At 34.9% G+C, this 72,089-nt stretch overlaps 1 protein-coding gene across 1 annotated transcript; it reads right to left on the reverse strand.

Annotated features, from left to right (window-relative positions):
* Positions 1-17,094: 17,094 nt before the first annotated feature.
* On the reverse strand, positions 17,095-55,867 carry LOC149934929 (LIM domain only protein 3-like). The gene is made up of 4 exons (XM_090152793.1): positions 55,549-55,867; positions 23,295-23,686; positions 23,081-23,206; positions 17,095-17,662 (listed from the first exon to the last, which is right to left on the reverse strand). Exons 2-4 carry the CDS (start codon positions 23,669-23,671, stop codon positions 17,446-17,448), a joined length of 720 nt encoding a protein of 239 aa, XP_090008919.1. The 5' UTR covers positions 23,672-23,686; positions 55,549-55,867; the 3' UTR covers positions 17,095-17,445.
* Between the last annotated feature and the right edge of the window lie 16,222 nt (positions 55,868-72,089).

Here is a 72,089-nt window from a genome sequence, read left to right on the forward strand (position 1 = left end):
TGTCGGTCCGCCACTGTTTGGAGATCCGTCTAATTAGAGTGTCCAAACCGCCCAAATCTGGACGAAACCCGCACCGTTGTTTACTAGCCGCTTCCTCGGCTTAAGACTGGCTTTCGTTAGCAGTGATTCCACATGCGGGGAATTTTTCAACCTTCCAAAACGCTAAAAGGGAATAATGCAATTTGAGAGGGAAAACGGGAAAAAGTGAGGAAAAATGGCCTTTCGTGGGGGAAAATAAGGGTAAAGTGTTCTATACATGGGAAGAAAGGGAATTTTTCACTTTTCCGGGATTTTTCAACCTTCTAAAACGCTAAAAGGAAATAATGCAATTTAAGAGGGAAATGAGGTAAAAGTGTTCTTCACATGGGAAAAAAGATAATTTTTATCTTTTCTGATAACATTGTCTGTTCTAGTCTACTCTAATTGAATATTTAGTCCCTGGATATCATACGAGTCACAGATGTAAAAAATATTTGTAATACGTTCCTAAAGTGCTGGTCATTTTGATAGTAAGGAAAGTCATGATCTAAATATCCATTTGCTACTTTTGAGGATATATTTTTGTCAAATTATTCAAATGTAAGTAATTTTGTAATAAATAAAACCTTAAATTAGGAATTATTTTCAGAATTAAACTGAATATCTGTATAAATTAGTATTAAAAGCTCCCAAATATAGCGAGAGATAAAAATGGGAATTTCTAAGTGGAAAACGTTTAACGCTAGGGCAAAACCGTCGTAACGGCGAGGGCTGACGCAAAAAATCCACGTTAGGCCTAATACAATTTTTGCGTCAACGTTCACCGTCGTGGCGTTTTTGCTCTTATGGCTCACTTTTCATTATGATTGTATGTCCGTACTCCGTTGCCTTGAAACCGCCCACTCGGGCGGTTTTCCACCGAACTTAATATACTGTAAAGTTCGGTAGATGGCGCTGGATGCGCGTTTACTAGATTATGTTCGTTTATTTTTCTAAGCAAAAATTCCATCGGATAATGAGGTACCGCGCCTCTTCCACTTCGTTTTCGTTGAACACTAATTATCGTTTGCGAAAGAAACTAACGAAGCTCAAAGATTCTACTTTAGTTTGCTTAATTTTAATGAAGCCCGAGACCAAACGTTTCTGTTCAGATATTTATGAATTTCTTGGTACGGAAAATTCGAAGTTACGCCGTATTTTGCAGTCGCAAAACTTGATATAGCCTAACCCATAGATATAAGTAATGTATATAAAGGTCTAGATAAATTTCGGGGCGTCTAAGCCTAACATAAAATACGGAATTGACACCTAGCAGACACCGAGGAAGGCACGTGACCAAGAGCGCGAGCTCTCTTAGCATTTTAGTACTAAGTGCTTGACCTTTCCGCAGGTCGTAGTCTTTAGACACCATCTGTTGGTGACTTTTAGTATAATTTTTAAGCAGGAGACAATGGCTCTCGCGACGATAGCACGAGCTTTCTTACCGATAGATAGCGCCTTATAAGGATAGCCTGCAGAAATTACGCGTTTATGCTAGCTGTCACCTCCGTATTCACTCCCTTTGAAATATTTTATCTAGACCTTTATATACGTTTCCTATATCTATGGCCTAAACTCAAGAATTAACTTTCAAATCCAAGTCCTTTGATTTAGTTATCCGAAGCTAATTAGCGCCAGAAATATTGATCGAGTAAACCCGGTAATAGATTAAAAAAAGTTCAAATGTTTCGAAAAAGATTTTTTGAGCGGGAAAGCGAGCTAGGCATCGCGATATGACGTAATTGTGTATATTTCGTACTTGTAATCTACAAAACTAGTATATGCCGCTCCTTGACGGTAGATGCGAGCTAGAAAACTTGCCCGAACACGTTGCTTCTGTCTTATCTTTGGAAAGGGAAATCAAACCATAATTTCAAAGAATTTCTCTGTACGGGGGGGTTTAATTCGGGGATGAAACGCTTTGTCGACGGTGTTTCCTTTTTGTGAGAAATTACCGGCAAAGGCTTAGGGGACACTTTGACAACGCTAGTAAAACGCCTAAAATGCTACAAACGCTTTTGAAACCCAACCCGGATTATTTTCGTTAAAATTCTATATTAAAAACACTTTTGGATTTGATTTTAAATTTTAATTCTCGAAACGGAAAATTTCCGAAGATCGTTACTAATAACAAATTTGTAAGATCGGAAGTTAAATTCTGCAAATTAAAATCATTAATATTTAAAATTGAAGTTTTACGTGCATTAATTAGATAACAAATTGATCTAAAGTTGAAGTACGTGTAATTTTGTAACGCAACTTTGGAAATTAGAAAAATAATTTTTTAATTTTAACTTAAGAAATGGCAATTGAATTTTAAGCAATGCAATTATCATCCCTCAATAAAATCTCAGTTTTTGACTAAATTTATATCAATTAAAAATTAATTCAAGTGCTGTTTAAAAAACGCGACGAATCAAAACAATTACGAGACTTACCCAAGTTCGAAGGAAATATGGTCATCCAATCGTGAACACGTGAGCATTGGGCGATGATAGGACCACTAAAGAAACCTTTCTAATCCGTTGCTACAAAACGCCAGAGGAAAGACTCTGCTTCCTCCCCCGCGGCGAAAATTTCCTTCTGTTCGAAATTAGTTTGGCAGAACGTGAACAAAAATTCCCGGGCGTCGAAGAGATTTGCTAAAGACTTTAAAAATAAAACTGCAAACTAAAATTAGTTATTACCTTGACCATAAGTAACAAAATATTAATAAGTCTGACACTTTGCAATAATTATCACCGAATTGATTTCAAAAATTTAGTTCAGCCCCCTAGTGTGTAAATATGTGAAATATACAAGGATGATACCGTAGTATTCATTTCGGTCGCGAGTCCAAGTTGGATCTGGGCAAGACGGTAAGTGTCGAAAACATTAGTATTAAAACAATACAAAGTGTCATACTTATAAGTATTACGTTACTTACGCTTTGACTAATCAAATTGTGTTTATTCTTAACGTTAGAAATCCCTGGAGGCAGGTGGACAAGATGGTTCATTTTCCAGGCACCATCGGTATATTTAATTACCCAATTCCTAATTTATAATATTTTAAAACTGTTTATTTTGGCACATACTTAAACGGTTCCTTTTGCTACGTTGGTTTTCTAATATAGACCATTACACTCAATAGAAGAATTATGAGGGGATATTTTCCGGATGAACTAGCATCGTAGTTAACCAAATGCCGCTGTCATTGACAAAAGGCGTCCAATATTGTTAAGACTCTTTTATCGCTTAACCGCGTTAATTTAAAATTGAATGACATTAGCCTCAGGATACGTAGTTACAGTGACCTCCAATGAAAAGCGGAGAATGTTATATAGAGGAACGTGATGGGAGGGGGGGGGTCAGCTTTTAGATTGAGTTACTTTAATGGTCACTCTTGTTCAATATCGTCTGGCGTGTTTTCTATTTCCCTCCGTCAGCAGCGGGGGCTCCCTCCAGTTCAGGGTGTTTCTGTAATACGAATCTAAAGCTCTCGGCGCGTCAACCCAGATCTCGAACGCCTCTTGGCACCCGCGACGGACTAGTTTCGCCTTCGCTACCAACTCGAATTGATTCGAGTCCCGGGAACGGATTGGCAGCGCCTGTTTTTCTCATTTCCTCCTTGACGGAAAGTTCCACGCCATCGAGGCCGACGACGTTTCTCATTTTGTATTATTATTACATACATTTGGGGTTGAGGAAAGGACGTTCTCTCTTCCAGCAAATTGAATCTGTATTAGGATAGAGATGGCTCTTCAATCGCGTGCCGACCCGTCTCGATATTGGAAACCCGCCGCAACCGGTCAAGCGGCGATTTAATTGGCCGAAATAGGGCCGAAAGGGACAGCTTATAACACCGTCCGCTTGGCCGCAATTTCTCTTCCGAAGTGATTTCCAGGCCGACCCGTAAGCCGAGAATACTGGCAAAGAGAGCTCTAGTTGATTCCTCTCTTCTCGCTCTATATATCAGCCCAACTTTTGGATATCTTTCACGTTAGAGAAAATAAACAAGCCTTTATCTTTCCTCCGATCTTCTTTTCAATATAAGCCTTGTATTCGTTCGTTTTCTTTCGAAAGCCGGCGGTTCGCGAAATATATTTATTTGTTATATAGCCTGGTTTTCACTTGGCGGTTTTTGGGCGGAAAAGCCCGGCGTCGACGGAAAATCGGCGAAAATTTCCGTCGACGCCGGGCGGAAATTCCGTCGGTTTTCGGTTTTGTGTGGCGATTTTCATTTCTATTTTTTTCGCTCAGTTGGGCGATTTCGCTCTTTTTCAACCAATCAAAAACCATTTTCGAAAGGTGACTGTGACGTCAGGGGGGATGGTTAATACTTTTCTGTGAATTTTTTAACATGTTTTTTTTTCATGATACCCTTGTTGCCTTCTTTTCCAGTATGTTTCTTTCACACAAACCGATCTTTCATAACTCATATTTCTTTGAACACGATAGATCATGTAAAATAACATTAAATTTAAAATGCTTACATGAGCTTTAATCAATAGTTCACTATTATGATCAGATAAATCATCCATTTTTAGGCCTAGGCTTAAATATCCACAATCAGACGAAAACCGACGAACTCGCTGGCAGAAACAAAATCGCTTTATTTCCGCCCAAAAAAAAACGCCAAGTGAAAATGCTAAAACGCCGACAGTGAGCGAAACGTCGAAAACCATATCGCCGACGTCGAACTTTCTGTCGGTGATATTCCGCCAAGTGAAAACCAGGCTTATTTCGAAATAACAGAAAAACGCTTGTTAAATCTCGAGATTTTTCTGTTCAACAAAATAAATCTACATTTCTCGACGTTAGATTATCTTAGTAATAATATTTACTTTGGTATGTCTTTTCTATTTGTACTTATAAATCAGTGTCGAAAATGGAGGGCTCGGTGTGGTCGGAGAGATATTAATACAAACATAAGCCTATCGTAAGGTCCCCATAAGTAAAGGTCTAGCATAGAGCCCCATGTTTACGGTATTGTCCATGCCAGGAGAAAATCAACGTACGACGATAGGGCAGTAGCGACAACTTCTTTTTCAAAATTTCTACATCTAAAATATTCTCTTACTTGGTAGAGCCAATGAGGTTGAATAATTAGAGATCCAAATCCGCCTTCCAGGACCTACCGTTTCGCGGGACAGTATTGACGGCTTTTAAAATTCATTTTGCGCGTGAAAATACCTTTACATGTTATGGTCAAAAAAGCACGCAAAGAAGCCTGTGTGCCCAAGACATGTACCCGTAGTGTCGCGCGCTAAAACGTCATTTCAAAATCCGTCAATTTGTTGAATTGGAGAGTTAGGCCTAGTAAATGAACTTAATCAAATCGTGTTGGCGCCATCTATTGTTGTATTGGAAAACTAAACCTTAACATATTTTGCCAAGGTGTCTGCTTATAGAAACAGATGGCGCCAACACGATTGGATAAAGTTGAAACTTAAACCTAATTCTCCGACTCAAATAAAACGTGTCTCGCGAATCCCAGATTTGTTTGTATCTGTCGTTCATATTCCACCTCATTGGGTAGAGCAGCCACGCTCGGGTGGATAAATGCCACACAAAACGCGTCTAAATCCCAAATTTGAAAAATAAATACCTTCCAAAACGCGTCTAAATCCCAAATTTGAAAAATAAATACCTTCCAAAACGCGTCTAAATCCCAAATTTGAAAAATAAATACCTTCCAAAACGCGTCTAAATCCCAAATTTGAAAAATAAATACCTTCCAAAACGCGTCTAAATCTCAAATTTGAAAAATAAATACCTTCCAAAACGCGTCTAAATCCCAAATTTGAAAAATAAATACCTTCCAAAACGCGTCTAAATCCCAAATTTGAAAAATAAATACCTTCCAAAACGCGTCTAAATCCCAAATTTGAAAAATAAATACCTTCCAAAACGCGTCTAAATCCCAAATTTGAAAAATAAATACCTTCCAAAACGCGTCTAAATCTCAAATTTGAAAAATAAATACCTTCCAAAACGCGTCTAAATCCCAAATTTGAAAAATAAATACCTTCCAAAACGCGTCTAAATCCCAAATTTGAAAAATAAATACCTTCCAAAACGCAATTCTTATTTCTAATAGTCAGTTTTAGGTTCTGATGAATCATTTTGCAAAGATAAGTATTAATTTTTAAGTTTAAGTTTTAAAGCGATAAAATTGCAACTAAGCCTTGGCTACGGTGCTAAGAGCTCGCGGCGGAGATTTCTAAGTTTAAAAACTTTCGCGCGCATTCACAATGCATTTCGTGAAATTTATTTCAGAAATGCATAGTTGAGGACGTAGCCACTAGGAGGTGCAGATTTTGAATATCTAGCTCTTAATAACGGATATGTGATGGTCAAAAATTTGGCCTAGAACTTTGTTTGTGGAGACCTTATGATAGGCTTATGATAGAAACAAGAAAAAGAAAACGGAAGTGGCGAGAATGCTTCTAAATAAGCGTAGAAAATGTCGACGGTGGCGCCTCTTTGTGGTTGACTAATGAGGCGGAAAGAAAGCGTGTGATTAACTATAATAACCCTGGCCGACTTTTTGTCTCGTGGGTAATACGTCTCTTCCACTTTGATGCCTCTTGCTCGCGCCTTTTGGGCTGATTCCCCGCGTGGTTCATGTCCCCAGTCCCCGCCTTCGAAAGGGTTGCCTAAGAACAATTTGGTCTGCGCCTCATTCTTTCGATAGCTGTCTTTTATTCACGCGCGGCAGGAAATGAAAAGGGACTGGCGTCGTCCGTCATTTAATATTATCAGGAGTTCATCAAACTCTGAGTATTCAAGCGCCCTTACGCCTTAGAAGAGCCCACGACGTTTAAACTGTACCATCCGAAGCCTCAACGGGATTGACTAATTTGCTGAATTTCTGGACGACTGGACCGCTGAATTTTTAAGGATTCTTTCTACATAGAAGCTACTATCTTATAAACCGTCTGGACCAAATTGACTATTTTGCCGAAGTGCTGAATTTCTGGACCGGAAAATTTTACTTTATTTTCGAAAAGTTTCTTTCATTTTCAAACCGTCTGGACCAAATTGACTAATTTGCTGTAGTGCTGAATTTCTGGACCCGAAAATTTTACTTTAACATTCAAATTTTCCGGTCCAGAAATTCAGCACTTCAGGAAATTAGTCAATTTTGTCCAGACGGTTTGAAAATTAAAGAAACTATTCGAAAATAAAGTAAAATTTTCGGGTCCAGAAATTCAGCACTTCAGCAAATTAGTCAATTTTGTCCAGACAGTTTGAAAATTAAAGACTCTATTCGAAAATAAAGTAAAATTTTCCGGTCCAGAAATTCAGCACTTCAGCAAATTAGTCAATTTCGTCCAGACGGTTTGAAAATTAAAGAAACCATTAGAAAATAAAGTAAAATTTTTCGGGTCCAGAAATTCAGCACTTCAGCAAATTAGTCAATTTTGTCCAGACGGTTTATAAGATAGTAGCTTCTATGTAGGAGGAATCCTTCAAAATTCAGCGGTCCAGACATCCAGAAATTCAGCAAATTAGTCAATCCCAGCCTCAACCGTTAAAATTACGATGAAGCTAAGATTTATTTAGCAATGCACTAGTTACCATGACATTAACTATCGTGTAATTTCGAAAATAAATGGGTGCCGGAAAACGTATAGCAGGCAATAGGCGAAACTATAAAGTAAATTTGGTCTTAACCAATTTGTTAAAATGGGAAAACAAAATCACGTGTCTACCTTTTCACAGCCAACTTCGATTCGGTAACTCGTGTTCATAGTTGGCCGTGCGACGTTAAAAAAAATTATTCCTTCCAGATACTGCAGACAGCTAATTAACTGACACCTTTCTATTACAAACTGTTTTAAATAATAATAATAAATAGATAATCAATCAAAATTTAAACCACTATTAGCAAATTAAAATGAATAATAGTTCGTATTTGTTAGGATAGATGGCGCTGCATATCTAATTGGAATTTTCTACTATACGAGTGAGTGTTTTCTTGCTAAGGTTATACTTCCTTTAAATATAAAAATATTTATTTATCAGCTAGGCTAATACCCAAGCCACAACCTTAGGCTTAAGTCATCAAGCGACTTTTAAAGCCATTAATTCAGGTGACCGGGTTACAATGCGTTGGAGAGTGGTGGCAATATTACGCATTTAATTTTTATTAGTGACCTTCAAATGTTACTAGAGCTCGGGGAAACGGATAAATTAACCGCCAAAATTTCAATTAATCATAAAAAAATCGATTACCTGTTTATTTATGGATATTATTCGCGACTATTATACGATTTAATATGCAATATATTTTATTCGGATAATTTTCGGATATGCATATAAAAGAAATGAACGGAAAATTGCTTATCCGAACGCCGAGCCCTAAATCCGACAATCGAACGGTAAAGAAACTCAAACAGTTCAGTCGCAACTACAAGGGTATATAAGCCTTTAGCTTTGACTGTACTACATTGATTAGGCTATAATTGGTGTCCAAATAGTTAGGAAGTGGTTAGCCCCTCGAGTATATGACCCTTTTTGGCAATAGACACAGCTCAAAGTTGAATATACTCTGATCTTGGTGAACTCTTAATATGAGGCCTTCTTTGTGGATTCACTTTCTGGGTTTCCTCCTTTAAGATCAATTACTGGCAATTGGTAAATGGTCTTCCTCGACTGCGACCTATAGAAAACTGTCGCCAGTGATAGACGTGATTGTGACGAAATCTTTTGTATCTACAAAAAGCCATTTTGCTCAACCTATCGTAAATTCTTAAATTGATCGATGGAACATAGTCCAGTGTATAATGTAGTGTTGTAAGTCGGAAACTTTTCCGTATTTTCCCGATTAAAAAAAATTCATTGCATGATTAGTCTAATATATTGTTTGCAAATTTAAATAAAGCGGCATCTTCGCCTAATTTTTTCGTATCTAAAAGTAAAACTAAACCTCTAGACTAGTTTAAACTGATTAACAATGTAACACTATTAATGTTTAGTAGTATGTTAACTGATATTAGACATTTTATATCGATAAAAAGTTAAAAACATTAAAAACCCTTAAAAAGTAGCTTATGTTTCAATTTTTTATTTTTTCGATTTGCGGAAAATTTACAACACTGGTATAATGTAAGTCAAATAGAATAAGTAATTCAATGTAGTGCGCAAATTGAATTGCCACCTTATCTACGATTTACCGCTAATGCAGTCGTTACCTATGGGTTTTCGGTAATTACTTTTGAAAGCAGTCGAACCAAGTTGAACATGCAATTAGACCAGTGTCGTTGAGATATAGTTGGGGGTGTTTAATCCCCTTCAATTTTTTTCCTCGCAACTTCTTCATCAGTCTCGTCATAAAATCAAAGGAGGAAAATCATCTTTTTTTTTAGGCTGAGGGGAAAAATTGCTTAGCTTTGAAAGACTTTATTTTTCTATTTCGCCCCCGACAAATGTCTTGCAAAAAAACTTTGTTAATGCCAACTTGATGAGTGTTTTTTTTTCTTGGCGTTGACCGGCATCAGCAAGTTAGTTTTTTCTGCTACTTTCTCTCTCTCGTTGGATTAAAGGATTTTGGAATTAAGATTTTCTCCCTCTTCTTCACACTTTAGTTTTTCTTCTACTTCAACCGCTTTTTATGATAAAATTTAGTACCTGTAGAAACGTGCTTTTTATTTTTATTACAAAATTGTAGGAGAGAGCAAAAAATATTGAACAAAAAAGGCGCTTTTTCTCGATTTGTTTTTCACCCAAATCGCGGATTTTATCGGAAAATGACTAAAATTTATTTTGTAACGTTTTACAACTTTTCAATTGAGGACTGCATGTTCCAGCAACCAGATCAAATATTTTGTCATGTATGAAAAAATAACCACAAAGTAATATTAAGAGGTATGTGAAACGTGTATGTTACTTATTTTCTGATAGTACTTACAATTGTTAGTATATCCATAAGTGTATAATATTGCAACATAAGTGTGACACTTCCTATGCTTCACAAGACAGACTGCATTACGGGCTTCGTCGCCGTTTTACGTCCCCTTGCTAACGCATCACAGGTAGCCTTTGACAGCACCTCACTAGGCGGAGATTTTCTGCTTGTGATGACGTCACTCCCTTACTAGCTCTCAGTATAATATTCCCCTAAGTGACAAACTTATGGAAAATACTATAGACTTATGGTATATCTTAAAGTGACCCAGATTTACTTAAATTTCCAACTTTTCGCCATTTTGAAGGTCAAGATGACAATTTTGATGGTCGAAATTGCCTTGTTTATAGCAGCTTTCTTATTTTAAGGTTTTAGTATATTTTCGATCGCCATTTTGAAGGTCAAGATGACAATTTTCAAGGTCGAAATTGCCTTGTTTATAGCAGCTTTTTTATTATAAAAATAAAAATATTTTGAAGGTAGACCCCGACATTTTGAAGGTTCAAATCGCCATTTTCAAGGTCAAGGTCGAGAGAGCCATTTACTAAATATCGTCCATTTGGGCACCCTTGTGTTAAACGTACTTACAGCATTATTATTCTACAATTGGACAATTAATAAATCAATTTTATTCCATTGTATTTACGTATTATTGTTTCTCTAAGCATCGAACTCGCAACAAATCGAATTATCATACCCATTAATTGGATTAGTCACCTTTAAGTTATCTCTTATCGTTATCCATCTGAAATATTTCACCGGCGGCGTTAAACGTTAACGTTAAAACGATAGCAACATACGGTGGGCTTCTGTATGTTTTTACCTGGTTTCATCCCCCAGTAATCCTTCAAACCAACCGCAATATAAAACCTTTAGCTGTTCCCTTCATATTCACGCAGGTATAGTGGCCGCATTGAAGTTCTTATCGCGCCTTATGACCAGCCTTGAGGTCAATTTTGACCGCGCGTCGCCATTCTGTTTTCCGTGTTGGAAAATAATACGTTGTCAATGTCCGTGTCACTCCAGCGAGCATTAATAAGCTTTCTCGCGGAAGGCTACACCGAACTATTTCCTCTCGCGCCGCCAAAGTTCTCTCTCTACGGTAGTGAATCCCTCGCCACGAGCGTGGTTGAAGGGCATTGGAGGGAGGAACCATTCTCTAGATGAAGAAGACTGCCTTTTTTTCTTGGTTGAACAATCTATAGTTTCTTTCGGTACATTTTTTCGCTTCCCTTTTCTGGACGATATACTTTATAGCCGAAGCGTAAGTTTTTGCGTCCGAAAAAAGCATTGTAAGCTCGCGGTTGAGCTGGAGGTTGCGCGCGGGGCACTTAATTTCCTGCTAGCGAAGGGGACAGTGGCTGTCCAGTCCAAGCCCACTCCTCGGGGGTATCGCCCCCCTCGTATCTGTCGTTTTAAGGGCCGTAGTCCCCTTATTTTTTTCTCCTTCTCCGGGAAGAGGGTGGTCGCGTTGGTGGCTCGCTGTCTCGCGATCGCTCATAAAGCGACTCCCTGATAAGCCTCGGCCCAAAAAGCAATATGTCGTCCGTCATGAAACGGCCGCCCACTGCCGCTGACCACCCGCTTTTTCATATCCCTTTTGAGCCCCCCTCTTATCCTCCCCCCTGTCGCTATCCTCTCGATGAAAGCATAAACATCCACGTCTTATTTATAAATGTATTCCTTCGATACGTACAAAAGCCCCCTCCCTCCCCGACGCGTTGTCAAAGCGCGACCACCGTATCGAATCTTGCCAATGGTCGAGGTCAGATTGATCAGTAACAACCGAATTGATTACCAAAAGGAAATATTTCTTTCTCTGGGCTATAGCTACAGTTTCCAACTTATAAACCGGAAACTTCTACGCCATTTTCAATGTTCTTGCCCGCTCTTTAAAGACTGTTAAACGTCCAAGGTTGGTTTCCGGATTATTAAATAGGTTTAAATTAGAAAATTGAATGACTATGGAAGGTCCTTTGTTTTAATATTTCCATTCCTTTATTTTCCAACTAATTTTCTTTCGGGGAAAATCTTGAAGTATAATCTGCAATTTAATTTCTTCCACTCTTATTTTAAAACCAATACCGATTATTGCAACTCATTAACCTTCCGGCATACTACCTTACGGTTTTAGCCTAATCGGAAAACGCGTCGAGGTATTCGTTAGGAAATTGCAACGGACATATATGAAAAATCCCAAAGTAAATTACAACGTGAGAATTCAGCTTTTGTTTTATTGTCTGAGAGCGACTATTGGAAATATTTCTTGGCACTTTTGAGTTTTTAATCTCCCGACGTCCAACTTTTCCTTTTCTTTCCTTTTCCGTCCGCGTAGAGCAAACCCGGCTCGGCCATGGCTGCAGCCATAGCAATAACCTCGCCATTCACTTCCTCCATCTGGTAATACCCTACTCCTTCATCTCGACCGGAAATGACCAGCTACCCACTAACCGGAAACGTGGCCAGGAATAGAGTATAGAGCTCTCTTTCGGGGACTGATAGAAGCGGCCTTACCGGTCGTCTGTATCCGCGGAGGAACAGAGAAGCCCCCTCTCTCTCTAAAATGAAAAAGGCTGTCTAATAGCAAAAGTATATAATATTGCCTTTATGAGATAAGTACCCATTTAGACCATGAATATTAAAGCAAGTGTCGGCTCGACGTCAAGTAGCTCTTTTTACAACAAATGTCGCTATCATCGACATCAAAACAAGATAGTTAAGCTACATTTTGACACAAAAGGCGATACCTATAGGTACCCCTCGCGTTGATTGAATCGGTCCATTACATAAATTACAGCAATATTATTTATATGGGATATATAATTTAGGTTAAAGCCCACTAAATAGGGTATAAGTTGTCTAAATATAGTACTCTGCAATGGCTCTCTGACGACGTTATCATTTGGCTATTTTTAATTTTAGCTTCCTTTGCCATTAATAGATGGCACTACACTTTCCATTAAAGTCGCTTTTTTTAAAAGAATCGGACAGATTCCTGGCCATCTCTAATAACAGGGGCCTTTTCATATTACAGGTGACAATGATAGAGCCGACAGTTGCTTTAAAATATGTACCTTTTCAAACTAGAGTCAATTTTCAATGGGCGCATACATTAAGAATCCATACCTCTACTTGGAATGCTTATCGCGGCAGATTTTCGTTTTGATGTGGCTGATGGGTTTTTTGACATAACAAACAACTTAACAAACAACTACGTGAGAGGGGAGCGCTCTCAGAGGTGATATTTTATCTCGTAGGTGGGGCCAAAGCCGTCAGAGTGATCTTACCATACGCGATACAGCAGGATAAGCATTCCAAGTAGAGGTATGGATTCCTCTATATATTTACTATTTACCATGTTTGAACATGTAAAATCTAAACCCCTAGAAGCATTTTGCTATCTAAGAGCAAAGGTCAAGTAAGTCTAATAACCCATTTTGATAATAACCAGTTTTTAGATTTATATCTGCCATAATTTTTATACTATTCTAATAATTGAAATATACTAAAAGTAAAATTTAAAGCAACACAAAAATTAAGAAATGAGTCGAGTCTAATGTAAAAATACTTGAATATTGTTATTTCGAATTTCTTTCAAAAGTCAAGTTTTGTTCTCAGGTAGTGATTTACGAAATGTATTTGGAAACCAAGAATATCAACGGTTTAGTGAAATGGATACTTAATATCTAGGATGCATTATTACCTTCTGATATTATTTTATCTTTAAGCTGGTCACCATCAATTTAAACAATATCCTTGGGGTTTTATTGCCTCTTTAATCTACTGCGACGTGAAAATTTGATACTATTTTTATAGATTACACGATTAAAAAGCTGTTCTCCTTTACTCCTTCAATTCTTCTAAAACGAAGAAGTGAATAAATTATTAAATTAATAAAGTTTCAATCACTTTGATCCCCTATATGTCAACTTATCCCTGAACACCGGTGCGTGCGGAATATTTACAGGGGTTTTTAGATTAAAAATAGACTAAAATCATTCTTTCCCAATATATCCAACGAAAAACCGTAATAAAGGATTTATTTTTTATTAATAAGAAAAAACCCCTGATAATTAATTCTGGGAAAAGATTTCGTCATGCTATAATTACCTCTAGTTCATTCGCGTGATGTAGGCTCTCTGGTCCGCCGCTTAAGCTTCGGGTTTCAAGTAATAATAGTTTTAATCAGAGACTTGCGCAAATACGGGTTTACTCTTGGTATTTTTTCTTCCCGCGGGTTACCCAGACCTGATTAATTCGTGTAACTCTTGATTAAATTCGCCCAATTATCAAACTTGATCTTTCACTAGAATGTAATCATGATCGCTTGTAATAATCTTTCTGACCTCGGAAAATAGAAGAATATATCGAGGATCGAGGAGTGGCGTCTATCTCCATGACAACGGTACTTTTTATCTCTTTCTCTCCGTTGTTTGTCTATTGGCGCCGCATCTTCAGATCTCATAGACCAGCGATTGCTAATACAAAAGATAGCTCGCTCGGGGACTTGTTCTCCTCGATTGACCGCGTGCATTGCCATCCTCCGACATCTCTCTCTTCTCCCATACCCATCAGGTACGAATACTGGTCAAAGGAATGACCAAGGCGGAGTTGTATCCTGGGGGGGGGGAGAGGGAACGAAAGCGAAATCTCCATTTCCTGGTGGCCGTTTGGTAAATAGTTTTCGACCCTTTCCCGATCCTCAATCTGAGAACATCTCGTCTTTTTCCCTCAACGCAATTTCAAATATGAAAATCAACCGGGGACGGTACTTAAAGAACGGGATTCTACGGCGCGTGTCGAAGTTGAGAATATCAGAATTTCAATATATATATCAAGTACCAATCTTATTTTTATAAATACTTCTCGGAAGATAACAAAGAAACACATTTTATAGTGTCTTTATAAAACTGTAACACCGGGAAAATATTTTTATAAGTATACAGGTTGTATCAAAAGGTTATGCAAAAATTTGAAGGAGTTGTAGGAGGTGAGTTGAGAAGTATGCCTGTTTTTTTCCATTTTCCTACGATGAGTGAAAATAGCGACAGGAAGATTCAAAGTGTGGCCAACTAGCCCCTGGGAGTAGGCTGCAACAAGAGCCAAATCAAGCAGCAGGGACTTTAAATACTGTTTAAGTTGACTTTTTTACGCTGGTTACCTCAATTTGTTTACAGTCCTTTTTTACCCATCACACGAACCCAAACCTTAATGTTCGCGTTTCTCTGCTGCTTGGTTTTGCGCTTGTTGCAGCCTACTTCCAGGGGCTAGTAGGCCACACTTTGAAGCTCTCTGGCGCTCTTTTATCTCATCGTACGAAAATGGGGAAAATAAACAGGCATACTTCTCAGCTCACCCCCTACAACTCCTTAAAATTTTTGCATAACGTTTTGAAACACCCTGTATAAATATCCTTAGGCTTTTAAATTTGAACTTATTACATCCGGATGTAGTGTATACTGAAACTTACCTAGATTCTGCGAAGATGCCAGGTCTAGATGAATACTGTCCTCGTAAGAGATATATTATAAAATTAGTATTATTTATTGAAAGGAAATGCACATTTACCATTAGTACAACCTTAATTAGTTTTGTAAGTCGGAAAATATTCCGCGGAAAATGACAGATGCCTTTCTTCTGGAAATGTTTTTGTATTTTTCCGAAAAAACATAAAAAAGTTTTAATTCCATGATTGTTTGCAAATTCAAATAAAGCTACATTTTTGCCTAAATTATTCGAATCTAAAAGTAAAACTAAACCTCTAGACTAGTTTAAACTGATTAACAATGTAACACTATGAATGTTTTGTAGTATGTTTTATGATATTAGACATTTTATATCGATAAGAAGTAAAAAACCCTTAAAAAGTAATTTGCTTCAATTTTTTATTTTTCCGATGGGCGGAAAATTTTCTGGAAATGTTTCTGTTTTTATTTTTCCGGAAAATTAACAACACTAACCTTAATTAAAGAATAAGAAGTTCGAAGAAAAACTCGTAGTGAACACGAACCATATCCAGTTTCGCCTTGCATTAATTAAAATCAAATTAATTGGCATCAATCACGTCGAAACGCGAGGTTTAATCCGTTTCGTACTATAACGTAGATAACGATTAGAGCGGTCGTATCGGCGTTTTAGTATCGGTCCCCCATCGGGCCCGGTTGAGAATGATACGTCGTTGCTTCTATCGCTTTGATAAGGCACTATGATTGCCGCTCGCTCTCTATACAACAAAAGGGAAAGGAATTGAGTGTAGCGTATAGCCGCGGCTGGAAGGGAGAGATGTTAGCCTCTCTCTTTTTGGCGATGGTTGGTGGTATCCGAGGTGGAGGAGGATCGACCCCGGTAGACCGCAGACAATAGTCGATGGATTGAGCTTGTTCAGAGTCCTATAAAAGCGGCATCCCACCAAAGTGAGGGGGAGAGAAATGGGATGAGGAAGATGCTGCGGACCGGAGAGATGGAGCCGCTCTTCGCTTAGATATTGAGCTTAATTTACCCCCCAAAAGTCTCGTACGTGGAAGCCCCTTCTCCGTTACGACCCCGCCATAGCACTTATAACGAATTCCAATAGCAAATGAACTGGCAATCGACATTCCAATTGGAAGAGAGACCAAGGGATGAGAGAGAGAGAAAAAACACTAGGAGGAAGAGAAAAACAGCGCTCCTCTCTAGCGCGTACCCCATCGACAAGAAATTGCTTGAAACCTAATTTTGTCCTCTGTTTTTTTCGGCGATGGGGATGGAAAACACTAACTTGGTTTCAATCAATTTTTGCCAGGAGAAATTCGCCCTGTGGTAATTGCCAAAGTTTTATTTTTCTCCTTCTCCTCCGGCCCTCTGTTTCGACGAATTCAACGCTGCCTTTAGTGTATATCCGTTGTTGAATTTTAGATTAGAATGAAAAAAAAGAAGAAATGAAATTACCTTGTTTATTCTTCTATACAAAATTTTATTAGGGTTTTATTATTATATAGATTTTTATTTACATTTACAAACGTATATTTTTTTAATTATATCGTTATTTTGCTTGTCGTTTTTTTTTTCGATATATCATTCACGGGGTGGAGGCGAAATATTTTCCTCCGAAAGTTCCGCGTAATTAAAATTGATGGCGCCACTGTGTCCGATTAAAATATCCATTGGAAACTATAACGTGTAGAAGAACATTCCGAAATTCCGATTCATTCATATAAGTGATGGTTTTGTTTTTAATAAATATAACTTTGGCTCATAAAAATAAAATTATTTTCCGAAATAATGGTTGAATATGGCGCTCGATTTAAGGGACTCGATTATATTCACAACAAAAATATTTCGTGTTATCTTCGGGTGGTTTTAAATAGTTTTTTTTTATTGAATCTTCTTCCGACATTGTCCTTGAGATGGTACCCCACTTGGAAGTACCAGCGAAGGCGGAACTAACGGGTCAACACTCTCAAGTTAATCTCGGCCTGATTTTATATATTCTTTAATCGTCACCCGTTCTTCTAATAATTTATTTACAGCCACGCGGGAACGAGGGGTCTAAAGCTACCGTCCGTCGAATGGGGAATCCCCGCTGCCGTAACCCGAGGATCCGTCGTCTTTGACCCCGTTGGCGATGGCTTCCAAATCCTGCGTTTGACGTTTGATTTGGGCCAAGCTGTTGTAATTGTACGGCAAACTGGCGAACACCAGTCTTTCCTCGTAGTCGTACTCGCACAGGATCTTGTTCTCGTGCAGATAAAATTTATCTCCTACGCAAAACCTGCGTGAAAAGGAATGCAAAATTCCCCATTAAAATTCATAACACTCGTACATTAAATACAAGTATACGTTAACATTTCAGAAACAGTTGTGGAGTTAATTGCTTTTTTTATGAAATGAGATTTGATTAAACATTGCGACGGTTTTCAAGCAGATCATGCAGATAACAAACAATATGACTTTGCTTATATAGTACTAATTAAACCTAACCTAATCTAACCTTAAGCTAATCTACCCCAACCTTAAGATAGTCCACCTCAAATTTAAGCTAAACTAACCGAACCTTAAGCTAATCTACTCAAAACTGAAGCTACGTTTCCCCAATTAAGTCTAATATATCTCAAACTAAGCTTTAGAATCTACCCCTACGTAAGCTAATCTATCCAAATCTGAAGCTAATCTATCTGAAACTGAAGCTAATATATCCCAAACTGAAGCTAATCTATCTGAAACTGAAGCTAATTTATCCCAAACTAAAGATAATATATCCCAAACTGAACCTAATATATCCCAAACTGAAGCTAATATATCCCAAACTGAAGCTAATCTAACACAAACCGAAGCTAATCTAACACAAACCGAAGCTAATCTAACACAAACCGAAGCTAATCTAACACAAACCGAAGCTATTCTAACCCAAACTTAAGCTAATCTAACCCAAACTGAAGCAAATCTATCCCAAACTGAAGCAAATATATCCCAAACTGAAGCTAATCTATCCCAAACTGACTCTAATATATCCCAAACTGAAGCTAATCTGCATCAATCTTAATCTAATCATACTCCCGCATAAGTTAATCTACCCAAACTTAAACTAATTTACCCTAACCTCAAGCTAATCTACAATCTTTACCTAACCTAAATGAATTAATTAAGCCCAGCAATCGATTCGATAATTTCCTAGAATACCGAAAAAAATCCGATGACGTAATCCGTAACCAATAAAATTGGAAACCATTGTTACGTTTAATCGCGTAAATTCAGAAGCTATACTTAAACGTGTGACGTTGTTTTGATAAAAATCTCCAATTCCCGCGGATTTATCACGCTTATAGCAATATATGTGTATGTGCGAATGGGAGCCTCATTTAGAGTATAGACTATCGGGTCGTTCCGAAAATAGTCTATAGGACCCTGATATAAAAAATGATTGGGTTTCGATTGGAAAGCTCCGTAAATCGGTCCTTTTCCAAGGGGGGGGGGGTTTCCCTGACGTCGAATCATCCCTGGAAAATTGTGCCGCGTTATAATGGTTCTCTCCCTTCAATCCTGGCACCCTTCAGCGGGACCTATACTTTGGTGCGGTACTGTTCCCCGTAACGCGTGGCTCCTTTTTTAACTCGCGTTATATTCTCTCGATGGCCATCACCGCTGCACCCACCGAAGAGCTGTTATACAGGTTCTCGAAAAGTAAAGCTTTCTCCGATATCTAGCGTGGTGTGGCGGGGGTTAATGGGTGTTTAGCGTGACATCGTATTCGAGTCTTTCCTCTAAACACCTCTGGCCAATATCTTCGGTGTATGTTAAAAGGACTCCTTGATCCATCGGGTTTAAACGAAAAGAAACAAAAAATCGTTTCGAATTTAGGGATGATTTATGGTTTTTGGAAGAGCGCGCTTCCAAGGAAATCTACCACCCCCCTCTTTACCCCGAAATACGAAGTTTTCTCGTATCATGTATGTAATGCGATGTTGCTACTTAGCAATCAAATCGAACCAATCAAAGTTGGCCGCGCCGACGTTTTGTTCTATTGGATTTCGTATTTTAGGTAAATATACTATTAGCGATAAGGTCTAACTAAAAATATTTAATTGGCGAGGTTCTTTTTATCATTATTTAACATCTTAATAAAATATAAACTGTTATTATTAAAAATATACGATTAAAAACAGTCACGTGAGACTTTTATCATGAGTCAAAAGAATGTTCCATACTTTGAACTTTTCAAGCTTTTTTCAAGGGTGTGTTGGAAAAACATTTGTTATCATAAATTACTTCTAATTGTCGAAGGATCGTCCTGTACATAAACTTACAAGGAGACTACCCGAGGTGGTTATCTCCGATTTGGTTCAAACTCGGGTGGTAAGTAGACCTTCGTGTAACTTGAGAATCGCTAAAAGGGTGGACAAGAATGGGCTTTCGTTTTGCCATGGTAACCAAAAATGTTTTTCACAACTTAAAAACTGATTTTCTCTATGAAGATTTTAAGGGTCCCCCCCTAACTATATTTTTCAAAAAATTAAAAAAGGTTCATCAATTAGATACATAATTCAGATCATGGCTAAATCTGGTACATTTGGACCAATATACGTCAATTTTAGTAAAAATGAGTAAATATGCATATATTGGATAAATACGAGTAATCAGTTTTTAATTTGTGAAAAACATTTTTGGTTGCCATGGCAAAACTAAAGCCCATTCTTGTCCACCTTTTTAGGGATTTTCAAGTTACATGAAGGTCTACTTACCACCCGAGTTTGAACAAAATTGGAGATAAACACTTCGGGTCGTCTCCTTGTTAGTAAGCTTAATTAGAAAATCATTATTGTACTATTCCAACACAATTTAGTTATTTTTGGGGTTTACAAACCCCATTCTTGAGCATGTTGACATAACATTTAATCCAAAAGATACGCCTGGGTATCTTCAACAGAACACTCCAACAAGTTTATTCCATAAGTATTTTAAGATTATCTTCCCCAATCTTGCATAAATCAAAGAGTATAAAAACTACGTAACCTAGAGATATAATGACGGTCGAAAGCAGTAAAGGAAGTTGTAGCAACCGGGGGGGAAGGCACTCAGTGAATTTGCACTTCAAATTTCGGTACCGCAGCGCCACTACGGCAGTTTTTACTACAATAAATAATAATACCGGAGAAAAATGGCAGTTACGGTGTTGCGGAGGTGCTAAATTTGGCATTTTGGATATTTAATTGTCTAATATCTGTCAATTCAAATAAGTGACAGTAATTGGTTACTGTTTCGTGATTTTTTAGTTAGAATTTGTGGATTCGTTGTCTCGGTGTTTATTTTCAAAAAGTGAAGAATAAGGCGTTTGCTCTCTAACGTTGCCAAGTCCTAAAGGTAGCCAAGTCCTTAAGGAATTTTCAAGAATGTTGAACTAAATCAAAATGATTGCCACTTAAAACTGCCGTAGTGGCGCTGCGGTACCGAAATTTGAAGTTCAAATTCACTGAGTGCCTTCCCCCCCGGTTGCTACAACTTCCTTTACTGCTTTCGACCGTCATTATATCTCTAGGTTACGTAGTTTTTATACTCTTTGCATAAATTAAGAGTTTTGATATAATTGCAGAGGTGGTTTCAAGTAATTTTTTGAGAATGGTTTTCAACGTACGAACAACGTGTTCCTTAATTTCGCCACTAACAAGGAGAAATCCCGAGGTGATTCTCTCCGATTGTTTTCAAATTCAGGGGTTAAGTAGACCTTCATGTACCTAGAAAGCTCCTAAAGGGAAGTTTCAATGGCCATTCGTTTTGCATTGGCAACCAATTTTTTTTTCACAACTTAAGTTTAAACTTTTACTACGTAAAATCCTATTCCTCTAACACGGGAGGCAAGTTCCCCGTTTTCCCCCACCTCCGCGGCGAAGGTTTGAATACGCTACCTGGCGACGGCCGAGCGAAACTTTCTCGAAAAACAAATAAATGAAATTTGCTGCTGGGGAAAAATTACAAGTGCATCATGTGTCAGTGGAAGAAAGGCTGTCACCATTAGAAGCAACGTCCAAGGAAAGAATAGCTCAAACAAATATCATCGTAATCAGTTGTTATTAATTAATGAAGCCCAGTTAACGACTAATAAAAACTAGTCTAACTTGACTACGTTAAGAATTATAAACAATAAATATTTGTATTATTTTGTTAAAATAATTGTACTTGTTTTATTTGAAATATAAAAGTGAATAGCAACGTAAAGGTAGCCTTACTCGTAAACGAAATCATCATTTTTATTTCTTATTTCTACTAGCTCTTTTCTCGTGGTTTATTTCAGTTTCTTCTTCTTCCGTAGCCTTCTGTTTCTTTGGTCTTCCCATATTCTTTACTACTGCAGGCCTAAATATTTTTATCTGGGTTTCATATATCTTAAGTAGCTCCATTAAGTAATTTGTATATTTTCTAATTCTAATAAAACTTAAGTATTTCTCTGTTCTTTCATACATAAATGGTCTGGTAAGAATAGTTAAAAACGTTTAAATTTATTTACTTTTAGCTGCAGCTACCGCGTTCCACAGTTCCACTGACCTCTATCAAAAACAAAACACGGCTAAGCCTAGGTTTGCAGACCACGTTGCTCACGATTTTCTTCGATGAAATAATTTCTCTTAGCCTCACTAGATGGCGGTCTAGTTACCCGTGGTGCATTCGAAATTGTCTCTGTAGTCGCGGGAGGCGGAAAATTAACAAGGCCTCCCTATTTAACCCTCCCCTGTCACACGGGGAAATTGCCGCCCGAGAAAAATTTGTTCGCTGATAATTTCGGTTCATGTATTTCTGGTAAAATAGCATGGCAAAATCTCGGATTTGACATTTTCCAAAAATTGAAAAATTAAAATTTTGGCAAACCAATTGGGTAAAATGGATAAAAATGGGCAAAATCGATAAACATTTTGGTCAAATCGTACGGGTTTACAATCCGTGATTTTGCCATGCTATTTTAAGTAGAGAAAGTTTAAACTTGAGTTGTGAAAAACATTTTTGGTTGCCATGGCAAAACGAATGGCCATTGAAACTTTTCCCTTTTGGAGCTTTCAAGATACATGAAGATTTATTTCACCCCCGAGTTTAAAACCAATCGGGGAGAAACACCTTGGGATGTGTACTTGTAAGTGGAGCAACTTCATAATATTCAAGCATAATATATAAAAATTACTGGAATCTGAGAATTATTGACATTTTTCCAAAAAGTATCTTCTTCGAAACATAGTAAAGTTAGTAATGATAGTCATACGTTTTCTCTACGTCTCAATTATTAAAGTAACTAGGCTATTCCGAAAGATATTTTGATAATATTAAATCGTTAATGTTTGAGTGCACATGGCCTTTTTGATACAATACTCATTAAAAATTAATGAATGTTCCTTATTTCTTTTTGTTTAGGCCTTAGCTATGGATAACGGGCACCACAAAAGTAATCAGACAGTCACTACCGCGTCCAACTTCGTGAGAAAATGAGTGTCGTCCATCTGTGGAAGTTCCGGTGACTCTAAAACGCACGCTATCCTCGTCAAACTCCGCAAACGGTAAGCGACAATAGCCTTTTATAATTAATCCCGTATTGATTTCTAGTGTGTTTGCATTTCGCGTCTCGATCTATTCTAAGCCTCGTTTCGAAAATAGAGCATCTTGATTCTTTTTTTGAGTAATGCAATATCATAAATGTAACGAATTAGCGTACCTGTGATTGCACTGTTGGCAGGCGAAACATTCGAGGTGATAGACGTTCCCTCTGGCTCGCATCACCATCTCGAAGGCTGGTATCGCCTTGTTGCAGGCGGAACAGAGGCCCGTCGTCCCGAACAACCTACAAATGGGACGAGTGTTTTGTCGAATCATTATAATGAAAAAATAACGTAACTGGTATTTGATCGCTATTAATCAACAGGCCATACCTCAGATAGTCTCTTTTGCAAAGAATTAGATTTGTTTTGGTGAAAAGCGTGGAGCCAACTTCGCCCAGCCTGCAATCGCAACAGGCGCACTTCAGACAGTCTTCGTGCCACAATTGGTCCAAGGCTTTTAACAAGTATCGTTCTTGTATGGGTTTTTGGCATCCGGCGCATTCCGGGGGCATAGAGCCCAAGGAGGCGGTCGTCGTTCTGAGATGACCTTGCGTGCCGGTGACGGACATGGCGGGATGTCTTCCGCCGGCGTTCGTTAGGCGCTGGTGGTTTGGGTGGTTAATGATCATGGACGGGTTGGGGAGGGAGGTGACCACTTGACTAGAAACGAGATGACGTCTTTGCAGGTCCGGTTTCATTTCTTGCATCTCTCTCTGCTCCGCCTGGAAGCGAATCAAATTAGTCAATTTAGATTGGCATTCGCTATCTTTCGAGTATTCGACTATAGGCTTCGTTGGGTCAATTATGACAATTCTTAATTGGCCATAAATAATATAAATAAGTGATAAAGTTGGATTTGAATTACTTAATTATAAACGCGGTATGCGCCCGATATATATATAAATTGCTTACCCTCATTAAATAAATTATTAGTCTCCCGATAAAGATCGGATCGTGTTTCCGCCTAACGAAATTTCGATATATCGTTAGTCATATTTACGAGCATTCATTATCTTGGTCGATAAACGTTGTCTGTAGTAAATCTTCCTAATTAACTAGCTGGGTCGTTAGACTTTTTAAATTGATTACGGAATCGCTTAAAATTCAAGCAAATCCTTTGCAGTTCCGCAACGCCTGAATTCTTTCAGCCGAATCAGCCACGCGTCGCCGCGTACGAGTTAAAGATTTCCAGTTAACGGCAGATTCGTTCTAAGAAAATTAAAATTTTATCCCTATTTCCTTTTTATCTACCATAATATTTATTGCCGTATTAAAATAAATCGATTAGAACTATGTTGAGATTATTTTTAGGGTTGCTCAAAAACCACTTCACGCTCTGCCAGTATGCTTCTATCCTTAAAAGTCAATTCAATTGGCAGGGAATCTTATTGGCGATTAGCTCACATAGATATATGAAATAGTATAGATCAACAATCCTACGAGGGACTGATACAGAAGTGACAACTAGCAAAGACTTCAACTCCACGTTACTCTAGGGCTATCAACATTATTAGGCCTACTCTTCAGCTTTCTTTTATCCAAATACTAATTTTAAACATCGATAGATGGCACTATTACGTTGCGCTTCCAGAAAATATTTTCCAAATACTAATTTTGGTCACCGATAGATGGCACTATTACGTTGCGCTTTCAGAAAATATTTTCCAAATACTAATTTTGGGCCCCAATAGATGCCACTATTACATAGCGCATCCAGAAAATATTTTCTAAATAGCGTAAGGTATCTATACTTTTTCATATATCTATGGGTGTTCACGGATTCTCAATCGGCGCTAGCATAAATTCTTCATGTTGCAAAAGTTTGTTTAAAAGTTCCACGCGCTCCTTAATATTTAAGAGTAAAAGGCTAGCGCATTTTTTAGGCAGATGGAGCGAAATAGCTCGAGACGATTTACGCAAAAATATCAAGACGCGCGTGAAACATTTTAACAAGTTGAACAAGAGATAAATAGAGTTTATGCTAATATCTATCAAGAAGTATTAATAAATAAATTATTGATATTAATAGAGCGTTCTATAAAATCGGTGTGGTGTGCTTTCCCCCTTTTGAGTTCCGAGGAGGTGAAGGTTTGGCCGGTTTTTCGTATGAGAGAAAAATATTAATCTGGCAAACCCGTAAGAAATTGAGAGCAGTCGATTTTTAGGAGTAGCGTAGTTGCTAGCCTAGGCTTCACTAATTTCCGGCTTTCCGCGCCTTTTTTCTTATTTGAACTGATTTTTGTAATAAATGTATGATGGCAAATAAGCAAATACTAGTCCCGAATCCAGGGGTTTAAAAAGAAACTTAAATCATGAATATATTCTTAATCCCAAACCTACTTCAACACCTAGGGTCCCTCAACTCTTAAAAGATACGTCTCTAATATATTCATATAAAGACAGGACATAAGCCAAATTCTCTTAAACCAAAGAATAACAATAGTTGTTAGTCCTGCTGAACTAGCTCTATAGTCTGTATGAAAAGTTTGGCCTGTTTCGGGCCGATTTTATTGAACGCTCTATTACACTAAGACGGAGAATGTGCAGGCCCCGTGATTCCCTGAAGAAAAACCACGCCCCCTTCCGATAAAGGGGGATGACACTCACTCCCTCCCTCTCTCTCTACGTGTGGGCGGAGATTATCTTCCGGAAATCATGAAAACAGAGACTACCGTTACGGCTACATATTATCTGTTCATGGTTATACATTAAGCGTGTTCACGTAAATTTAACAAATATAATTTAATATTAAAATATCCTGTTCACAAATTTCGCGAATCATTATTAAAAAAAATGTAAATAACGATTTTAAAAATACCTCAAATTAAAATGCCTCGTTATTTTGACACAGAAAAGGGGAGTGGTAACGAATATAATTTTTTTCATACCCCACCGATTCCGCATTTTTGGGTTTACCCCGGAGGGGGGGTAGAAGCGAAAATGGAAAAACGCGCGATAATGAATCATGGCTCGAGTGAAGCAAGAAGGCGAAATTACCCAAAACTAATTAGATTTTATTCGGGAAGGCGTTCATCTAATTCGGACCGTCAGCCAGAAGCCATATTAAGAGCGCCACCACCGCGGCCTAGATAATTAAAATCGCCTCCTCCGGTACCTTCTCATCAAAGCAATTTGCCCCAACGATTTCCACCCTTTCCGTTTCCCCGCGCGTGTTCGTCGAGTATGCGTGTCCGGGCGAAGGCTTATTTTCAGTGGTTCCCAATCCGTGACATAACCAGTCTTTCTCATTTTCGGGAAGCGCTTTTTATTTAGATGAATGAACCGAGCCTTCAAGACACATAATGGAGCGTTTATGGCGTATAATGAAGTTGAAGGGGGGGGCGCTAAACGGGGTGTTATTTCGCCCCCATCTCCGGCTTTGATCCCTTTCGCCTAACGTCGTAATATCTCGCCGATGCTTCGGAGAGCATCGTCGCATCTTCATCCTCATTCAATCTCTCTCCATCCTTCCTCCTCTATCGCGCGAGTAAAACGCCGCTATAGTGCCAGCGCCAAACTAATTAGCGGACCTGGCCTCCCGTCTAATTAGTAACTCGGTTCTGTTTTCCACCCAAAAACCTCAATTATTTATCTCGGAAAATATTAGTATATACGGCTGGCTTAGACGCTTTTGACTGCTCGCTCTACGGTTTGGGACGCCCTGTCGCGAATCGTTACTGTTCGGCGACTTGCTGAAGCGTTTTTCCTTCTTTCGCGTCTAAAAGGTTTAAATTGCGCCTTTTTTGGGGGCTTTCTCGATTTAACGGCGGGAAATGTACCCTTTGACTTCTTGAAATTTACTTTCAGTCCCACGCTTTAATTTTTGCATTGGCACTCGGGAAAGTAATTTACACGTCGACGCAAACTACTCTTCTCTCCCGTTTTCAAAGGTGATGAAAATATTACCTTCAATAAATAATTAGGTATAGTAGCGGATAACCACCCCTACACGGAGTTTCGAGTTGAAAAATTCCAGGTGGTAAATAGTGTAATAGTGTAGAAACTAATCACGCGTTTGCTGCCTTTTCAATACGAAAATGGTGTATCGAATTTAATAGTAATTTTTATAAAATAACCTTGGCCATCTTGTTGAAATGTTGCCTCCCCGCTTCAGCTGTGGATCCGTTTTATCTCCCACTAAAGAGCTTATGAACTCATTCTTAGGCATTGGCTGAATTATTCCAGGGCAACATTTCAACAAGTTGGGCAAGCGTAAAGACATTTTATAAAATCAACTGTTCCAAAATTGGCCTGATCCTAATTTGAATTTTATAAAAATTAATATCTAAAATTTGTTGTATTGGATGCACTGAAATTCAACTTTATGCCAATTTGATAAAAATTGCTTAATCCAAACAGAATTGGATATTTGTTGATTCCAGTTGGATACAAATTTGTAAATTGGATCAAGTCCTTCTTGAACTTTGTGACTATTTTTAGTCGCACTCTATAAATAAATAATTTAAAAATTTCAATCAAATTAATTGTTTCTGATTGTAATATTTTCGACTATTTGTTATTAATTTCCACAAGCCTAGATGTTTTTACAGTAATTTACCATTCGGTAACATTGTAGCCTTAGTTTTCATTCATTATAACCCAATAATTACTTTGATTCCTTCAAACGGTATTTGCGTAAATCACAAATGAAAACAAATCCATATTTTTGTTAGACTATGGTACCCATTGACGTTGATATGCTAAAATTGTTTTACGATTCGATGAACCATGATCGCTCTGGTATAATTATTTTTTAATATAGTAATGGGTGTACTTCGACCGGTATATCGTATAGATGAACCAAAACATTCCTATCACTATTTTTAATTTAAACATTTAACCTTGAAATACATCCTATTTTCAGGTTGCGAAATTAATAGTGTAAAAACTCGATACATCCTTTCGTTCGATATAAAGCCGTATCACTAGACTAAACTACTTTCATTCGCCTAAGCACCCTTAATGGCCGAATAGCATCTTCCCATAGAGCCCAATGCGACTTGGACGCGCCTATAGTAATTCGTTGAGCTAGGCAATCGGTAGAAATTGCGGCCGATCGTTACCGAAAGAAAAAAAGAAAGGGAGTTTTAATTAGGCTTAGCTTTCTCGCGATAAAGGGGGGCTATAACCCCTCGACCCCCCAATCTACGCGGTTCAAACGAAACCGGCTAAGAAGGCGAGAGGTGGCGGGCGGGGAAGAGTGAATAAGGGGGAGGATGGATTTTTTTTATTGGTCAGTCGCATCTGCTGATTAGAGAAACTCAAACAAGGCCGCGAGCAGCACCCCTTTTCGGAGTAGAATGGGCACCCTTGTCACCTGGTACGCGCTTAGAGCCACGTGGTTCGTACCCCCTCACTCGCCTTTGAGCGCGCCGCCGGGTGGGCCCGATCCGGGTCGGGATCGGAAAGAGGCGCTCCTAATAAACGCTCTAAAAAAGCTCCATCCTAAATTGGAGTCAGACCCTTATCCAAGCTTACACTCTTTATACTTTTATTTCAGGCGGGTTTTTTTGCAGGCGCCATGCACGGCCTCACTTCGCCGGGTAGTTAGAAGCGCGCCATTCAAAGACTGCTTATTAGGTTTTGTCCGTTTAATTTGAGGATGAGGATGTATGACTTTTTTGGGGTGCTTCCTCGCGGAAATGTTACTAATTTACTGGCCTTCTATACCCCTCCCTGCTATAACCCCACTTTATTTTTAACGAACTAAAATATTTTGCTATTCCCTAAATTAATTGTTTCCCCGTATATTTTTCTCTCTAAAAATAATATTTGCTTTGGAAGTTTTGATATTATAATAATAATACTAATCAGCTAGGCTAATACCCAAGGCACCAACTTAGGGCCAAGTCATCTAGCGATATATTATTTGATGTTTAACGTTGCCCGACTTTTAAATGAAAAACGTGAATAAGTAGAATAGTCCATAATGAAAAAGGATAAAAAAGCTAAACCCTAAACAAATTTGAAGAAATTTAAAAACTTACAAATAGCTCGTACCGACAGGTCTTCGAGCAAACAAAAAGACGCGAATCTCGGACCAAATAGATCTTCGAGTGAAAAACTAAATTAAATTAAATGAAATAGCCAGAGATTACAACGGTAAACCGGTTTCGTCCTATTTGGGACTCGTCAGTACCGTTCGGGAAATATGGCTCGCGACTTAAACTTTTAAATGATTCATTAGATCCCGCCTATTTTGCCTGTCTCTCCTAGTGCTCGGATTTCGATTAATTTTTATCCATGAATAAAATAAGCTCGGTAATATTTAAATAATATTTATTTAAATAACCAATAGTTGAATACAAATTGTAAAATGTTTAAATAATCGAAAGTGAATAAGCCTATTATTTAAATAAAACAAACAATTATTTAAATAAATGCCACTTTTATTCAAATAAATGCTTGGTTGCGTAAATAAGTTAAAATGATATTCTTTTTACCAACGTTTTTTAAATAAATTGGAAAATTTGTGGATAATGAATAAACAATTCCGAGCTCTAGTCTGTAGAGTCTCCTCAAACTCGTTAAGTGGACAGGGAAATATTTGTATTCCTTAATTAGAGGTACACCCAACCTTAACGTAAACCACAAATACAATTAAGGCTCCTGGACCTTTCCAATTGCTAAGGGTTCATATACTATAACTTCCTCTCAGTAATAATAATAATAATAATAATAATAATAACAAGGGTGAATTAATTTGCAAGCGATTCCGTTGATATTGAATGATTTTATTCTAAAAGACCAAACTATATTGACTAGAATATTAAATTATGCCTAGTTCGTTAGAGAGACGATGATTTTCGAAACTGAATGAGAGATACAATTTCGGGTTTCGCTCGATGCGCCGGCCAATTCTTTAACGAGCTCCAGCAGCAAATCAAAGAGTTGATGTTTAATTGTTTTTTATTTTTTGCTTCATTTGGATTTTTTTTTCCTTTGCCAGTTCGAGCGCTGCAAAATTTTAGCTGGCTTTTAATTAGGAATGTTGCTAATGAGTTCGTCCGCTCATTTGGCCAAAAAGATCCTCTTACTGGCTACCCCTAGTGGCCCCCCTCCCCCGTCCCATTACGATTGCCTTCTTTCTCTAGCTCTAGCCGTACGTAGTCTACCAATTAAAATTATAATTAATTATTTAAAGGGCTTTTCTAGCCAGGGCCACTCGCCAAAAAGCTCTTTTTCCTTTTTCGCCCGCATTGTAAAAATAAAGGGTCTACCGTAATTTGGACTCCAATTTCATTTATGTAGTCTGCTTTTATCCCGCGCGCTTTCCAGGGACTATTATTTTAGAACACCCGGCCCTGAATTTATATTATTTGCAAATTTTTACTCAAATCTTATTAAATCTGATTATTTAGCCGTGAAAAATTTCGATAGTTATTTTTAAAATATCAACTGAGTAGGGCGATTTCCTTTTAATTAATTTACAAAATTTATAACTACGGTTCGTTGATTTGTGTCGATTTCAAATAATCCACTCTCGTTTCCGAGAATTTTGTAAACGATTTTGGTCAGTATAAAAAACTGTTTATAATTTAATATTTATAATTTCGGAGGAAATAGCTTCACCGTGTTGATGTTCGGCAAGTGTAACGATTAATTATATTTATTATTTAGTATAGTTGGTGTTAGGCAAGTGCTTGGTTTGTGTTTGGTTGATGTTAGGCAAGTGTTTGGTTAATGTTAGGCAAGTGTTTGGTTGGTGTTTGGTTGATGCTAGGAAAGTTTATGGTTGATGTTAGGCAAGTTTGTGGTTGATGCTAGGCAAGTTTGTGGTTGATGCTAGGCAAGTTTGTGGTTGATGCTAGGAAAGTTTATGGTTGATGTTAGGCAAGTTTGTGGTTGATGCTAGGCAAGTTTATGGTTGATGCTAGGAAAGTTTATGTTTGAAGCTAGGCAAGTTTGTAGTTGATGCTAGTCAAGTTTGTGGTTGATGCTAGTCAAGTTTGTGGTTGATGTAAGGCAAGTTTATGGTTGATGCTAGGAAAGTTTATGTTTGAAGCTAGGCAAGTTTGTAGTTGATGCTAGTCAAGTTTGTGGTTGATGCTAGTCAAGTTTATGGTTGATGTTAGGCAAGTTAATGGTTGATGTTAGGCAAGTTTGTGGTTGATGCTAGGCAAGTTTGTGGTTGATGTAAGGCAAGTTTATGGTTGATGCTAGGAAAGTTTATGTTTGAAGCTAGGCAAGTTTGTAGTTGATGCTAGTCAAGTTTGTAGTTGATGCTAGTCAAGTTTGTAGTTGATGCTAGTCAAGTTTGTAGTTGATGCTAGTCAAGTTTGTGGTTGATGCTAGTCAAGTTTGTGGTTGATGCTAGGCAAGTTTGTGGTTGATGTAAGGCAAGTTTATGGTTGATGCTAGGAAAGTTTATGTTTGAAGCTAGGCAAGTTTGTAGTTGATGCTAGTCAAGTTTGTGGTTGATGCTAGTCAAGTTTATGGTTGATGTTAGGCAAGTTTATGGTTGATGTTAGGAAATTTTGTGGTTGATGCTAGGCAAGTTTGTCGTTGATGTAAGGCAAGTTTATGGTTGATGCAGGAAAGTTTATGTTTGAAGCTAGGCAAGTTTGTAGTTGATGCTAGTCAAGTTTGTGGTTGATGCTAGTCAAGTTTATGGTTGATGCTAGTCAAGTTTATGGTTGATGTTAGGCAAGTTTATGGTTGATGTTAGGCAAGTTTGTGGTTGATGCTAGGCAAGTTTGTGGTTGATGTAAGGCAAGTTTATGGTTGATGCTAGGAAAGTTTATGTTTGAAGCTAGGCAAGTTTGTGGTTGATGCTAGTCAAGTTTGTGGTTGATGCTAGTCAAGTTTGTGGTTGATGCTAGGCAAGTTTGTGGTTGATGCTAGGCAAGTTTATGGTTGATGCTAGGAAAGTTTATGGTTGATGTTAGGCAAGCATAATCTAACAAGACGTCAGTAAAATTAAATTTTATACATTAAAATTAAAGTATTTTAATATTAGATCGCGTTGAATATTTAATATAAATTTGAATAACATTTCTTCGTATAGATGGCTCAATCGAAAGGGTAATGACGTCATTGGGTTCAAGGTCAAACGCGCCTTAATCGCCGACTTTCTCAGAAGCAGCGGTAGCTTGTTAGTCAATCGCGTTTTAAAAATAATGAAGACGAGGTCGTTTTCTGAATCGTATTAATTCGCTATTGTATTTTCTTTTTGCTCCTGTATACTTAATTTTTAATGAACTTGACTTATTAAAACGGCTGGAGATGCCCTCCCTAGACTGTTTATGAAATCATTGGATATTATTTAACGATATCGCGAAGAATTGTATATACTTCTTAATTTCAGGTGCCCTTTTAATTAGGACCATTCCCGGCCGTCCAATTATTCAAATTGCGAATAAATAGGTAGATATTGTATCCATCCCCCAATAATTGGAAGAATGCTTTTAATTTTTATTATTCTCCATCTATCCTCCGCTCGAATTTGGTTCGTTCGAATCCCTTTGCATATCGTGGCATTTTTTTCAGTGTGGGGGAATTGAGGTAGGGGTTAAATCCATTGTTAAGCGTAACCTTTCCCTTATACCGTTCCTCTAAATTAATTGTCATTATCAAGCTCTATGAATGATTTTCTCTCTAATCTCATTAGGACTTAATTGGTTCCCCCAACCGTTCCATTCTTCTAATAATTTAAACGGATAAAGGCAGTCCTCAATGGGAACGCCAGAAACGCGTTGTACGAAATTTCAGAAGCGCGCTTTCGGTTCGGACCCATTGCGGGGGACCATATAATACGATATCGAAATAAATGGAAAGAAACTTCCATTCAAAACGCTTACGTAATATTACGAGCGCGGAGAAGTGGTTGGTTATTAGTTTCGGAATATAGATGGCGCTTTGGTAGGTCTAATTATCCTCCGTTTATTAAGGCTATTCATACGTTGAATAGACCTCTCCCTCCACGAATAAGATAATATTTGCTATATATATTGTATAACGGGCTTAATGCTTCTCCGATATACTAACGCACTCTCTGGGAATCACTCGCGACTGTAATTAGCCGGGCCTAATGGAAAGGGGAGCGACTAATTATTACAATCCAAACCAGCTTTATTATCCGCGTCAAATCTTTAATCAAAACATTTGATTTCCGAAATGCTAATCTAATTGCGATCGTAATCGCTTTATCGCCTTCGCGTTGCAGCGTTGCATTCTGGCCTTCGCTTTGTCAAATTCGCCTTTCCAGAAAGAAGACTTGAAATGGTTTATTGGTAGATTCCGGGATTCGCGAAGGCGTATTGAGAAAGGGTACAGCTACTTTAAAGGTATATAATTCTAGCGAGCGGCGCTCCATTAATAACCCAAATGGATCATCTAACTGCTATTCAAACAACTGCTCCTATATTATATCACGCGCTCGACTATTCGGGAGCTCGGTTGAGATCAAACTGATTGGAGCGTCTTGCCGCAACCTAGGAGCAACCAACACGAGGAGAACGCGGCTAGCCTTTAAACACGCTAACGCAGTGTTGTGTACAAATTTCATTGGACGAACCTTTACGCTGAGCGTTTTACGGAAAGGGGAAAGACAATTTCCGAATTTTACCCTTCCGACGGCAGCAGGCACTGAAGCGTTTTATAGGCGGGGGGCAAGTCAATTTCATCATCGAGTACCCGGCATATTTTTAGGTCGGGTACCCGAACTCGTAACTCGATTTAGAAAAATGTAGTGTTGTAAGTCGGAAAATTTTCCGCGGAAAATTTCCCGCTCGGAAAATTTTCCGGAAAATTACCGAGGCCTTTTTTCCGGAAAATTTTCCGTATTTTTCCGAAAAATATTAAAAACGTTTTCATTCCATGATTTTTCTAATATATTGTTTGCAAATTTAAATAAAGCGGAATTTTCACCTCATTTTTTCTAATCTAAAAGTAAAACTAAACCTATATACTAGTTTAAACTGGTTGAAATGTAACACTATTAATGTTATGTAGGATGTTTACTGATATTAGTCATTTTAAATCGATAAAAAGTTTAAAACATTAAAAACCCTTAAAAAGTAATTTATGTTTAAATTTTTTATTTTTCCGATTTGCGGAAAATTTTCCGCAATTCGGAAAATTTTCCGGAAATTTTTCCGCATTTTATTTTTCCGGAAAATTAACAACCCTAAAAAATGCAATACTCGTCGGTTTTCGAGCATCGAAAATTTACATATTCGGGTACTCAAATACTCGAATAAGGCGCCTTGATGAATTCGTCGGGTTATTATTTTTCCCATCATGTTCGGATACTCGACTATTCGACGTGTATTTTACTAAATTTTGGGTTTCCGCCGCAATAATTTCAACGCGACGCTTTGATATTACTATATAGCTTTTCTTCTCCTCGAGTTCGGATGGCGCTTTGGCGGTTACGGCGCCGTTAGGCTTAGGTTACTTAGGTATCAATTTAGTAGTTTAAATGTTCAATACAGTTAATAAGTCAACTTATTTATGAATTAATAAGTTTTAAATCGTTAAATAGTTATGAATTATCATACATCAAGTTTACTACAGTTATGAATAATCAAGAATACCGTTATGAATAATCAAGAATACCGATATGACCAAATATTAACCGACTCGATACTCGACGAAACATATTTCAGATACTCGGTACCCGACTCGATTGCCTAAAACCACTACTCGCACAGCCCTACTAACCAATGAAAAATGTACTTTTGACGGGTTGCGTTCTCCTTGTGTGGGGTGCTGTGTCTGTTACTCCAAGGCTCGGACACTTAAAAATGTTCTACACAAATCGAAAAATCCAAAATAATTGAATATTTCTTCCATAGAACTAATGTTGAAATTATAAAATAAGGCGACTCGTTTAAAAAAAAACGCTCGTTCGTTTAGGTCACCGATACCGAAAGTAAATACAAAGTAAAGTATAATCAGAGATGGGCAAAAAATCATTTGACGAATAACGAATAAATTTTTTTCGTGTCAGTTGTTATTTATAAATAAGGTTACAATTAATTTATTTAGAGAAAAATATTTTAAATAAATGTAGAAAAATATTTTTTAATAAAATAAGTTTATAAATAAAAAGGTCAAATATCTGTTTTATTAAATCATTTGAAATAAATGTATTTTGCAAATAAGAAGACTGAAATATTTTGTCATCAGATATTTCGGGTTGGCGTAGTTTACAAATAGATCGTCAAAAATAGCTTCCGTTTATTTTTTATTTAGTAGATAACGAATTATTTGAGAGGGCTAGACTCAAGGAAAATAACTGAATACATGTCCAATTTGTAAGAAAATGCAATACAAATTCCAAAGACAAATTAATTCTGGTGTCAGAGACGAAATACAATTTTCGACACTATTTTTATTTTAACAAAGAGTATCAATATTACCCAGCAATGGTGGTCACTATTTAATGGCACAGCGAAGGCACAGCAGACCTGTCGGAGGGGAGGCAGCGACATGTGAGCGAGGCCCCTTCTCACAACACACATGTTTTGCGAAGGAATAAATGAGGGGCCCGAATAAGTGCCGCAAAGTACGGGAACCCCAAAAAGTGCCGGACCTCAATAAGTTCCGCTAAGTAAGTGCCCTTAGGTGTGGGGACCACAAAACGTGTCGCTAAGTGCGAGGCCCTAGACGCTCGCCTGTTCTAGCACCGGCCCTATAGCTACACCACTGTAGCTATTAATTATTTAATTAATGCTACTAATTTTTACTTGAAAGCATCATTTACCTTTACTATATACACAAACCTTACGAAGATACGTGAATTTGGTTAATAAAAACATTAATCTAATACTGCCGATCGCATAATTTACGTAGCATCGTCCAAACAGTGGCGTAACTAAGGACCTGCAGACCCCGAGAACGGGGGGGGGGGGCTTTTCATTTTCACAAACTAGGGGGCCCTTTCGTTTTAAGTATTTTTACAAGAAAATCTTGTAAAAATGGAGAAAAATCGGTTACGGGACGAACAAAAGACAGGCTTTAAACAATACTAAAATTCAATCTCACTCAATATCCGACGGTAGAAATCGTAAAAAAATATCAAATTTTAATAAATGAAATTCGCGGTTTTTAATTTAAATAGACATATTATATATTGCATTTCATTTACTACGACACTACTAATACCTTATAACAAATACATTTTTTTATAAAGGGGCCTTTTGATATCCTGCGGGGGGCTCGAAATTTGTCATTACGCCACTGCGTCCAAAGCTTCTAACTGGAGGTGCTTTGTCGGTGGCATTAGCGTTAAATGTTGCCATTATCAAGAAGTCAAATATCCCGCAACAGTTTACTCCATATAGTGCGATAAGCATTTTATTATGAACCTTGCGTTTACTCGATTAACTAAAACAAAAAGAACAAAGGTCTCCTTAATCCTTATTCGTTATTTAAATTAAAGAAAATATTTCAATTTTTTTTATTCCGCGAAATAAATGACTGAAAATATTTTGTAAAAAAACAATTTACCAAATGAATGTTCATGAAATATTCGTAAAATATTATTTTCCAGATAATAGTCGAAAATATTATTTTTTAAATTATTTACCAAATAAGACCACGACCAAATATTTGTTTAATTGCCAAATAACTATACCTAAAATATTTAGCCCTGTCAATCGACGAATAAATATGATCAGATATTTTGTTATTTAGTAATTTATTCGTTATTCGCCAAATGATTTTTTGCCCATCTCTGAGTATAATACTAGAGCCTCGACCCGTGACTCCTTATTTGAGGGGTAAATAATTTCGGGTTTCGTACTGTCATCCCTCTCTGGCCACTTTTCTGGAACTTGAACAAAATTATGTGCTACGAAGCTGGGGAATATATTTCCCACAAAAATACGCGTTTTAAAAATCGAATAATTACGGTAAAAGTTTTTTAAAACAAATTAGTTTACCCAAAAATTATAATAAGACTATTTTAATTCCTTGAAATTATCTTTTTGAAACTGATAAATACTTAGCTCTAAACACTGTATTTCCTAAGCCTAACTACTGTATTTTCTGTCAGCCATTTGGTGCAACGTGTACCGGCTATAAAGATTTAATCACCTTAAATTTTATTTGTTAACATTTAAAGGTAAGGATTTTATACAATTTACGTTACTATTACTTCTATTTCATACCATCTCAGAACTTGTCATTTACTTTCATAGTATCCTAGAACCTTCCAAACGTACTATTTTGAAAAAAAAATCACAGCCTGTAAAACAATTTTCTAAAATTTTAGAACCAGACAATTTTTAATAATTTTTAGTTGAAATTTTATAGCCTGAATATTTTTTTATAATTATCGCAATTGAATGATTTTCATAAGGAAACAGCTAACACCAAGAACGGATAGAAGTAACTAAGAACTATGCACGATGTCAATTACTGCCATCATGTTATAATTCTCAGAATGGAAACGCCCTAAAAATATGTATCTAGCGCCATCTGAAAAATGCGAAAATGGGATATTGGAATATTTATTCTCCGCTTTGATTGAAGAGCTAAAATTGTATTTTATTTTATTTTATTTAATTTACATTCGCTGACGGAATTAAAATAGTTTATAGTTGTAAAAATTAGAATAATAACAATAAATAGTAATAATTTATAACCGCCATTTCCCATAACTATTTGAAAAGATAGTCAGTAGAGGGCGCCAGTAATTACCCAGAATTTGAAAAGTATAACATCATGGTGCCAGCATTTAATATTAACATAGTTCTTAGCTACTTTTCCATTTTCTCGCAAACGCGCCTGTACGAATAACAACACTATAGTTTATACATTTTAAATGAGATTTTTTATAAACCCTTTTAGCATGATAGACGCGAAGAATTCGTACAAGACCATTGGACATGGTATAGCGTGTTCTAAATGTTTCCGAAAATGATCGTTACTTATCGAGCTTCGAAGTGCATTAAGCTTAGCACCATTGTCGAAAGGTAGCTCTTAGACGCCAGCGGCGTGTTTAGTTTGGCGCTTGGGGGAAATGGAAGCGATTGACTATCCGTGTCAGTCCGGAAAGGTGTGTGTGAGTGTGTACCTTTCGGATATAGAATGTCTTCCATAGCCAGAGGGAAAACCGTTCCTAGTCCTAACTTAAAGGAAGGGGGGGGGGGCGTACTTGTCTAAAACTGGCCAACGGGGTGCGACGTACTTAATACATTTGTAATGGAGCCAACTCATTAAGCCAATCTATTATGCGTGTAAACAGGCGTTAAGCACTGCCGGGTCTCGGCGTAAGAGGCTCTTTCCTAATGGATTTGAGCAGACATTTTGACCAATATTATTATCATCCTGGCCATTTCCCTTTTGATCCCTCGTCTCCGAGCTCGCCTCTTCGCCTTAGAGCGCCGACACGGATGTACAAGTTGGCCGGCTTTAGTGTTTGGACAGCTTTCCCTTCCTCGAACGTTAAGCCTAATGAAGACTGTCCCCTTAATAAGGAAAAGGCGCGCCGTTTCGCCTCGAATCTTTTCGAGTGAATTTGTTTGGCCAAAATACTCCGCGTATAAATTACGCCTTTCAAAGCGCGCGCCTAACTTAATCCGCGCCGGGTGCCTCCCCGCGGTGCCACCCGAACGCCGCCCGGGGTGGCTGATCTACCTAGTCTTTCCTGGCTAATTATCGCGCTTTGCGGATTTCAACGCCCGGAGTGCGACCAGGGAAAGAGAGCCTATTTAAATATCTCCTTCATTATGCGAAATTGCTACGAAACGGAAGCCGCTAACCAGCCGGCTTTAGGCGGACGACCCCTTAACTTGGCACCTTCTACGGAAGGAGGCCGGCGGGGTACGGCTCGCGAAGGAAATAGCCCGCTTTAAATGTGTCGGTGGACGGTTTTAATTCGACGTTAAAAGGATTTTGGAAGATAACTTTAAAAGCGTAATTGGATTATCTTGTACAACGCCGGGCTAAATGTAAATTTTACAAAAGGGGGGACTTTCTCCCCCCTTTACCGTCTCGATACCGTATCGGGTAACCTTCCCCTTTCTTATTATATTAATATAAATTATAATTTTTTTATTTAATTAAATTTAAATTTTCGGTGGCACTTAATGGTTTAGACAGGTTGTGGTCTCTCTCTATCCGCGGTGTTTGAGATTATATTTATCGACAACGGCGAGATTCGGGTTCGAGACTCTCTACATTATATACCTGATGTTCGTAAGCCAGTATAAACTGATTATTACGAGCGGTATCATTTAGTCAGGCCAGATATTAACGCGTCATGGCGAGCTAAAAATATCCCAGCGTCTATAATTAAGAAGAGTGCTTCAGCCAGTTTCCTATATAATATAAATATTTTAATTATATCGACAGCTTTTGGATTTAATTAGGTCTAGACTCGGTCGTTATCGCGAACAGGGAAGCAAATAATATTATTTTTTGTTGAGGGGGTAAAACTAATACTAATATTAATTAATATCGTCGAATTTAGGCAAGAATGTATTTATTTATATTTAGGAAGAATGATTATGTTGCGACAATCGCCGGGCACGTTGAACGCCTTTCCCCCGTCTCGCGCGGGGGGAAAGACAAAACGTCACCGGCGTTTGATTTCCATCGCGTTAGGTGACGTAAATTTTAAGCAGCCAATGAAATACCGGGACTATTCGTTTTATTTTAAGCGGAGGAGCGTACTGGGGGGACCAACGGGTGGATTGAGAGAAAGGCTAAAAACCGTCTCGACATAGACATTCTCCCTAGGTATAAATACATACATTCTTGATTTAGGCTTACATACATTATTGGATTTAATGAACAATGTTTCAGTTCAAATTGAGATTCTAATAATTATGAAATATTTTAAATATTTGACTGAGCAATATGAATTTTACCACTAGGCTCGAAATTAATTAATTAATTAATTAATAGATTTTTAGTCTGAGAGCAATGAACCACAAAGTTTCCGAAATTATATGCGGTTAATTTATTCGTTTGTACCGTTAAGGGGAGTCGAAATGCTCCTGTCTTTAAAGAGAATAGAAACTAAATAAAAAATCGATAACGACGTTACCTAACTAGCGCCAATTAGTCCTAGCTCCTGGTAAACCTGTAAAAATTCTTTAATTTAAAAAATTATTATTTCCTTTAATTAGTCCCAGTTACTCAACTTACTCGCTAAATTCAACTTAAGTCCCAGTATTTTATTATTGTTTCAACTATCTAAGGTCAAATAGTTCCTGACCTTAATTAGGAATATCAAACAAGATTTTAACCGTTAATAAATAGCTTAAAAGCTTTCAATTTTTTCACACGATGCTTTGCTCTTTAAGCTTAAGTTTGTCTGGATCGAAGACCTGTTAGGCTAATTTTCCGCGGAGAAAACCGGTCCGTAAGGAACAAGAGAGCGTTAAAATATTTTTCTAAATAGGTCTCATCGTAGTAGAGCAGCGGCTCTTCTAATCGCACTCTAATTACCAAGCCGAAGACGCCGAAGAGGGAAAATTAGGAAGAAATGGCGAATTAATGAGGTTTTCCCTCTCTCTCTCACTCTGTCTCTTCCTTATTTTGAGACTTTCCAAACTCTTTCATTTGACGACTTCTTAATTAAACCAGCGGCTTCCAATCATGTTTTTTACCTACTTTTTCACTCGCCCGTTTTATTAAGTGTTGTACTTTATGAAATCAATTCTCTCGAAATTGAATTAAGAAAATTGTGTGTAAATCTAGCTAAAGTAGAAGTATTTTAGTAATGACGATAAACTAGGGTGTTTTCGTACAAAGTTAGGGCAAGAATTTAGGTATATTTATTTATTTATACCTACAATGTTTTGAGGTTAACAGGGAAAAAAATAATCAGCTAGGCTAATACCCAAGGCACCACCTTAGGCCTAAGTCATCAAGCGACTTTTAAAGCCATTAATTCAGGTGGCCGGGTTACAATGTGTCGGATGGTGGTAGCTAGGAGCAACAAACACAGCACCCCACACAAGGAGAACGCAACCGGTCAAAAGTCGTGGATTTTCTTGTGTACAGTTTTCATTTAGCGCCTGCTGCCGTCGGGAGGGGAAAATTCGGAAATTGTCTTCTCCCCAGCCCGTAAAACCTGCAGCGTAAAGGTTCGTCCAATGAAATTTGTACACAACACTGCCTTAGCGTGTTTAAAGGTTAGCTGCGTTCTCCTTGTGTTTGTTGCTCCTAGGTGGTAGCAAGCCCTTCATGCCACGCGAGCCAACAGCTCCCTACACTTACCATAGTATGACACTTCCTATTCTCACAACGCTAAGTTCTTTAATGATAGTCTGTTTCGTCAATGACACTATCAATCATTATAAATCTAAGGACTGACAAAGCAATTGATACGATTATATTAGTTAGTTATTTTAAAATTTGAGACTTGAAAGCACCAATATAATTTGGCAATATTTTCGCCAGCAAAGAGATAAAATAATAATAATCAGCTAGGCTAATACCTAAGGGCCAAGTCATCGAGCGACTTTTAATGCCTTTTAAACAGGTGGCCGGGTTACAATGCGTAGCAGGGTGATGGCAAGCCCTTTACGCCACGCGAGCCAACAGTCCCCTACACTCACTATTACCGTTAACCTCATACGTTTTTATGGAAGGGGAAACCAAAGAACTCGGGGGAAAACCTTTTTAACTTGCAAACTCAAAGCAGAAGGAGTTGTCCCGAGTTTCCACTCAGTGCCACAAACTGGGATCGAACTCAGCTCCTCTTGCTGCGAGGTGAAAGTGCTAACCACTCCGCCACCCCACCACCGAAATCGTTAGGTTATTATACAATTTATGATATTACCGTTAACCTCAGCAAGATTTATAGGAAACCAAAGAGCTCGTAGGAAAACCCCTCTAACCAGTTGAGAGTAACTTACAAACTCAACGCAGAAAGGATATCACATATTGTCTAAAGTGCTCCGTTATATCATTATCAAACCTTTTTTTAAATTGAAATATTTAAATTAGAGTCGAGTGTCGGCGAAACAATGTCAACCCGCTGACTAGCTTGTTTATAAAAAAAATGATAATTCGATATTAGGCATGACAAATTATTGGTTGGAACAAGTTAATCGGGTCTGAAACTAATATTACCGTAACGTTCGGCGCCATATCGTTTACCCAATAACAAAAAAGTGCCGCGATCTGGCTTAATTAAAATAATTGGAATTACTTTTTTATTTAATGAAAGGAAAATAAAGAATTAAATTAAAAAAGAGGGATCCACTATCAAAGGCGACACGTTGATTTTTTATTAATAATATTGAAAAGTCATCGGCCCTTTTATATAATTATTATTCAATCTCTCGCCGACAAATAATTAAGGTGAAAAAACCAGAAATGGATTCTTAATTCGAATTCAGTCATAGAATTAATTTGCGATCTAGAGGAAAAAGTCTTCGCTGGAGCCCGATGTCGAGCGCATAAATTATTCTCGATTAATAAACGGAATAAAAAATGATCTTCCCTGGTGTCGAAAAAGGAAACTAGATAAGAAGGGATGCGTTCTGAAACCCCCGGGGAATGCCGTAGCTCCGTTATTATATATTCATGTTTTAAGTTTAATGTAAAATGCCTCCAGGCTTGCCTATGTTAAAATACTCTCTATGTTAATTTGATTTTTTTATAATTTAATAATTATTTCTCTACGTTGCATCCGGGTATCACTATAATTTATAATTAATTTGTGTAAATGCGTGATATTTTATGAAATGACTTACAAGATATTAATTAAAAGTAGTTTAAATTTTATGTTAAATGGAATAGTTTTATTTTATGGCGTTTCACATATTTAAATATGAAATGTGATAGTTAATTGAACTAGAATAATATTTTTATTTAAATATTGACGTTTGAACTGAATCAACAATCAAGATCTTTCGGATGGTTTAGCTATTCAAAAGCTATCACCCAACAATTCCAATTTTTCAAGTAGACCAACTTTTAAACCTGGAATAGTTGATTTTATAAAATGTCTTTACGCTTGCTCAACTTGTTGAAATGTTGCCCTGGAATAGTTCAGCCAATGCCTAAGAATGAGTTCATACGCTCTTTAGTGGGAGAGAATCAGAGAAAACGGATCCACAGCTGAAGCGGGGAGGCAACATTTCAACAAGATAGCCAAGGTTATTTTATAAAAAGAACTATTTGTAAATGGAAAATGTCGAAACGATTATTGAAAGATACTATCACCATAAGTAACATAATAACTATAAGTATGTCAATTACCAAACATTTATCACCGAACTGATTTCCTATAGTTATTTCGCAGTCACGGTTTAGCACAGAGCTCCCTAGTGGCAAAATAAGTGGTGTACCTAGGAAGGCGGAGGAGGGGGCCCGCACCGGGTGCCACTCGTTTGGGGCCGTTTTGGGGGTGACACCCGACCGTGAAAAAAATAAAAACTTACACAAACTAGAGAAATTGGAAAAAAAAACTTTTTTACACGTTTTGACCAGTAAGTAGCACACCATGATATCCGCACCGGATTCCACCCACGCTAGCTACGCCACTGCTCTAAATATAACCAATCCGAAAAATACTACTACCAAGGACGATAATATACTACTCAGTGCTGTTCACTGTTCGTAAAAAAATTAATTCCCTGACATTTCCAGGTTTTTCCCTGACCATTTTTGTGGAATAAATGAATGGTTTTTGGTTTGAGATAAAAATATGGTTCAATAAGAAAATTAGCATTAAAACAATAAAAAAGTCATAATTATATTCTTCTTTGATGCTTCTTAAACTACACGCTTTTTGCATTGCTTTGTTAATATAATTATACTTTAATTATAGTTAGTGTAGGGAGCTGTTGGCTCGCGTGGCATGAAGGGCTTGGCACCACCCTCCTACGCATTGTAACCCAGTCACCTGAATTAAAGGCTTTAAAAGTCGCTTGATGACTTAGGCCTAGATGGTGCCTTGGTAGTGCTCGGCATTCGATTAATTTTTATCCATGAATAAAATAAGCTCGGCGATATTTAAATAATATTTATTTAAATAACCAATAGTTGAATAAAAATTGTAAAATGTTTAAATAATCGAAAGTGAATAAGCCTATTATTTAAATAAAACAAACAACTATTTAAATAAATACCACTTTTATTCAAATAAATGCTTGGTTGCTTAAAAAACATAATTACATAAGTGAAAATGATATTCTTCTTACCAACGTTTTTTAAATAAATCGGAAAATTTGTGGATAATTCAATAAATAATATATAAATATTTATTCCTTAGCTCCGGCTTACGACGTGTTCGTTAGCTATATATATAAATAGCTATATATATATATATATATATATATATATATATATATATAGATATAGATATATGTGTCGGTATTACAGAGGCGGGTGTCAATTTGAGCTGACACCTTGTATCCGTTTTTCCTCTTTTCCGAAGCGAGCGGGTATCCATTACGTTCTTGGCGTCGATCGTGGAGAGGCAAAAAAAAACAGAGCTACTACGCAGGGAGGGGACGTAGGTGAGAACATTATTTGGAGAATTCGTTTTAGGCTTTTATCCATTAGAGATGGAGAATTGAGTCCCTTCTCTCCCCTTTTTCTTCCATCGGCGCTATCCGACCCGAGAGCGCCTGTAAGTAAGAGTGCTGCGGGCGCGTGCGGGTCTCCTTAAAAGCCGAAATCTGCTCGTGACACACGTATTACCGCTGGCTGCTGGCTGGGACGCCCGCGCGCGCCCGAGAGCGAGAGAGAGAGAGCACGTGCACTTAACGAGACAGCTCCATTAGCGGGCCTCTAATGCGATTCGAGTGATCACCACTCGCTTGTTGGTTCGACCGGGGGGGGGGGGGGACGGGGGAACGCGACAAACACAAACCTCTCTAGCCATTCCTCGCCTAATATGAAATGGGCCACGCATGGTTGCCAGATGTATCCCGAAGGAAAAAGTTCCTTCTCGCTTACCGCCCAAAACGAGCCCTGTCCGCTACGGTTTTAAGTAACCCGTAAGTGGTTCTACCGAGAATGCGTTCGGGTACTTAAAAATATGTGAATGCAGTCCATTATCTTCAGCTTTCCGTTTTCTCACAGACGATCGCTCTTAAAGGGCCACACCGGCATTTGAAAAATTCGGGCCGAATTTAGCACGTGGTAGCAAATACGACCAATCCTATTCTAGAAACTAAGTTTAAGTTTCGTACTTAAAAGCAACTTACGTTACAAAGTATGCGAAGATAGTATCAGCTAGGAGCAACAAACACAGCACCCCACACAAGGAGAACGCAACCCGTCAAAACTCGTGGATTTTCTTGCGTACATTTTTCATTGGCTAGAGCCGCTAGACGCTTTAGCGCCTGCTGCCGTCGGAAGGGGAAAATTCGGAAATTGTCTTCCCCCCGCCCGTAAAACGTTCATCGTAAAGGCTCGTGACGCTCGTCCAATGAAATTCGTACACAACCCTTCGTTAGCGTGTTTAAAGGATAGCAGCGTTCTCCTTGTGTTTGTTGCTCCTAGGTATCAGCAACAAACACAAGGAGAACGCAGCTAGCCTTTAAACACGCTTTACAATTTCCAATTTTCCTCTTCCGACGGCAGCAGGCGCTAAAGCGTCTAACCAATGAAAACTGTACGCGAGAAAATGCACGACTTTTGACGGGTTGCGTTCTCCTTATGTGTAGGGTGCTGTGTTTGTTGCTCCTAGGTATCAGAGGGTAACGTTTCTGCCCCATTCTCGATACCTGAGTTCCTTTTTGGTTCAACGTATTCCAAGCTGATTACATAAACCCACAAAAAATTCCTTTTCAAAATTACCGAAACAATATGGAAAATGTTAAAAAGTAACATCGGAAAACCCGCGCAATTGGGCGGGATATCTTAGAAGTTGGTATTCCCGTTGGACTCCAAAGAGTAACGCGATCGTTTTCTCGTGTCCTCTGTGTTTGTGGGATTACGGAACTGGGATATGACCTTCTCCTCCGAAGTAAAAACATTTTTTTCCTTTGATCCGACCAGAGACGGGGCCAGTGAGAGTCGGAGAATTAAGGAACCGGGGACCGTCCCTAAAACACCGAAAAACGCTTCCGTTTCCGTAGCTCACGCGGCACATTCTGAAAGTAAGACCCCCTTAAAGGATAGGATTTCCAACCGAGCTCTGTCGTATCAGAGAGTATGTATGGAGGCAGGCGGTGAAACGTGGTTCGGGCGTCGGGACTAATAATAAGTGGCGTTGTAAAAACCGTTCCCATGTTACGTCCAAACCCCATTATTTACTCGATAAAAAAAATCTGGGCTTCAAAACCTTGGATAACCCAGCCCCTATTTCCCATGTATATAACTTTATATACTAGGATCATAAGTAACATAATTACAATAAGTATAACACTTCCTATGGCTTTATTGCTAATTTTCTAACCGAACCTTTTTTCGGCACTGATACTCTCTTCAAGCTGTGACTTGGACTCGCGACTTACCGTTTTGGATGACTACTTTTTGATAAAAATTTAAGTCTAATATCGGAGAGCTCGTTCTGGAGTCGCGAGGGGCTTTGGCTTCGTTTTGAAGCCCGCGTGCGAATCACGCGTGATAAAAAAACAAGAGCTCGTGGCGCCGAGAAAAATGTATAATTTTAGCCTAATATTCCGCCTATCTATCGGAAACCAGATATTTCGACTTAGCGGAAGTCTCGCGTATTTTAGACACTAGAGGGCTCTGTGCGGAGAAAACATCTTGATTACGCAATAACTATAAAAATCAGTTTTGTCGTAAATCTCGTTAATTGTCATACTTATTTCTATTATGTTACTTATGCTAGCATTAAAAAACCTATACACTTTCATTTGGTCACGTGATCTAAATCACGAGACGTATAAGCTTTTTAAAATAAATTACTTCGTTTTAATTATCATACAATACCGTTCTACAAAGCAGGTGGTTTTTGTTAAGTGAACCAGTACGTGTTGAATGTCGGCGACAGATAGTTAACTATAAACTACACGCGATCATGTACGGTTGAGGGTTGTTTGATTAAAATCAAGTTGATTTAAATCAGCGATTTAAATCGCGATTTTAATCAAATGATTTTTTTTTTAAAATCGTTGATTTAAATCTGTTCCTATAAAAGATTGTTTAAAAGGTATTAACTTTCCATAAATGAGAGATTTACTATTGAATTATTATATTTTAGACCTGTTTTGTCATTATATTACACTTTTACCTATCACTACCACGATCCCTTCCCCACCTCATTTTTGGTGTTTTGAAAATAATGAACTCTCGGAGGCCGAGAAATAAGGAATTGTTTTAAACTGAATCTGTGGCCAGTAGAGCCTAGGTAGTTTAATTAAAAAACTGGCCATAGGCCATTTACCATTTTGAATCTTTAAAATCAGGCTTTCATAATTTATGGTCAAATTATCTACTCTTGACAATATGTGGTAGGGTATAGGCTTAATAGGTTAGTTATTATGGGTATTTCAAAATTTTGGAGTGTTAAATAAAAAACTATAAATCTTGAAGGGAAAAACTTTGAATTAATTAAGTTTTCACCAGGGCCACTAACACCCCAGGCATTTAATTTTTAAACTGGCTATTGGCCTGTGATAGTGCCTTATTTCTCACACTGTTTAGTTTTACTTCAAGTTTACTCCTGTGATACAAATATACTTATTTCTTGGGATAAATATTTTTTGACATGATAAAACTGTCTACTATTGAATATTATTTATACCAAAATAATAATTATATCAATAAGCTTATATATTGCTTTTAATAAGTGACAAAAACCTAAAAATTAATAAAAAAAAATAAAAAAAATCGATTAAAATCAAAAAAATCTGATTAAAATCAAAAAAATCTGATTAAAATAAAAAAAATCGATGTTTTTGATTTTTTTAAAAAATCAACAACCTTGCGGTTGACGTAGTTTAAATTGCGCGATAGCTGTTGAGTTGTTTTTTTTTGCGCCACCCAAAAACCTACTTCCTACATTTTACTCTGATGGGATAGGCTTCTCTATATTTGACCACACGATTCGACCTTCGGCAAAGGGGACACTCTAGCCTATTCTCCGATATATACTGATACGGAGAGAGGAAAGCTCTTCGTACATTGTAAAGAAATTGGCTTTTGCTTTTAGCCGATGATGCTATATATGGATCATCAAGAAAGGAAGTTAAAAGCCGCGCTGGTTCGCTGAAAAAACACGGATAAGGCATTAACACTCTATTCCTCCTTTCACCCTTCGAAATAATCTCGCCAGCGCCATAATCCCTCTACAATCAAATGAAAAATAAGTTGGCCTACTTTTCCATGGCGTATTAAATTTAATTAAAAACGTCTGACTAAACTTTTCCAAAGACCAACGTTATTATAGTAACCTAACCTTCACCAAAACACTGAGTTAAGATTGGTCTAACAATAGAGCAGTGGCGGATACATATGAGGGGCGCCCCCCCTCCTTGACGTTTAAGCTTTGCATGTGACTTGATGGTTTGTTATTACATCCATAGCTCAAGATGTCTTTTAGCACCCTCCACCCCTCCTCGAGTTTTCTCTGTATCCGCCACTGCAATATATTACCTTACTATTGTATATTACAGTAATATTAAATAAAAACACGAACATTTTGCGTAAGTAAAGTCATTTTTATTTATAATAAAAACCGACTAGTTTCGGCACACCTCTGTACCATTGTCAAGGCCTTGACTAGTCACGTTAGCCTACTTAAACTGACTCTACTCTCCTTCCTTAATCAACGTCAATCTAATAATACTTAAATTTTGAGCAGACGATTAACGATACTAGATAAGAACTCCTAAAGATAAATATGTACGTGGTATAGATAAAACAGTGTGCTTTAAGAGAACAGTGTGTTTGCTAACAGTGTTTTCCTCGGCTTAACAATACTCTCTCCCGTTTTGGGGCTCGCACACCTTTAACAAACACGACTAGTCGTGGCAATTAAGAAAATTCATTCGTCCCTAATGGCTTCTAAATGATCGTTTCTTCCGTAGCGCGCGCACAAACACACAGAGACAGACAGACAGACAAGTAAAATAGAAAAGAATGAAAGAAAATGAAAAAAAGAGGTTTCCGTGCTGCGCGTCATTTGGTCGACGTGTGTTTGCCCCCGTGTTCCCAAGAGCCGGACCGAATAAGCGCGGCAAAATGATACGGCGACATTGTAATCTTTAAGCTCCATCGGAAAACTATCATTATTAATCTATACTTTGTTGCCAATTTAAACAGACGTGAAGGTACCGCGAAAAGGAGGGATCTGACTGTCCCTTTTGCGGTACGAAAATTGCGTACCATTTAGAAACGTGGCACTTACGGTTCTAATTCCCCGCTCATTATACCTCCAAACCATTCGACTTTTTCCCAAGAAAAACTAAAAAATATATAAAGCTCTTTAAACGGATTATTTCGAATTTCCAAGAAAATCCCTAGTAGAAGACTTGTCCCTGTACACCGACGCGTTGCGTGGTGAACACGTCTACAGGCGCCCCGTAGGAATAACCTTAGTAGACCCATGGATTAAATAACCTGACAGGGTACGTTCTCTCTAACATCATTTGACTATACAACGAGTGGAAGAGGTTTGTTTCAAACGAGGCTGCCAGATATTTTTGCCGTCCCCTCAATTTTACCCCCTTTACCGACAAGATTTCTTGACACTTCGCCATCTCGCGGCGGCTTTTGGCGAATTCAATATTTTATCAACGGTAATAATAATAATAATCAGCTAGGCTAATACCCAAGGCACCACCTTAGGCCTAAGTCATCATGCGACTTTTAAAGCCCTTAAATCAGGTGGCCGGGTTACAATGCGTAGGAGGGTGGTGGCAAGCCCTGCATGCCACGAGATCGAACCAACAGCTCCCTACACTAACTATTACCGTTAACCTAGACAAGTTTTTATGGAAGGGGAAACCGAAGAACTCGGGGGAAAACCCCTTAAACCAGTGGGGAGAGAACTTGCAAACTCAACGCAGAAGGAGTTGTTCCGAGTTTTCACCCAGTGCCACAAGCTGGGATCGAACCCGGCTCCTCTTGCTGCGAGGCTAAAGTGCTAACCACTCCGCCACCCCATCGGTTTGTTCTAATATAACATTTGAAATTGAAATATTCAATCGTGGTCAGTACCTTAGTGGCTCTGGAGCTTCCTGGTTAATTGTGGGAAATAAATACTGTAAAAGACCTTTTTTATATTGTTTTTAAGACATTTATGTATATCACCTAATTTTTCGTTTAATGTTCATAGGCTTTCAAACTGTAAACAAGTTTTCAATAGATAGTCCTTGGCCTAGAAATATAATAATTTAATCAATCATGCGTATTAAAAGGTACAAATAATAGCGGAATAAAACGAAATCGCCATCGCACCCCCTTTGCAATTTTTCCTCCGTGTATCGGTAAATCGAGACTTCCGATCGTTGACAATTCTGGCCACCAGGGTACGTCTGGAGCAAATATTGTACCGCAGAGAACTATCCCTGTAAGGTTATTTAATCCATGGTAGACCAAACCTCGTAAGTTAAACTTCACCTCGCGTGATTCGCTTTTTCGGCCAAATTCTTACTTTATTTAGCGCGAAAAATATAATAAAATGGAACCCTATTGTGAGGAGCTCGATTCTTATGAATAAACATTCATTCCGATAATACCTCAGAGCAGAGCAAAGCCGGCTACGAAAAGAATGCGGTTTTGCCACGAATTATCGAATAACGAAAGTTATAAATTCTATTGGAACTTTTGGTTTTAAATTCCTTAAAATATCGGATCCCCGTCGTTCTCGTACGGAGTATCGCTATAGGGTACTTTCCGAAATGAGAATCTCCTTCGAGGTTTAATAAGGCACATCCGAGGCGCCCCCTTACTAAATCTGCATGCGCGAGAATTATTAAAACACTCCCAGCGGGGTGGTACGGCGGACGGGCGCCAAAGTATTGGATAATATTTATCCTTCGTCCTCGGTTGTTTTGCGGGAAATATTGCCAGCTAATCTCCCCCTACGCCCTCTGGTGACGGCCCAAACTAATACTTTGCGGGGGGCATCCGTATTCGCAATTTTTAAAACGCGCCGGGAAATTTATTCTCGCCAAACGGAAATTTAACGCGAAAATATTGAGGTTTTATAGTCGTAACCGCGGAAAGTTGGTATTTTTATGAAAGGTAATACCGGGGTAAAGTTTGTATTTCGCGGTTACTCGGGGGGTTATTCTCCTAAATTGTCCCGAGTAATCTTGAATTTTTCTGGCACGATCCCCGACTCGGGCTAATTTCCATTTTGTTCCCCCAATAGAGAAAGACTGCCTGTTTTTGATCCCCCGGCGTAATAGAGACATTAAGCACCCCCATTTCCTACGTCAAACGCCCGCGTCTACGGATTAAATATAGCTTATATAATAGAGTGATGATTCAATTTAAGTTGACAAGCTTTATACGTTTAGAAAAATGCACCTGTATGAAAATAAACACACGTATGCGGGTTGTCTATTTAGATTATTGTACCGACCATGGCCGTTGATAAAATATCCTTTTCAGCTTAGGTAGCGTCACGTACCGATCAGCCCGACAAGATCATAAATTTAATTAGATAATATAAAACACATAGCGTCCTCTTAGCTGACGAAAATCCAGCCGTTTATGAGCTTCTCACGTTGGACGCTACGTGGCTCTGTCTAATCTGAAAGGGTCAATTCAACTGGTAGAAACTGGGATAGTGATCGGTTTTCAGTTCTTATTTTTTTAGGAATAAGTTAAAATAAAAATATTTTACGAATTATTAAGAATGAAAGCTTTAAAGTTTCTTATTAAACTTATATTTATATAAAATATTTAACATTTTACGAATTATTAAGAATAAAAGCTTTAAAGTTTCTTATTAAACTTAAATTTATTTAAAAATATTTAACATTTTACGAGTTATTATTATTTAAAATACACCTTAAAAATTTACACGGAAGGACCAATAATGGAGCCACCGTATTTTATCCACTGTCTTTTAAAGTGACGAATTTTTTCAGTTTGGAGTTACTAGTCCCGTTGGATGTGAGTGGTCTAAGAATAGCGTAGTCGTAGGCGTGTGAAGTAGCGTGGCTTAAACTCCATTTGCTAGACGTGTGTAGACGGAAATTCGGCGTCAGTTTGCGGAATTAAAAACGAATTCCGAGCCCCGGCGAGACTGATTTTGATTCGACGCGCTTCGCTTCGCAAAATTGTGTACACGAGCCGTATATCCTGCGTTACATTTTCTACGCTTTTACCGTAACTGTCAACTTAACTTGGCGCTTTTGGTGCTACGAAAAGGGGGTGTGAGGGAAAGAAGCCCACATTCATTTCCAAATGCCGAGTTGAGGGTGGCAAGATACGTTTGTCAAGTCATTCCCGTATCGACTCCTGTTCCTGTTTTCCCACAATGTAATTTAGCGTATTACTCCCGTAAAAGTAGCGCTTTTTTCGACGAAAAACCTACTTACAGAGGTACTACATGCTGCGAGTTAAAGTTTACCTATACCATCACTCTCTGAACGCGCTTGGTATTTTAACTCTTGATATTTCAGCTCTTGATATTTCAGCTCTTGATATTTTAACTCTTGATATTTTAACTCTTGATATTTTAACTCTTGATATTTCAGCTCTTGATATTTCAGCTCTTGATATTTCAGCTCTTGATATTTCAGCTCTTGATATTTTAACTCTTGATATTTTAACTCTTGATATTTTAGTTATTGATATTTTAACTCTTGATATTTTACTCTTGATATTTTAACTCTTGATATTTCAGCTTTTGATATTTCAGCTTTTGATATTTTAACTCTTGATATTTCAGCTCTTGATATTTCAGCTCTTGATATTTCAGCTCTTGATATTTCAGCTCTTGATATTTCAGCTCTTGATATTTTAACTCTTGATATTTTAACTCTTGATATTTTAGTTATTGATATTTTAACTCTTGATATTTTACTCTTGATATTTTAACTCTTGATATTTCAGCTTTTGATATTTTAACTCTTGATATTTTAGCTCTTGATATTTTAGCTCTTGATATTTTAGCTCTTGATAATTTAGCTCTTGATAATTTAGCTCTTAATATTTTAGAACTTGATTTTTTAATAATAATATAATTATCATCGGCTAGGCTAATACCATTGGCACCACCTTAGCCCAAGTCATCTAGCGACTTTTAATGCCTTTAAACAGGTGGCCGGGTTAAATTGTGTAGGAGGGTTGTGGCAAGCCCTTCATGCTACGCGTGAGTCAACAGCTCCCTACACTTTCTATTACCGATCTTGATATTTTAGCTATTGAATAAAAGTCGCTAGATGACTTGGGCCTAGGGTAATGCCTTGGGTATTAGCCTCTAGAGCTGATTTTAGTTTTTGATATTTCAGTTCTTGTTATTTTATATCTTGATTTTTAGATCTCGATATTTTAGACCTCGATATTTTAAATCTCGATATTTTAGATCTCGATATTTTAGACCTCGATATTTTAGACCTCGATATTTTAGACCTCGATATTTTAGACCTCGATATTTTAGATCTCGATATTTTAGATCTCGTTATTTTAGATCTCGATATTTTATATCTTGATACTTTAGCTCTTGATATATAGATATTGTTATTTTATATCTAGATATTTTCGATCTTATCTAAAGCTTGTAATCTTAAAGGGTTAAGGTTGTAATTAATTATAAAATAACTAAGTCCATATATGGTGTAGCGAATAATAAAACATAACTTGATAAGTTGATACCGTATAATTATAAATTATGGCAAAGGAATGACAAGTTTCAAACATACTGACAAGTCAAAGCGGATTTTACTTAGAAAACGTTCTTTCAAAAACGATGCACTTGTATGTCCGCATTGAACTTTACTCTTTAAAATATAAATTAACAAAATACAGATCTAATTATCGAGTATAATATAATAGGTATACATAATAGAAATAAGTATGACATTTCGTAGGGTTTTAATTAATTTAATGGTTACCGAGCCCATTTTCGTCATTGATCTTCTCACCCAGCTCTGATTTGAACTTCACAACCGAGCGAAGTAGAATATTACCATTAATCCTTGATTGCGCAATAGCTCCTGCGTTGAATTTTTAATTTATCTACGACTACGTTTCCGCGAGCTCTTCGGTTTCCCCTTCCACATAAAACTTGTCGGTTAACGGTAATAGTAAGTGTAGGGAGCTGTTGGCTCGCGTGGCTTGTAGGGCTTGCCACCACCCTCGTACGCATTGTAACCCGGCCACCTGAATTAATGGCTTTAAAATTTGTTTGGTGACTTATGCCTAAGCGTATTATTATTATTATTATTATAAGTTCGGTGATAGTTTTTTGAAAATCGTCATACTTATTGGTAATATATTACTTACGCTGTTAAGTACAATAACTAAACTAAAAATATTGAAATCTATTTCCTCTAACCTCTTTTAAATCGTTTTCCATAATGTACTTGAAATAAAATTTAAACTGATTTCATTAGCATAATCTAAACAAGTTGATACGTAAATCCTGTCTTGGAAATGGCTCTCGGTGATAGACCGCTTTTTTTATTAAATCATTTTTCTCAGTCCATCGATATCGCCGTCAATGTTTAAAATATACTTTGAAAAAAAACCAATTAAACTTTGTCGACCTTTTTCTGGTAATATTGAGCCCATCAGCGATATAAAATTACTGGAAATATCAATGTCTTTCTTTTGAAAGAGGAACCGAAAATATTGAACGACTATTATCCAACCTTTTTCGAATAATATCAGCGTATCGTATTGAGTTTCGTCGTGAACGCCTCGAACAATATTTTCCCATCACAAAATATTATTTTGAATTTAAAAACCCTGAAGGGTTAGGATGAGGCAGCATTTATCAACTTTAGCTGATTTAATTTTTTTATTTCCTGACTTTAAGTTTAGAAATAAACTTGACTTGCTTTTCAAGACTTCCATATTTATATTTTCAGTAAATTAATTTATGGCCGCTAGGAGTTTCAAATCTTGTTTTGGACGAGAGTGATGGGAAAATAATTTATCTAAGAAAATCATTTCTATATTCTGTTTTAAATTTGAACTAGACAATTTAAGCCCAGCTATTCAGACTTCTCTATTATATTATATTATATTATTATTATTATAATTATATGTATCCTCATTTTGAAAATAATCTTAACCTTACACGTTAAAATTAAACTTTAAATTAAATAAATTAAATTATCAAAAAAATGAAGCCATCAAAAATTAAAAGAAACATAAAAATATTTATAAAACGTTGTAATATTTTCTCCTAACGAACTAGCAAGATGCTAAATATCCCACGCGGAAAAAAACTAGTTCATTTTATTATTTACTAAAAGAATAACATGTACGTAATTAATTATAACGTGGACATTTACAGCGCCCAAAACAAAGTGTGTTATGACAGCACTCGTGGCAATCCGTTATAATAAATTAAAGGAACGTCAAGTTTTGTTTTTCTACGTTAAATACGGAAACATTTAACGCGGTGAATTATCGTGTTAGTCTACTTTACTTTTGTCTAAATATTCAACGTTTCTACCAACAAAAGACAATACAAAATGTAAAAAAAAAGTAAATAGAGAATGATTGAAATTAGGGGGAAGAAAAATAATCAAAGAGAAAAAACAATTTTGTATATTCTCACCTGTTACTGTCGCTGTATTTACTGATAAATATTAACTTTTATTTTGAATTATTTTTCCTCCGTTTCTCCTCTTTTTGTCCAGTCAAAGTCCAATCGATTGTCTCCGTGTCGAGGTCAACATTTATTAGATTAATTCTCTCGATGGAATAGCTAATCCAGAAAATTGGCGCTCGATTTAAATGGCAAACAGAAGCCCGTAACGCGCTGGTTCCGTTCTCCTACTCAGCGAAAACTGGCGAGTTCAATAAAGCGACGCAACGTCTGCGAATAGCGAAAATTGCGAACCGGCAAAGCGAAGATGAGACGTGGCCACCGCGTCGACGTCTAAACAGCTACTGACTGGAATTTTCAGTCTCTCGTTTCGCTCGACTTCTCGCCAACCGCGCCCCCCCCCTCGTTACGTAGAAGCTAGCGTAACCTTTATCGATTTCGCTACCCCCTCGCCTTCCGCCACCGCCGTTGGGTGACGTATAGGCTCGTAATCGTGACGTAATAGGAAAACATCGGGCGTCCTTTGTTAGTTTATATCCGAGCCAGACTAAAAGCGTCCTTCCACGTTGAGGAGAGAGGAGCGCTCGCGACGGCCAGGACGACTTTTCCGGAAGATGAGCTCGCGAGATCGCAGAGCGTTTGAAATTGGCGCACCTTTTTGGCTCTTCCATCCTCCGGTTTCAGCTATCTTCCGACGTTAGATGGCGTCATTGGGTTGTATTTTGCTGACGGGAATCGGTTTACGTTATATACTAGTCATTGATTTCCGCAGCTTATAATACAATATATTGTAATATAATTTAATATGATAAAATTTAATGTAAAGTAATGTAATGTAAAGTAATATAAAGTAATGTAAAGTAATGTAATGTACTGTAATTTAATGTAATGTAAAGTAATGTAAAGTAATGTAATGTAATATAATGTAATGTAATGTAATTTAAAGTAAAGTAATTTAAAGTAAAGTAATGTAATGTAATTTAAAGTAAAGTAATGTAATGTAATATGATCAAATTGGCTATTTTGAACAATAGCCCCGCCACCTAGTTTCCACTTTTTAGTTACACCATACCAACGTACTTATTAAGGGGAGTCTAATGGTGCAAAAATTATAAGCCGCAAATAATTAATTTTAAAGATATTCTAATTTAAAGATGTACGAACCGAACGGTTCGGGGCGTAGAATTCACTCCGCGGCGAAGAGAGCTCGCCGTCGCGCCGTTTTTTCCCGGTCGAAAATCAGCCTTTCTTTATTTATTGGGAGTGGTAATGGAGCCAGTAGGACTGCAATATTCGCGAAATATGCTGATGGCGCCAGTAGGACCACAATATTTTCGAAATATGCTGCTGTAGTAGACGTGGGGTACTGGGGTCTAATGATTAAAATGACGGTGCCCGAAACAAAGCTTTTGTTAAAGGATTAAAATGACGGCGGGCTACTATAAAGGTAGGAAAGAAACATTTCCCAAACCGTATTCAACGATTCTTTAAATTACTAGATTTTAATGCTTTTTGGATAACGTTGGGCTGATGACGAAAAAGAAAAATGTAGACATGCAAAACATTACTAACTTACTATTTTCGGTATTTTCGCGGTATTTAAACGAATTTTAGGGGTTTTGGTGGGGAAAATAGGTTAGGTTATTTATATTATTAGGTTAGTTGTATTAATATCGGGTTGACGATACTTGATGCGTCAGGCTTGGTGCTGTCCTCTAGGTTGCGTTATAGATGGCCCATAGCTTTTTTTAGTATGGGGTTGGGGAGGCGCCGCGCGCCCCCAGCGCTCGAGCGAAGAAAGTGCGCGGCGCCGTCAGGAGCCATTACTTAGAATACATTCGACGTTGTATAAGTCAACAACACACAGAATACATATAATATGACATAGTATGATTAAAAAAGCCTTAAATGCGTTGAAATACGGGGGGAAATCCCAACCCTTAAAAGTTAGTACTGTTTTGCATTTCAGCCTTCTTCTTTTTCGTCATCAGTCCTACGTTATCCAAAAAGTATTAAAATCTAGGAATTTAAAGAATCGTCCACGTCATTAGTCCTACCTCATCCAACATGAGTGCGCGGCGCCGTCAGCCGCCAAGGTATAGTCTTTGGGCATTTTTTAATTAACTTTTTAAATAATGCTTTGCGGGGAATAATTTTCGCACCATTGGAATCTCCTTAAAAAGTACTTTAAGGAGGGTCGAGAAAGGGGTGCAAAGGGGGTGGCGGAGCTATTGTTCCATTTTACCATAAAATTTAATGTAAAGTAATTTAATGTAATGTAATGTAAAGTAATGTAATGTAATGTAATTTAATCTAATGTAAAGTAATGTAATGTAATATGATAAAATTTAATGTAAAGTAATGTAATGTAATATGGTAAAATTTAATGTAAAGTAATGTAATGTAAAGTAATGTAATGTAATGTGATGTTAAGTAATGTAAAGTAATGTAATGTAATATAATATGATAAAATTTAATATAAAGTAATGTAATGTAAAGTATTGTAATGTAATGTGATGTAAAGTAATGTAAAGTAATGTACAGTAATGTAATGTAATGTGATGTAAAGTAATATACTAATCGTAATGTAATGTGATGTAATGTAATATCATAATCGTAATGTAATGTAATGTAATGTAATATACTAATCGTAATGTAATGTAATATACTAATCGTAATGTAATGTCATATACTAATCGTAATGTAATGTAATATACTAATCGTAATGTAATGTAATGTAATATACTAATCGTAATGTAATGTAATGTAATATACTAATCGTAATGTAATGTAAAATCCTAATCGTAATGTAATGTAATATACTAATCGTAATGTAATGTAAAATCCTAATCGTAATGTAATGTAATATACTAATCGTAATGTAATGTAATGTAATGTAATGTAATATACTAATCGTAATGAAATGTAAAATCCTAATCGTAATGTAATGTAATATACTAATCGTAATGTAATGTAATATACTAATCGTAATGTAATGTAAAATCCTAATCGTAATGTAATGTAATGTAATGTAATGTAATGTAATGTAATATACTAATCGTAATGAAATGTAAAATCCTAATCGTAATTAAATGTAATATTCTTAATATAATGTAATATTCTTAATATAATGTAATATTCTTAATATAATGTAATATTCTTAATATAATGTAATATTCTTAATATAATGTAATATTCTTAATATAATGTAATATTCTTAATATAATGTAATATTCTTAATATAATGTAATATTCTTAATATAATGTAATATTCTTAATATAATGTAATATTCTTAATATAATGTAATATTCTTAATATAATGTAATATTCTTAATATAATGTAATATTCTTAATATAATGTAATATTCTTAATATAATGTAATATTCTTAATATAATGTAATATTCTTAATATAATGTAATATTCTTAATATAATGTAATATTCTTAATATAATGTAATATTCTTAATATAATGTAATATTCTTAATATAATGTAATATTCTTAATATAATGTAATATTCTTAATATAATGTAATATTCTTAATATAATGTAATATTCTTAATATAATGTAATATTCTTAATATAATGTAATATTCTTAATGTAATGTAATACTCTTAATATAATGTAATATTCTTAATATAATGTAATATTCTTAATATAATGTAATATTCTTAATACAATGTAATATTCTTAATATAATGTAATATTCTTAATATAATGTAATATTCTTAATATAATGTAATATTCTTAATATAATGTAATATTCTTAATATAATGTAATATTCTTAATATAATGTGATATTCTTAATATAATGTAATATTCTTAATATAATGTAATATTCTTAATGTAATGTAATATTCTTAATGTAATGTAATGTAATGCAATGTAATATTCTTAATATAAAGTAATATTCTTAATGTAATGTAATATTCTTAATGTAATGCAATGTAATTTTCTTAATGTAATGTAATGTAATGCAATGTAATATTCTTAATATAATGTAATATTCTTAATGTAATGCAATGTAATTTTCTTAATGTAATGTAATGTAATATTCTTAATGTAATGCAATGTAATTTTCTTAATGTAATGTAATGTAATATTATTAATGTAATGTAATGTAATGTAATATTCTTAATGTAATGTAATATTCTTAATGTAAAGTAATGTAATATTCTTAATGTAAAGTAATGTAATATTCTTAATGTAATGTAATATTCTTAATGTAATGCAATGTAATTTTCTTAATGTAATGTAATGTAATGCAATGTAATATTCTTAATATAATGTAATGTAATTTTCTTAATGTAATGTAATGTAATGTTATGTAATGCAATGTAATATTCTTAATATAATGTAATATTCTTAATGTAATGCAATGTAATTTTCTTAATGTAATGTAATGAAATGAAATGAAAATCTTTATTTAGAGTGCTTTGCAACAGTTCATAAAGGACCAGCAAGGCAAAACACTGAAATTAGTTATATACATAAACAAGGTATAGAAAGAATCACTTGAAAAATATTTACAAATACAAAGTTAGAAAATGCAGCGATACATTAATTGAAATAGATGCGGTTTACAGGAGAAAAAATTACACAAGATTTAAAATCGATGAATATTTACATGAAAAGATGTCAAATTGAGTGGCATAAGAATTGCATGTCTGTTGCATACGCAAAATAGGGGAAATTGGTTTTGACTTTGTAAACGGAATTTGTTGACGGGTGCTATGAGATGGTATATGGAAGTTTAGGTGGGGGGTTAAGGTAATAACGTTAGAGTGTTTAATCAATTTCCAAAGGAAAATAATTTCGCGTTTGTGTAAGAATAACTGGATCGTTTCCAAGTTTAAGTGGTCTAGGAGGTAAGTGTAATGATACGGTTTGGTCTTGAAAAAGTGTGTATGGGCAAGTTCGATAAATTTGCGTTGCACGCCTTCGATCCTCTCAATCAAGTAGCTGGCACAACCACCCCAAGATAGAGCGTCAAATGTTAATTTCGTTCGCACTAGGCTAAGGTAGAGATTGCGGAAGCTTTTGGCGGAATGCAGTGCCCTCGCCAGGCGTAGGACTCCAAAAAGCAGGCGACGCGAGCGACCGACTGACCAGGAAATTTGTGCATGAAAATAAAGGCCCTGGTCAAAAAAAGTTCCAAGGTCCTTAAGTGTTTTAGTTCTCGGTACATGCTCATTGTTGACATGATAATTGGTCGCGATGGTATTGCATTTCCGTGTGAAAGATATGGCTAGGCTCTTGGAACCGTTGATTAGCAGGTTATTGTTTTCGCACCATTGGTGGATTCCTCTCAGGTCCGATTGTAGGGCTCTGCAGTCCGCAATACTGGTAATGGTTTTATAAATTTTGTTGTCATCAGCAAATTGCTTTACTGATGAGGACTTGACCACTGATGGAAGGTCATTGGCGTAAATATTATAAAAAAGGGGGCCCAATGAGCTGCCCTGGGGTACTCCGCAGGTAGTGGCATAGGACACGTCAGTCACACATCCGTTGCATTTTAGAATGTTTTTGCGCCCGGACAGGTAATCTTCCACCCATATCGCCGCTGAACCTGCCAGACCGTAGTGTGATAATTTCTTTAAAATAAGCGGGTGCGAAACTCTGTCAAATGCTTTCGACAAGTCAAGTGACACGACATCAACTTGTCCTTGGCTCAGAACGGTTGGCATCACATCATTCAAGAAGGCAACGTGGTTAGTTTCCACGGAGCGTCCTTGTAAAAAACCGTGCTGACAATCGGTAAAGTTCTGTCGAAACCAATCATATATAGCGGCGTGCATCACAGCGTCAAAGACTTTTGCAAAGCAGCATAAGAGAGAAATCGGGCGATAATTTTTGACATCCCCGGCGTATCCAGATTTAAAGATAGGAGAGACCACCGTCTGCTTCCATAGCGAGGGGAACTTGCCGGTGGATAGTGATAGGTTAAAAATGTGTTTTAGGATAGGGACGAAGATAGCGGCGCATCCCTTTATTATGAATAACGGTATATTGTCAATGCCAGTGGAATTCGTGAGTTTGAGTTTTTTGATGGCTAGCAGTATGGAGGCCTCGCTGATTGAAAGTGTCGAAAGTTTATCGGCACATGGGGACAAATTTGAATACGGGTAATTGTTAAAATCGGTTAGGTTGTCAGAAGCGATGGTGCTGAAGACATTAGAGAACTCATACGCTAACGTCACAGGATCGGAGGTGATCGATGAATTTAAATTTAAAGATATTGTGGAAGTTTTTGGTTTGAGTCTCTCATTCACATAAGCCCACAGGTGCTTAGGGTTAGAGATCGATTTTTCGTAAACCGTGGACGCGTGATCTTTTTGGTCCCGTTTTAGAAGACGCTTGACGTCCTTACGAACCGTTTCGTATGTTAACCGGTCCGCTTGTTGTCCACACCGTTTGAATTTGCGATGGAAGATATTCTTCCTTTTCAAGGCAGTAATAAGTTCCGCAGAGTACCAATACGGATGTCGATATTTGGTAATGTAATGCAATGTAATTTTCTTAATGTAATGTAATGTAATATTCTTAATGTAATGTAATGTAATGTAATATACTTAATGTAATGTAATGTAATATTCTTAATGTAATGTAATGTAATATTCTTAATGTAATGTAATGTAATGTAATATTCTTAATGTAATGTAATATAACATTCTTAATGTAATGTAATGTAATGTAACATTCTTAATGTAATGTAATGTAATGTAACATTCTTAATGTAATGTAATGTAATGTAACATTCTTAATGTAATGTAATGTAACATTCTTAATGTAATGTAATGTAACATTCTTAATAAAATGTAATGTTAGATTCTTAATGTAATGTAATGTAATGTAACATTCTTAATGTAATGTAATGTAATGTAACATTCTTAATGTAATGTAATGTAATGTAATGTAACATTCTTAATGTAATGTAATGTAATGTAACATTCTTAATGTAATGTAATGTAACATTCTTAATGTAATGTAATGTAGCATTCTTAATGTAATGTAACATTCTTAATGTAATGTAATGTAACATTCTTAATGTAATGTAACATTCTTAATGTAATGTAATGTAATGTAACATTCTTAATGTAATGTAATGTAACATTCTTAATGTAATGTAATGTAACATTCTTAATGTAATGTAATGTAATGTAATATTCTTAATGTAATGTAATGTAAAGTAATATTCGTAATGTAATGTAATGTAATGTAATGTAATGTAATATTCTTAATGTAATGTAATGTAATATTCTTAACTTAATATAATGTATTAATCTTAACTTAATATCACGTAATATTCTTAACTTAATATCATGTAATATTCTTAACTTAATATCATGTAATATTCTTAACTTAATATCATGTAAGATTCTTAACTTAATATCATGTAACATTCTTAACTTAATATCATGTAAGATTCTTAACTTAATATCATGTAATATTATTAACTTAATATCATGTAATATTCTTAACTTATTATCATGTAATATTCTTAATATAATGTAATATTCTTAACTTAATATGATGTAATATTCTTAACTTAATATCATGTAATATTCTTAACTTAATATCATGTAATATTCTTAACTTAATATCATGTAAGATTCTTAACTTAATATCATGTAACATTCTTAACTTAATATCATGTAAGATTCTTAACTAAATATCATGTAATATTATTAACTTAATATCATGTAATATTCTTAACTTATTATCATGTAATATTCTTAATTTAATATAATGTAATATTCTTAACTTAATATCATGTAATATTCTTAACTTAATATCATGTAATATTCTTAACTTAATTTCATGTAATATTCTTAGCTTAATATCATGTAATATTCTTAATATAATGTAATATTCTTAATATAATGTAATATTCTTAATATAATGTAATATTCTTAATATAATGTAATATTCTTAATATAATGTAATATTCTTAATATAATGTAATATTCTTAATATAATGTAATATTCTTAATATAATGTAATATTCTTAATATAATGTAATATTCTTAATATATTGTAATATTCTTAATATAATGTAATATTCTTAATATATTGTAATATTCTTAATATAATGTAATATTCTTAATATAATGTAATATTCTTAATATAATGTAATATTCTTAATATAATGTAATATTCTTAATGTAATGTAATATTCTTAATGTAATGTAATATTCTTAATGTAATGTAATATTCTTAATGTAATGTAATATTCTTAATGTAATGTAATGTAATGCAATGTAATATTCTTAATATAATGTAATATTCTTAATATAATGTAATATTCTTAATGTAATGTAATGTAATATTCTTAATGTAATGCAATGTAATTTTCTTAATGTAATGTAATGTAATGCAATGTAATATTCTTAATATAATGTAATGTAATTTTCTTAATGTAATGTAATGTAATGTAATGTAATGCAATGTAATATTCTTAATATAATGTAATATTCTTAATGTAATGCAATGTAATTTTCTTAATGTAATGTAATGTAATATTCTTAATGTAATGCAATGTAATTTTCTTAATATAATGTAATGTAATATTCTTAATGTAATGTAATGTAATGTAATATTCTTAATGTAATGTAATGTAATATTCTTAATGTAATGTAATGTAATATTCTTAATGTAATGTAATGTAATATTCTTAATGTAATGTAATGTAATATTCTTAATGTAATGTAATGTAATGTAATGTAATATTCCTAATGTAATGTAATGTAATATTCTTAATGTAATGTAATATAACATTCTTAATGTAATGTAATGTAATGTAATGTAACATTCTTAATGTAATGTAATGTAATGTAACATTCTTAATGTAATGTAATGTAATGTAACATTCTTAATGTAATGTAATGTAACATTCTTAATGTAATGTAATGTAACATTCTTAATGTAATGTAATGTAACATTCTTAATGTAATGTAACATTCTTAATGTAATGTAATGTAACATTCTTAATGTAATGTAATGTAACATTCTAATGTAATGTAATGTAATGTAATGTAACATTCTTAATGTAATGTAATGTAATGTAACATTCTTAATGTAATGTAATGTAACATTCTTAATGTAATGTAATGTAATGTAACATTCTTAATGTAATGTAATGTAACATTCTTAATGTAATGTAATGTAATGTAACATTCTTAATGTAATGTAATGTAATGTAACATTCTTAATGTAATGTAATGTAATGTAACATTCTTAATGTAATGTAATGTAACATTCTTAATGTAATGTAATGTAATGTAACATTCTTAATTCAATGTAATGTAATGTAACATTCTTAATGTAATGTAATGTAACATTCTTAATATCATGTAATATTCTTAACTTAATATCATGTAAGATTCTTAACTTAATATCATGTAACATTCTTAACTTAATATCATGTAAGATTCTTAACTTAATATCATGTAATATTATTAACTTAATATCATGTAATATTCTTAACTTATTATCATGTAATATTCTTAATTTAATATCATGTAATATTCTTAACTTAATTTCATGTAATATTCTTAGCTTAATATCATGTAATATTCTTAATATAATGTAATATTCTTAATATAATGTAATATTCTTAATATAATGTAATATTCTTAATATAATGTAATATTCTTAATATAATGTAATATTCTTAATATAATGTAATATTCTTAATATAATGTAATATTCTTAATATAATGTAATATTCTTAATATAATGTAATATTCTTAATATAATGTAATATTCTTAATATAGTGTTCTTAATATAATGTAATATTCTTAATATAATGTAATATTCTTAATATAATGTAATATTCTTAATATAATGTAATATTCTTAATATAATGTAATATTCTTAATATAATGTAATATTCTTAATATAATGTAATATTCTTAATATAATGTAATATTCTTAATATAATGTAATATTCTTAATATAATGTAATATTCTTAATATAATGTAATATTCTTAATATAATGTAATATTCTTAATATAATGTAATATTCTAAATATAATGTAATATTCTTAATATAATGTAATATTCTTAATATAATGTAATATTCTTAATATAATGTAATATTCTTAATATAATGTAATATTCTTAATATAATGTAATATTCTTAATATAATGTAATATTCTTAATATAATGTAATATTCTTAATATAATGTAATATTCTTAATATAATGTAATATTCTTAATATAATGTAATATTCTTAATATAATGTTATATTCTTAATATAATGTTATATTCTTAATATAATGTAATATTCTTAATATAATGTTATATTCTTAATATAATGTAATATTCTTAATATAATGTAATATTCTTAATATAATGTAATATTCTTAATATAATGTAATATTCTTAATATAATGTAATATTCTTAATATAATGTAATTTTCTTAATGTAATGTAATGTAATGTAATGTAATGCAATGTAATGCAATGTAATTTTCGTAATGTAATGTAATGTAATGTAATGTAATGTAATGTAATGCAATGTAATATTCTTAATATAATGTAATATTCTTAATGTAATGCAATGTAATATTCTTAATATTATGTAATATTCTTAATGTAATGCAATGTAATTTTCTTAATGTAATGTAATGTAATATTCTTAATGTAATGTAATGTAATGTAATGTAATATTCTTAATGTAATGTAATGTAATATTCTTAATGTAATGTAATGTAATATACTTAATGTAATGTAATGTAATATTCTTAATGTAATGTAATGTAATATTCTTAATGTAATGTAATGTAATATTCTTAATGTAATGTAATGTAATATTCTTAAGTTAATGTAATGTAATATTCTTAATGTAATGTAATGTAATATTATTAATGTAATGTAATGTAATATTCTTAATGTAATGTAATATTCTTAATATAATGTAATATTCTTAATGTAATGTAATATTCTTAATGTAATGCTATGTAATTTTCTTAATGTAATGTAATGTAATGTAATGTAATGCAATGTAATATTCTTAATATAATGTAATGTAATTTTCTTAATGTAATGTAATGTAATGTAATGCAATGTAATTTTCTTAATGTAATGTAATGTAATGGAATGTAATATTCTTAATATAATGTAATATTCTTAATGTAATGCAATGTTATTTTCTTAATGTAATGTAATGTAATATTCTTAATGTAATGTAATGTAATGTAATATTCTTAATGTAATGTAATGCAATGTAATATTCTTAATATAATGTAATGTAATTTTCTTAATGTAATGTAATGTAATGTAATGCAATGTAATTTTCTTAATGTAATGTAATGTAATGCAATGTAATATTCTTAATATAATGTAATATTCTTAATGTAATGCAATGTTATTTTCTTAATGTAATGTAATGTAATATTCTTAATGTAATGTAATGTAATGTAATATTCTTAATGTAATGTAATGCAATGTAATATTCTTAATATAATGTAATGTAATTTTCTTAATGTAATGTAATGTAATGTAATGCAATGTAATTTTCTTAATGTAATGTAATGTAATGCAATGTAATATTCTTAATATAATGTAATATTCTTAATGTAATGCAATGTTATTTTCTTAATGTAATGTAATGTAATATTCTTAATGTAATGTAATGTAATGTAATATTCTTAATGTAATGTAATATTCTTAATGTAATGTAATGTAATATTCTTAATGTAATGTAATGTAATATTCTTAATGTAATGTAATGTAATATTCTTAATGTAATGTAATGCAATATTCTTAATGTAATGTAATGTAATATTCTTAATGTAATGTAATGTAATATTCTTAATGTAATGTAATGTAATGTAATATTCTTAATGTAATGTAATGTAATGTAATGTAATGTAATGTAATGTAATGTAATGTAATATTCTTAATGTAATGTAATGTAATATTCTTAATGTAATGTAATGTAATGTAATGTAACATTCTTAATGTAATGTAATGTAATGTAATGTAACATTCTTAATGTAATGTAATGTAATGTAATGTAACATTCTTAATGTAATGTAATGTAACATTCTTAATGTAATGTAATGTAATGTAATGTAACATTCTTAATGTAATGTAATGTAACATTCTTAATGTAATGTAATGTAACATTCTTAATGTAATGTAATGTAATGTAACATTCTTAATGTAATGTAATGTAATGTAATGTAACATTCTTAATGTAATGTAATGTAATGTAACATTCTTAATGTAATGTAATGTAATGTAACATTCTTAATGTAATGTAATGTAAGGTAACATTCTTAATGTAATGTAATGTAATGTAATATTCCTAATGTAATGTAATGTAATATTCTTAATGTAATGTAATGTAATGTAATATTCTTAATGTAATATAATGTAATGTAATGTAATGTAATATTCTTAATGTAATGTAATATTCTTAATGTAATGCAATGTTATTTTCTTAATGTAATGTAATGTAATATTCTTAATGTAATGTAATGTAATGTAATATTCTTAATGTAATGTAATGTAATGTAATATTCTTAATGTAATGTAATATTCTTAATGTAATGTAATGTAATGTAATATTCTTAATGTAATGTAATGTAACATTCTTAATGTAATGTAATGTAAGGTAACATTCTTAATGTAATGTAATGTAATGTAATATTCCTAATGTAATGTAATGTAATATTCTTAATGTAATGTAATGTAATGTAATATTCTTAATGTAATATAATGTAATGTAATGTAATGTAATATTCTTAATGTAATGTAATATTCTTAATGTAATGCAATGTTATTTTCTTAATGTAATGTAATGTAATATTCTTAATGTAATGTAATGTAATGTAATATTCTTAATGTAATGTAATGTAATGTAATATTCTTAATGTAATGTAATGTAATGTAATATTCTTAATGTAATGTAATGTAATGTAATATTCTTAATGTAATGTAATGTAATATTCTTAATGTAATGTAATGTAATGTAATATTCTTAATGTAATGTAATGTAATGTAATATTCTTAATGTAATGTAATGTAATGTAATGTAATGTAACATTCTTAATGTAATGTAGTGTAACATTCTTAATGTAATGTAATGTAATGTAATATTCCTAATGTAATGTAATGTAATATTCTTAATGTAATGTAATGTAATATTCTTAATGTAATGTAATGTAATGTAACATTCTTAATGTAATGTAATGTAACATTCTTAATGTAATGTAATGTAATGTAATGTAACATTCTTAATGTAATGTAATGTAATGTAATGTAACATTCTTAATGTAATGTAATGTAATGTAACATTCTTAATGTAATGTAATGTAATGTAACATTCTTAATGTAATGTAATGTAAGGTAACATTCTTAATGTAATGTAATGTAATGTAATGTAATATTCCTAATATAATGTTATGTAATATTCTTAATGTAATGTAATGTAATGTAATATTCTTAATGTAATATAATGTAATGTAATGTAATGTAATATTCTTAATGTAATGTAATGTAATATTCTTCACTTAATATAATGTATTATTCTTAACTTAATATCACGTAATATTCTTACCTTAATATCATGTAATATTCTTAACTTAATATCATGTAATATTCTTAACTTAATATCATGTAATGTTTTTAACTTAATTTCATGTAATATTCTTAGCTTAATATCATGTAATATTCTTAACTTAATTTCATGTAATATTCTTAGTTTAATATCATATAATATTCTTATCTTAATATCATGTAAGATTCTTAACTTTATATCATGTAAGATTCTTAACTTAATATCATGTAATATTATTAACTTAATATCATGTAATATTTTTAACTTAATATCATGTAATATTCTTAACTTAATATCATGTAATATTCTTAACTTAATATCATGTAATATTCTTAACTTAATATCATGTAATGTTTTTAACTTAATTTCATGTAATATTCTTAGCTTAATATCATGTAATATTCTTAACTTAATTTCATGTAATATTCTTAGTTTAATATCATATAATATTCTTATCTTAATAGCATGTAATATTCTTAACTTAATAGCATGTAATATTCTTAACTTAATATCATGTAATATTCTTAAATTAATATAATGTAATAGTCTTAACTTAATATCATGTAATATTCTTAACTTAATATCATGTAATATTCTTAACTTAATATCATGTAATATTCTTAACTTAATATCATGTAATATTCTTAATATCATGTAATATTCTTAATAAAATGTTATATTCGTAATATAGTGTAATATTCTTAATATAATGTAATATTCTTAATATAATGTAATATTCTCAATATAATGTAATATTCACAATATAATTTAATATTCTTAATATAACGTAATATTCTTAATATAATGTAATATTTTTCTTAATAATTCTTAACTACATGGCTTTGTTTTTAAATTTACTGAAGTTTAGAAGGGAGAAGGATGCACTGCAGGGCTTTGTTGAAGGATGAGGGGTCCATTGGATAGGGTTTCCCGTTGCTTTAAATGAAGATAAATAGGTAAACTGAGGAGAGTCGCTCCCATAGAAGGTATATAGGATTTGGGGGAACCTCCGTACTCCATCTTGCCTTATGGCCCCTGATATTTTATCTTTCTTGAATATCTCTGCGGCACTCTTGACTTCCAGAGGGGGGCTCTAATATGGTCCGAGCTCTGCATTTCCTATTGGCTCCGTTCAAAGAATAACCGCGTAATTAATTGCCCTCGGATAATATTACCATCCATTTTAGGACCTTTTTTATTTTATTTTCTTTTGGGTCACCTTATTAATTGTTGTGTTTCTTAAAGTTATTATGATGAATCGGGACTAATTGGCCTATTGAAAATTGCCAGATACGCGCTTGGATTATTTGGGGTACTTAGGATTCAAATATATCATAATTAAAATAAATACAAATAAGGGAATTGAATGAATATTTATTACCTTTGTGTATTTTGTACAAATCCCTTTTAAATCATAAAGGGGTCCAATTACTAGCTAAATAAAATACATAGAGCCTTGTAGGTCTAGTTTTTTGTAACTGAAAAGGCTAAGTGACTCAATGGAAGATTTTGCGCTCCATCTCCGTCTTTTGACGCGATAAATTGCTTGGAAATTTTGGGTATGGCTATTTCTATGTATAAAAAAATGGTTTGTTTCAAAATTCGAGGTCCAAATGTAACTTCATAGGGAAAACGCCTCCAACATGGGGAGTAAGGCAGTCTCATAACTTCGGTTCATTTAATTTTGGTAAAACATATTCGGGGTAGTCAAAGCCCATCTCGTGTCTAAAAGCGCTCGGTGGCTATGGCTCCTTAGACATTTCAAGTGAACACAAATAGTTGGTAGGGGGGGGAGTGGTTAACACTTTGACCTCGCAGAACCAGGTTCGATATCAGCTGGTCTTCCTGGGTTGAGTTTGCATTTTCTCTCCCCGTTTCGTAAAGGGGTTTTTCACCGATTTACACGTTCATAAGAACTTGTTGAGCTTAACGGTCATAGTTAGTGTGGAGAGCTGTTGGCTCACGTGGCATGAAGGGTTTGCCACCACCCTCCTACGTCTTGCGTAGCCTTGCCACCTGAATTAATGGCATTAAAAGTCACTCGATAACTAGTGCCCAAGTTTGTGTTTTGGGTATTAGCCTAGCTGATTATTATCATTACTATCTTTGAATTCTGATTCTTCGAAAAGTTAGAGGAACTCGTAATATATTTGACTCGATTGTCTCATCTTTTTCATAAGGAAAACGCCCTGCGAATCTGAGCGCTATTTCAATAACTTAGGTTCATTTACTTCTGGTTATACTTAGTGATAATGACTATGATGGCATGATAAGGGGGGAGGCAAAACTTCACAGGTGCGCTCTTCAATCACGTCGGAATACGTACGTTTTGTGGAACCAATGAGAAACCGAGCTGATTTGTTTGGCTTTTTTTAGTGGGAAGGAAATTGAGGTGGTTTGGAAGTAGCAAATCGTGTAGGAACGTTTTGGATTAAGAGGGGTACAGTTTGAACATTGAATTTGGCGGCCCCCTTTCCAAATTGAAGGCGGGTTATCATACAGTACGTTCAGTAACGAAAATCAATTGGAAATCAGTGTTGGCTTGATTTTTGTTTGATGAGATCGTGTTCTTGAGATATGAAATTTCCTAAAAGAAGCCGTTGCACTACCCATTCGTTTTGCTATAGCAACCGAAAATGTTTTTGATCACTTAAAACAATAAAATCTCCATTTAAAAAAGCATGGGATTTTCTCGGTTTGAAAAAATTTGAAAATCACGAAATGTGTAATTTGGACCATATTTAGGTAAATTTCATCAAGTTTGGGTAAATTGAAACATTTTTAGGGTAAAATAAGGAAAAAATCTTATTTTGGTTGTAAGTGGTCAAAAACATTTTCGGTTGCCATGGCAAATCGAATGGGTAGTGCAACGTCTCCTTTTGGGAAATTTCATATCTCATATAGGTCTACATTACGGCCGACTTTGAACTAAATCGGCAATAAACACCTCGGGTACTCTCCTTGTCAGTC

The sequence above is a fragment of the Leiobunum rupestre genome, chromosome 7 (genome assembly GCF_980474605.1).
Source record: "Leiobunum rupestre chromosome 7, qqLeiRupe1.1.hap1, whole genome shotgun sequence".
Classification (NCBI taxonomy): Eukaryota; Metazoa; Arthropoda; class Arachnida; order Opiliones; family Sclerosomatidae; genus Leiobunum; species Leiobunum rupestre.

Coding starts and splice junctions, on each gene's coding strand:
- LOC149934929 (XM_090152793.1), bottom strand. CDS start 23,671: ATGCAAGAAATGAAACCGGACCTGCAAAGACGTCATCTCGTTTCTAGT. Junction 23,207..23,294: donor TGCAAAAGAGACTATCTGAG/GTATGGCCTGTT, acceptor TCCCATTTGTAG/GTTGTTCGGGACGACGGGCC. Junction 17,663..23,080: donor TGCCAACAGTGCAATCACAG/GTACGCTAATTC, acceptor CTTTTCACGCAG/GTTTTGCGTAGGAGATAAAT.